Raw genomic sequence first — 72,089 nt, forward strand, 5'->3', positions numbered from 1 at the left:
GCCACAAAAATTAACAACTATAGGTCACCGTACAGCCTTCAACAATGAGCAAAGCCAATGCCACATAGTCAGCTATAAAAGGCTCCGAAATAAGAAATGTAAAACAGTTCAAACGAGAAAACTAACGGCCTAATTTATGTACAAAAAATAAACGAAAAACAAATATGTAACACATCAACAAGCAACAACTACTGAATTTACAGGCTCCTGACTTGGGACAGGCACATACATACAGAATGTGGCGGGGTTAAACATTTTAGCGGGATCCCAACCCTCCACTAAGTTTGTAGGAATAGTTGTCCTGGGGAACATTGGTTTAAAGAACTTGGGGTCCAACGTTTAATACAGGCTTCAATGGGGAGGACGCTGTAAGAATCTCATAAAGAACCAACAGTAGCAATGCAGTTATAATTTGCATCAAGCATCAGTAGGCCATTGTGTACAAATGAAGGTACAGAGATCCATGGGTCTGAGGACTAGGAGTCCAAAGTTTAACCGTCTTTATTTGGAAAAGCTTAAAATTCATCTTCTTCAGAATCTGCAATGGAAATGCAGTCATATTTTACACGAATCTGTACATGCCAAACATAACTAGAGGCTCCAAGAAGCCCGAATCGCTCCCCTGTGCAACTGGGTCTCATTTGACTTGATTATGAAATGAAGTTCTAGTATGTGCAAGTAAATAACTTTAATTAAGCTTGATTGCATTTAGTGTTCATTATTCTCCAAAAAAAGATGAATATGTTTACGCTTCAAACTTTGCCCTCACTGACGACCATTTTGTATTTTCTATCGCCTCAAAAAGTGGCAACGCTAAGGTTGTCGTAATTATGACATAGCGATCAGGAGCCTGTAATTCAGTGGTTGTCGTTTGTTGCTGTGTAACATATTTGTTTTTTGTTTTTTTTTCATTTTTCGTACATTAATAAAGCCGTTAGTTTTTTCGTTTGAATTAAATTGTTTAACATTTGTCATTTCGGGGCCTTTTATAGCTGACTATGTGGGTGCTTTTCTCATTTTTGAAGGCATTATGATGACCTATAGTTGTTAATTTCTGTGTCATATAGTCTCTTGGCAATCATAATACATACTATTTTATATATATATATATATATAGCGATGTCGTTATAACGACATAAGGATGTCGTTATTACGACATAGCGATGTTGTAATTACGACATAGTTATGTCGTTATTACGACATAGTTATGTCGTTATTACGACATAGTTATGTCGTTATTACGACATGCTATGTTGTAATTACGACATATTTTTTTTGTTTTTGAATAACCCTTATCGGCTTCCGTACATTGACGCTTGACGAATAACAAATCAAAACTTCAAGCACACCTTTTTATCTGCATGCTTTATTTTTACCGCCAAAAATCCCTTCTTATACCTGTAACATCTTTGCCGACCTGTATTCTGTATTCAGACGTTGAACTTGAAGCCCGTGGACAGGCTGTTGCATAAGCTACATATTTACAGGTTTGTTTGTTCTATATCTTACTTTTAAGGTTCGATTCTAATATGTATATTTTCGTTAGAGCTTATTTCATAATGCATGTAGAGTAAGACTTTGGTTGGCTTGCTTGCTTTATTTGAATATTGAACAATTGTAATTGGAATGACGTCCTGTTAAATTTAAATGTAATATATACAGGTTTAAGGTTCATCATAACCTTTTCGCAAACATGACCGTATTTACACTACAAATTTCACTTTTGGTAGTACAGACAAACCTTTGCATCTGGAAAAGTTTTGGAGCATGGCTGGGCCTAGATAAATAAAATTTAAATGCATTTTAAGTTTCAAAATATTAAAAACTTTACTAGATTTTGCTATAATTCATTTTTTTTCGTCCGTGCAGAAGGAACCAAAAAAAAATTAAGTTTGGGAAAAGGTTTCAGAAGTTCCCCTCATGTAATAAATATTGTGAATTGTATTAATTTAAATTGACAATAGATGGACAATAGACATCTGAAAACAAGGTGATTTAAAATGTAACTGTGTTTACCGTTTCAAATGAAACTCATGTGTATTTTCATTTTCCTATTTTCTAAATACACATCGATACCTGTATCTTGGCAATGCACAATGTCAAATACATTGGATGTTGGATGTGTACTGATTGATAATTTAGTCTTAGATGCATGATTTGTTTATTAGTTGTTAATGACTTTGAACTAGCTGTCAGTAACAGCGAGTACTCTCAGATCTGTACTTGCTTGTTTTTTTTTTTGTTATTCGGATGTATAAGGTACTCTGCCACTTCCACTCTGTTTTTGTTAGATGTATTTCTATTTGTATCCATCTGATGAGTCGAGCCTTTTTGAACTGAATTATATACTTCGTTCTTATGTTGTACGGTTACACCACTGTCCCAGGTAAGGGGAGGGTTGGGATCCCGCTAACATGTTTAATCCCGCCACCGTTATGTATGTATGTGCCTGTCCCAAATCAGGAGCCTGTAATTCAGTGGTTGTCGTTTGTCAGTGCTGTGTTGCATATTTGTTTTTCGTTAATTTTTTTGTACATTAAGTAGGCCGTTTGTCATTTCGGTAGCTTTTATAGCTTTGAATGCGGTATGGGCTTTGCTCATTGTTGAAGGCCGTACGGTGACTGATAGTTGTTAATTTCTGTGTCATTTGGTCTCTTGTGAAGTTTCCTCATTGGCAATCATACCACATTTTTGTATACATTAAAATCCAGGTAATATCATATTACAGCATAAAATCTGGTCACATCCTGTAAGAAAACCGCAAAGAACACATAATATTCAAACAATCTTGATCAAACAAATAAATACATTTTAAATTACACTGACTATGCTCATGTTGTTGATGCGAATTCCATTTCGCTATAGATTAATTTATAAAAAAAAATACATAGACTGGTCAGTTCGATAAAAATAGTGATATTTGGTTGAATTGATTACAATAGACTTGAAAATAAAGAAAAATGGGAACTGAAATTTAGATACCAAAAATTATAACACTGGATTATCCCATTTTTGCACGAAAACGTAACGTCCAACGTTACATTTTATGTGCGAAAGATCGGAGTTCCGTGTCTTTCATATCGTATTTTTTCTCCGATCATCGTAAAACTTCACAAAAGAATTGCTATTTTTATAGTTATTTGTCATGAGTGTTAAAGCAAAATCAATATCACTGAAACCGTAAACCAGAAAATGCCATGTTTGGAAGCGGTCTGAAAAATGTCCAAGCATATGCAAGGTAAGTATATATATATGGAAGGGAATATCCGCCATAATCATACAACTCTTAAATTTGTAAAATGTAATTTCTTAATTTGTAGTGTAAATTTTTAATTTGTAACATGCAATTTCTTTATTTGTAACATTCAATTTCTTAATTTGTAACATGTGCTTTTTCCATCAGTTACATGAATTTCTACATCCCAAAACGTGACTCAAACAAAGAAATTTCATTTCACAAATTAGAAATGTAGAAATTCATGTAACGAACGAAGAAAATACGTTAACAAATTAAGAAGTTACATTTCACAAATCAAGAAATGTAGAAATTCATGTAACGGATGGAAAAAATACATGTGTCAAATTAAGAAATTGCATGTTGGGGAGCAACCATTTAACTTCAAGGGAGTTTGTAGTTTTTTTTTCTGAGTCAGAAATTTTTTTCGCGCAAAGCTCGAACACATTTTTTAGTTTTTCGACACTATCAATCAATTTTTTTTCAAAATTTAACACTATAAGGTATGATAGGGGGAATCTGCATTCAGAATATTTTTTTTGTCATCTGCTTGAACCGAATATTTTTTTTCATCAAATCGGGAATCAAAATATTTTTTTCAGGAAAAAAATATTACTTCCCCCCCCTTTTTGAAGTTAAATGGTCGCTCCCTTACGAATTAAAGAGATTGCATTTCACAAATTAAGAAATTTTTAGTTATGGCGGATATTACCTTCCATATATATCGGGTTTGTGCATTTATATCGTGAAATAGGAAAAGATGAAAGGAAAAATATTATAATATTCAAAAAGTTGATTTACTTTATTCCTGGTTCATGATATATTTAGTTTCTATCGCAATGACTTCAAAAAATATAGCTATCTTGTCACAACGAAAAACCGCTATATTTTTTTTTTAAAATTAAGGTTTTAACCGCTTGTATATCAAATAAGTACGGTGGCAGAATGCGGCCATGATAGAAAAAAAAATGTGTTGTTCCCTCAAGATACTATGTCGCTCCCTCGAGATGCTATTTTGTTCCCACAAGAAAGTTATCTTGTTCCCTGAAGATGCTATGTCGTTTCCACGAGATAGTTATCTCGTTCCCTCGAGATGCTATGTCGTTTCCACGAGATAGTTAGCTCGTTCCCTCAAGATGCTATGTCGTTCCCTCAAGATATTATTCACAGATTGCATAGTATCTGTAATGTTACCAAGTAAGGCTACGACTATTTCACCATCTTGCCGAAAAAAAAACGTACAAACGACAACAATTCTGTAAAACATGTTACTTATTGCATCCAAAGGTTTTTCACAGAATAAAATTAAGTGTTGAACAACATCAGTGGAATGGCAACCGCATAAAGAGCACTGGCCGTCCTTTATTGCTATTGAGCCCAGTTTTACCATGACCTATAACTTATTCAAATGCGGATAGACAGCGGCAAGACGTAAAAGTCTGTAATAACGACAAAGTTCTGGTCGACATTGAATAGATGATTTCCAAATATTTTTTTCACGGATTTCAAATGGTTGACTCAAAATTTTGACCATAGTTTTTTGTCATGGATATACAGATCATTCATGCAACTCTCGGGTTTCAGTATTGTTGTGATTTTACTTTTTTCTCAAGAAAGGAATGCATTTTTTTATTAAGTCGTATGTTATTGAACGCTTAGTTATCGGACTCGCCAAGCAACAGTTGACCGAGACTTAGATTAAATAATTGTTTATGAGTTGTATTGGAATTAGCTCTTAACAACCGTCTAAAGAACAATAATTTGAATTTATCGACGAGTGACGGTCCTTGTATGAACCAGAGTCCGACAGTATTTGTACAAAAATCAATTGGTGACCGTTTATCTAAACCTATTTTTAATCGTACAAAGTATCACTGTGTTTGCTCTAACATTCCAGTTTCAGAAAATGTTAACTGCCCCCAAAGCTAACACGAACACAATACGTTTCCAAACAATAGTGTTTGTAATTGAGCTGATGCCAATCCGATTAAGGCCTATACTATACAGAGAATTTAGATTCATTTTCAGCTTTTAATTAGTCATTCCTTATAGTTAAATTCTAAATTTCATTTTTAAGGAATAAATCATGAAAAAAAAACTTCTATGACATCACGGCCACATGACGAAATTATGTTTATAAGCTGACAGACGAACAAAATTCAGCCAATCAGAAGACTGTGTTACATCCAAAATTAAATTGTATCTATACAGTGGAGATCACTTCTAACCTCTCATCAAATCTGTCAGAATCTGTCAGGAGAACTGTTCTAGGACAGTATGTAGAACTGTCATCCTGACACCTTTTAGACAGTTCCAACCTAGAACTGATTTGGTCAGTTCTACCTAAAACTGATTTAGACAGTTCTACCTAGAACTGATCCTGACAGTTCTACCCTGGAACAGTTTTAGACAGTTCTACCTAGAACTGACCAAATCTTTGGTCAGTTTTACGACTAGAACAGTTCTACGGCTAGAACAGTTCTACGATTAGAACTAATTTGGTCAGTTCTACGGCTAGAATTGATTTAGTCAGTTCTATCCATAGAACACTTTTTAAGAACTCTTTGTCTTAAATATAAATAAGTCAAAAGAATATAATATATATTAAAAAATTGCAGTGACGTCATTTAGAACTGTTCTACAATGCTGACAGGTTTGGTCAGTTCTACGACTAGAACAGTTTTAGACAGTTCTGCTGACAGTTCTACGGTTAGAACTGATTTAGTCAGTTCTACTGACAGTTCTACGGTTAGAACTGATTTGGTCAGTTCTGCTGACAGTTCTACGACTAGAACTGATTTGAACAGTTCTACCTAGAACAGTTTTAGACAGTTCTACCCTAGAACTGATCCTGACAGTTCTACCTAGAACTGATTTGGTCAGTTCTACCTAGAACTGATTCTGACAGTTCTACTTGGAACAGTTCTAGGGTAGAACTGTTCTAGGTAGAACTGTTCTAGGACAGTTTAGAACAGTTCTATGACAGATTATTCTGACAGTTTTAATGAGAGGTTAGAAGTGATCTCCACTGTATATATAATACTATTATTTACTTTCAGTAAAATCAGTGACTGACGATGCTGATGTTAACTATCGTATGTTTGGTATGCACACTGAATCTTGTGGTCGGATGGACATGGGTCAACAAGTTTGATGAGCCGGTCGATTTTTCGTGTCCAAATGGTCAAGCCCTATCTGTTATCCACAGTGAACATAATAACTATTTTGAAGATCGCAAATGGTCATTAGGATGTAGATCTACTGGTGGACAATACGATCATTGTTACTGGACTCGTAAATATTAAATAACATTTTAAATCAAAACCAGTTAGCAAGCATATATATTTGATATTATTTATTAAAATTTTAAATATAATAAATAAATTAGGTGATCTTAAGTTTGGTTGGTGTCTCATTGATATCAATATTTCATTGCTGTTTGTCATCTTGTAATGACTACACAAAATATATAATGATAACAGCTGCAGCTTCTCTAGTGATTACGAGCGGCTTTTTTGTCATTTGTTCGAAGACTGGTAAACATGCAACTTTTATCGTTGTATCAATTATAGATTATCTTATTTACATACAATGAATTTATTTCTGTAATATTACAGTCAGTTACACAACTTTTAGTCTTCTTGGCTTCATCTTGACTGACAGGTTTTATTGGTGGAGGAAACCGAAGTGCTCAAGAAAACCATCGACATTCGGAAATCCTAGTCAATTAAAGCACACGACACGTACACTATTTACAACCTCGGTGTTTTGAGGCTATTGGTTTTCTATATGAACTGCTTAAACCACTTGACAAACAAAACCCACAGCTCGAAAGAACAACTTTACTATGCCCATTTTAAAGTGAATACTGAAGTAACACCAGGGCGTCTGAATATGTAAACTATGCAATTGTTTACTTTTTGTACATGGTGAATTGGATATAGAGTTGTCTCATTAGCACTCGTATCACATCTCATTGCGTGAACCCCTGAGGGTTCACGCATATAAATTAGTTAGAAATATAGTCTATGGAGGAATATTCGGAAGCTAAATTATTGTTCATTCGGAACACCTATTCATCTTATCTGTATTAGCTTCCTGCAATTAAGAGCACCTCCATACGGGGTATCTAATTAAGATATTTAAAACATGACAATAAAGAATTTTCACAGATCGCTAATTCACTTATCTGATATATGATAATAAACAATCTATAGATCCTTTTCAAACATGTATATTTATTGTAAAGCTACATTTTATGCATTGCAATTGTTTACTGACGAGCAAAGTTGACAGTTGTACCCTTTGATAAACAAGTGAAAGATAAATGGTCAAGATTTAATTATAACGACCTATGCATATGGTATCAAACATCTGTGTCTAGATATTCAGAGAGATATTTTAAAATAGTGCTGTGGCTTCTACATAATGAGTTATAGTGGGCTTTGGGATTTGATTTGTAACAATAAAATCATTATGCATACTTGTCATTTTGACAAATCAGATAAAAAAAATCTGTATCAAATGAAAATAAAACAAATAAAATATTAAGACTATTCGTTAATATACATTTTTTACAACTTTTACTGTTTCCTTTTTACAGTATTCTCTATCAATTAAGTTATCTTGTAAGCTAATTAAATGTTTATTTAATTCATTGATGTCACTTTTATTTCTTATATTATTCACACACTGTAAATTAATACTCTTAAATTTATGTGTGTTTTGGATGTGCACTAGTGATTGGTAAATATTGATACGTTTCTGTGTTTTTAATATACGTGACTTAATATCAAGATTTCCATTATTATGGAATTGATCACCTTTGTACACTTCGGTATCTAAATAGAGGGTGGTAAAAAAGGGGGGGGGGGGGGTCTGAACACGGAAACACGTGAAATAACAAATCGCAAAAACGTTGCACGGAAAAAAACCCTCTGGAAAAACGAAGCCAAGGAATAAAATCGTAAATATTTAGGAAAAAATGCCAAAAGTTATTACTCAGCCGTTCTTGGAGATCATGCAGTCATTATAAATTGACATGGCGAACCATCATGTGGTCACTTTTAGCGTCCTCTAGTTGCATACGATTTATCATGTAATACAATAGGCTATTAATAAATATCTTGGGACCAGTTAATCAGTTTATAATTTAAAACAATATCTGGGCTGACTTTGAATTAGTCCCGGTTTATTTTTTAATCAAATGCGGGACAAGCACGAGAAAATAAGAGTACCGACACGAGACACGGAAAATAATTAAGGGAAAACACGAAGAACGCGCGTCGAACCAAACACGAGAAAACGAGAAATAAAACACGAAATCACGTGAAATAAAAAGGCCGAAAACGTTGCACGAAAATAACCCTTTACCACCCTCTAAATAGGTCATATTAGATGTCGACACCTCATATTAGAACTAAAGTAGATGGTCAATTTCGTTTGCTAGGTTAAAGAAATCTTCAACTTGCTCTAATTTGCCTGTGAAGACCATAAAACCGTCATCCCTATTGACAGTGTAATTTGATGTTTTCTCTCCATTGGAACTTATCTAAGATTTTAATGAATAGGACAGACAGATGTAGATCTGTGCATGTTGGTGAAAATATATCACCCATTGGCGCTCCTATAATGTGTTTGTATAAAAGTCCATTAAACTCAAATTCATTGTTTCTAAGAATTAATTTAACAAATGCAGTTAAATCTATTTTGTTGAGAATCTTTAAAGTATATTCTCCTGTGTGTCAATAAATTCTAATGCATTGATAACAGTACGTTTCTTCTTAATTATCAATGATCATATTTGTGTACCTTTACGTACATCATAGGCAATAAGAATGCATTCTTTTTTTACCTCGTGTGACTCTATTTTATTAATGGAATCTGTTTATCTTGAATGTAAAAGTTATGCCTCTTCAATAATGGTTGTATAATTAGATCAAGTAAGTATCTCTCGCGGGAGAGTTGCATTTATTGATGATTGGTCGATAACGAACATTAATGTGTCCTGCTAGCTGACCAGTTCGCAATGCCTCATTACTTATTTCTAGATTAATTTTATGAATTTTTGGAAGAAGTTACAAGTGTGCCCCATGTTTTGAATCATTATTATTCTTTAAGATATTATACGTCTGGGAATCTATTTTTTTCCTCATTGCTTTGTATTTAACACTTCTCTCAACATGCCAAACTTGTAATGATTTGCAATAAAAAGAAAATATTAACTTTCACACACATGACCATGTAAACACTGATATATAATTTTTTATTCGGTTGAATTAATAATTAGAATAAAAAAGTTCTAAGGTTCACGTATTGTCTTTTTTTTTTTTAAAGCAACTTGTTTATATATGCAACTAAAACACATTCTAGTTTATATTGTTTCGGTTAATAGATGCTAAACAGGGGCGGATCCAGAAATTTTAAAAAGGGTGTTCCCCAACCCAGGATAAAGGGGGTTCCAACTACTAGTATATATCCCCCATTCAAATGCATTGATAGTCCAAAAAGAGGGGGCTCCAACCCCCGGAACACCCCCATCCCCCTTGGATCCGCCACTGCTAAATATGTTATTTGTATTTTGTATATCAGCTTCTTATGTGAATGACTGGGATGACTTCTTCAACTTTCAATGCAGCCATTATGGATTTTTAACTGGTATAAACAGCATCCATGACAACTACTTTGAGGACAGAAGGTTCAGGTTTAAATGTTGTCAAATTTCTGGTAAATAGTTTTATTGATGTTAAGCAATTGCTTCATTTCATCGGTACTGTTATGTTTAAAACGATGTATTTGATATTTAAAGTTATAGTTTGTAAATTCATATATATTTTTTTTAATTTATGATTACAACTTTTCATGTTACATGTACGTAGCGATAAACCTTATGACTTTTTGAGTCTATTTTATTTTGATGCTCTTACATTTTGTACATAGGTTTCATTGTCTTAAAATTTATAGGCTTTGAGATTCCCTCGTGATCAAAATTCATACAGCTAAGAGGGTCTGGATAAGGGATTCTTCATTTATGTACTATTTGATTTTTAAGGTAATTTTTCTCTATACTCTATTTTTTTTGCCCATTCTCTTTTCTTTATATTCTAGGACCCCATTTTGCTCAATTCCTTATATCTTACCCATTTTTATGAAATTTTATTCCATTCTCTATTCTGTAAAACCCATTTTAGACCCTCAGCTAAATAACTGAAAAAAGTGAGTTTTGTAAATATGATTTATTTGATATAAAACAAATTGCCATTTTTGAATCTAATGCATTCTGGGTTATATTTTCAAAAGCGTTCACCCAATAACGTTACGATTGGTTCAAAATATCCTATGGACTTTGCTCATTGTTGAAAGCAGTACGGTGACATATAGTTGTTAATTTCTGTGTCATTTGGTTTCTCGTGAAGAGAGGTCCCATTCTCAATCATACCACATCTTCTTTTTTTTATATAAACAATAGAAATTGGACCAATAACGTAACGTTATTTTCTTTTTGGTAAACGAGCAATGGGATTACCCATAGACTTTTAGATTCTGAAAAGGCCAATAAGATTCAATTCTGAAACCAAATCTAAGTCACGTTGAAGTTTAAATAATTACATTCCTGGCGACGCTTAAAAGAATTTACAAAGCCTTGTCCAATCGCAAATATTTATTCTTGTTTGCGTATATCAAACTTTATTTACAAATAAGGAGCTAATTCTTTATGTATTTCATTTAGGAAAGGATCTTAGTCAATGTCAAACAACCTTCAGGAATAAATTTGACAAACCCAATACAGTGAATGTACCAACTGGTTCCGTTGTAAGAGGTGTTTCCAGTACACATTCCAACTACTACGAGTAAGTTTAGAAATTTCAATGAGTGTATCAAATGATTACGTTATTAAAAGTATTACCTGAACACACAACTTCTATGAGTAAGTTTGAATATTTCAATGAGTTTGTATCAAATTGTTCCTTTACTAGAGATGTCAATACACATAACGGTCACTATGAGTAAGTTTAGATATTCCAACGAGTATGTACCAAATTGTTCCTTTACTAGAGATGATGTCAATGCACATAAAGGTCACTATGAGTAAGTTTAGATATTCCCACGAGTAAGTACCAAATTGTTTCTTTACTAGAGATGATGTCAATGCACGTTAACGGTTACTAAGAGTAAGTTTAGATATTCCCACGAGTAAGTACCAAATTGTTCCTTTACTAGAGATGTCAATATACATAACGGTCACTATGAATAAGTTTAGATATTTTCTCGAGTAAGTACCAAATTGTTCATTTACTAGAGATGTCAATACACATAACGGTCACTATGAGTAAGTTCAGATATTTCCACGAGTAAGTTCCAAATTGTTCCTTTACTAGAGATGATGTCAGTGTACATAACGGTCACTATGAGTAAGTTTACTAGAGACATTGTCAACAATACATAGAACTATTAACATTAATAAGAATCAACATTTCAATTAGTTGTAGGAAAGGGTTTCGTTATAAGAGGTGTCCCAGTACACACAACTGATATGCGCAAGTTTAGATATGTCGAAGAAAAATAACCATAGAATGGTGACAAAGCACAATCATAACCAAAACTTGATATGCTCATGATAGACTTTAAATTATTTGAAATGTTTATTCAACTACTGAAGATTATCAAAATTGTTTTTTTTTTTATATTGATACTTGTTTTGTTTTTTTATATTGATATAATTCTGAAAAAATGTTTTCATTAAACGATCTCATCCGAATCCATATTTACTCTTATTTTCCATACATCTGTTTCTGTTAGAAGTGGTTTCATTAGCAATCATACCATATATATATATAGTTATTATTAGAAGATGTGGTATGACTGCTAATAAGAAAACATTCAGACAGAGACCAAATAACGTAGAATAGCAACTATAGATCATCGTACGGCAAACAACAATGAACAAAACCCATACCGCAAACAACAATGAACAAAACCCATACCGCAAATAACAATGAACAAAACCCATACCGCAAGCAACAATGAACAAAACCCATACTACAAAGCAAGCTATAAAATGCAGAGTCTCTACAAATGTATGAAATAATTCAAACAAGAAAAAAGTAAAAAAGTTTAATTTTATTTCAGAGATCGACAATACAGCTGGAAAATATGCAAGTTGGTTAATCGTGGATAGTTTTCCATAATTTGAGGATTTAGAGAAGTTGAAAACTTTAACACCAATTAAAAAAAGCCAATTTTATGAAAAAAGTACTTCTGTATTCACGACATGCTTAATAAAAGTGTTTGGTTAGTTAAACGTCTTATTTAGAAAACCATAACCCGCCTACTTTTAAGTACGAACTCAGACTTAATTAAGGGCATACGATACAGTAGAGATCCTTCGTTGATTTTTTCTTGAAATTTTGGTAGAAGGTCAATTTCGATGTGTACTTTTGAAATATGCAAAGAAAAATATACCTTCATGACTTACTTTTTGAGATAATTTGGTTTGAAATTTGCATATTTGAAGGAAAAACCCTGAAATTTCATAAATAAGGACTTTTAAGGAAAGTACCAATACTTTTGAACGAGCAGTCATAATTTAACCGGGTTTTTTGTAAAATGTTCCCTTGATCCATGGCATCAGCATGCTGTAACATGATAACGGTTGAAATGAATAATTATATCCTGGATTCTTTTAATACAAGTGAAATAAAGAAGTTGAAAATATTTTTGCGTCTACACAGAAGTGCAGAAAAAATTCTATCGTTGATTTTTTCTTAAAATTTTGGCGGAGCTTTCTTGAAACAGAACTTGATAGATTGCAAAAGAAAAAACTGGGGGTCCATGTGCTTGTTTTTCAATAAAAGCAATAAATCTTAGTTTTTAATGGCAAACGGGACGTTTGCCAATAAGGCGCCAAACTACGTTGAAATAAGTTTTATTCGCAACAACGTCGTGAAATCTTTCTCGCCGTTCACTACTACGTTGTCAGTGGTAGAGCCAAGGTTTTTTTTTTTTTGAAAGCAATGATATTAATCATGAAAATTAATAAAGCTGGTTACTCGTAAAATAGCATAGAATATTTGCCAAACCTTTATGAATTGTTACGAAACTTGGATAGAAAAAGTATTCTAGTAAATTACTTTTAGAAAAGAAATGTTCGGAAACAAAACAGATACATCTAATAAAAAAATTAATCTGCATCTCTGTCCGACATTAGTCATACAATTCATGTAGACAACACAGCTTTAGCATATTTTTAATTATTCAAAAGCCCCGACATGACAAAATGTGCAACAATTATAAAGTAAGGGGGATAATATAAAAATAAGGGCATTTGGTATGATTGCAAAAGAGACAACTATCAACCATAGTTCCAATGACGAAGATACACGCTATTAAAGGTCACCCTACAGCCTTCAACCCCCCCAAAAAAAAGAAAAAGCCACACCGTATAGTCAGCTTTCAAAAGCCCCGACATGAAAATGTGAAATAATTCAAACAAGAAAACTAACGACCTACTCTATAGGCATTACATGAACACAAAATCATACCCACATTAAATCGGGTTAGCTTAGCTTAGTCCATTACCTGATTACAGTTATAGTATAACATTTCATAGGAAGTACAGCAGTCGATATTAGAGCATGAAATTTAATGATTCTGTATCAATAGATAAGTTACCTAAGCTTGTCTTCGGGGTATTTTTTTATTACGGTACATATAATCATTGGATTACTTGTCTGTATTATACCTTCAATCTAGGAGTGAGTGCAACCACATTGTTTGTCAGGTCTAACAAATATTTTGTTTCTTATCTGGGAAATTACATTACAAAAAGACTTCGTATTTGGTCAGTAACTTAACATCAATGAGTTGTAACTCTGGTCTGTCAAATACCTAATTCCTGTGTGCCGGTTTTACTCTCTCAATATGACATATGGGGATATGCTTAGCACATCAACGGGTGCGTTTTTGTTTTTGGTCTATAATACGGGGCTTATAACCGTGTCATTTTAACTGACCGTTTCTTCATACACATATATATTCCACTGGGTTAAATTCTGAAAAATGCCGTTTAACTCTTTAATGTACCTTTCCAAAGTCAGGAACAGTATGATGCGCTGTCATTATTTATTATTTTTTTGTCATTTTGTTGATAGTCTCTGTTTATCCGTACACTTTTAATTGCGATTTTGAGTTTGCCAAATGGTAAAGTTACTATATACATTACTTATTGTTTTTATTTGTGTAGTTGGGTTTCTCTCTCATCGACATCTTATGTTTTACATATCTCGTATTCATTTCCTATATGAAACAACAGACATACAAAAATACGAATGTGGATTTGATTTTTTTTCCCAGTCGAAGTTAATATTGTTGACTTCCTTATTAATGTATAAATATAACAATTCTCGTGATTTGGCCGATTTTCATTGCAGGTACTTTTTTCAAATTTGCGCAATCGGGATTATGACGTCAGTGGATTTTCCGCAAATGTGAATGCATGATCTGAAGCGACGTCGCCAAATATAATCGTTCTTATTAGAAACATCGCGAAATTACAATTCTGATTACCAACGTCGCGAAAACAACATGAAAAGTTTTGAAAACGTTATTATCTGCCCCTGCTACTGTATCGTATGCCCTTAATAATTCAATAATATGTCCCCTCGTGCGAGAGTACAACGCTCTATACACATTATAGAACCATTAAAACAATTTTGATGGATCAAAATGTAGTATGTTGCAAGTTCACATGTTTCCGCTATTTAGCATTCCATCATTGTTCAATAGCAATTTAAATTTACCGTCCGTCATCCCGTTCAACCTTATGTTTCTTGGCGTCCTAATTATACCTAGATTTTTTCTCCATTGAACGTCAAATTAAAATTAGTTTTCCGATGTTCAAATATCTAATAGTTCGTTTCTATATAGAAAAGATGTGGTATGATTGCCAATGAGTCAACTCTCCACAAGAGACCAAATAACACAGAAATTAACAACTATAGGTCACCGTACGGCTTTCAACAATGAGCAAAGCCCATACCACATAAAAAGCTATAAAAGGCCCCGAAATGACAAATGTAAAACAATTCAAACGAGAAAACTAACGGCCTAATTTATGTACAAAAAATTAACGAAAAACAAATCTGTAACACATCAACAAACGACAACCACTGAATTACAGGAACCCGACTTGGGACAGGCACATACATACAGAATGTGGAGGGGTAAAACATGTTAGCGTGATCCCAACCCTGCCTTAACCTGGGACAGTGGTGTTACAGTACAACCTAAGAACGAACTATACAAATCCGGTGAAAAAGACTTAACTCATCAGATGGATACAAATAGAAACACATCTAACAAAAAAAGAGTGGACGTGGCCGGGTACTTGTATATCCCATCAACAAAAAGACACTAAGTACAGATCTGAGAGTACTCGCAGTTACTGACAGCTAGTTCAAAGCCACTAACAACTAATTAAACAAATCATGCATCTAAGACTAAATCGTCAATCAGTACACATCCGACATCCAATGGATTTAGTGTAAAGACGTCATAAACAGTCAGAAAAACATGACCTTGTGCAATGCCAAGATACAGGTATCGACAGATTGTAGATCCATGAATGTGTTTATGTATATAACAATAATATTTAGTTTGCTTTTAATTTACTGCTAACAAATTCAATATTAATACCAATAAAAACAATATTCAATGATCTAATTACAGTGTTGAATTGGTAACTTTTTAGAATAAGTTTATTTAAAGGATCGATAAGTTTACCGGGATTGTTTCTAAATTTCCAGGCACGGTAAACAACATCTCCGTAGGATGTTCCATTAGTTTGTAAGGGTACATAGTTCCTGCGAAAAAAGTTTAGTGTGCTGTTCATTTTTATTGAACTAGTACACATTTTATTTAGGTGTCCAGATGAAGCCCGCCTCTGGGTGCAGGATTTTCTTGCTATGTTGAAGACCCATTGGTAGCCTTCAACTTTTTTCTGCTTTTTGGTCGGCTTGTTGTCACTTTGTCAAATTACCCATTTCCATTCTCAATTTTATTATAGAGTAAATCGGTTAAGTAGGTTTTCTTATTTATTTTTTATTTTTATTTATTTTTAGCTTTTTATCAATCTGACGAGTCAACCCTTTTCAACTGATTTTTACAATAAGTTCTTACATAATAGATAAGAAAGGATAAGGGGTAGACAAAGTCGGTTCATAAACAGCAAAAACACGAAAAGCAAAGGAACAGCGCTTTTATTGATGTATGTTCCACTTTAACACCAAAGTCCCAGATTAGGCGCCCGCAGACATGGTAATGTATGTGCCTGTCCCAAGTCAGGAGCCTGTAATTCAGTTGTTGTAGTTTGTTGCTGTGTAACATACTTGATTTTGTTTATTATTTTGTACATACATTAGGCCGTTAGTTTTCTCGTTTGTAAATTGTTTTACTTTTGTCATTTTGGGGCCTTTAAAAGCCGACTATACGATATGGGTTTTGCTCATTGTTGAAAGCTGTACCGTACAGTGACATACATATGTTAATTTCGGTGCCATTTGGTCTCTTGTGCAGTTGTCTCATTGGCAATCATACCACATCTGTTTTAGCTCACCTGCATGTTCAGAATGAGACAAATTAACAATTGTAAAATACAATAGGTCCTGCAATAGATTGTCGACCGTCATAAAGGGCATGGCATTTGGAATGCTACTGGAAAATGGGTATCATTGCACAAGGTCATGTGTAACAGTTTCTCATACGGTTTATAACTGTCGTCCTCACAATAAATCCGTTGGATGTGGATTGATTAATACTTTAGACTGGGAAAAGATGATTCATTTATTATCACAATTAAGATGTGGTTTGATAGCCAATAGGACAAATCTCCAAAAGAGAACAAAAGACACAGAAATTACAACTATAGGTCGCTTTCAACAATGAATAAAATCCTCACCGCATAGTCTGTCATAAGAGTCTATAAGAATCTACCAACCAGTAAACTTAATAGGTATTGGATCATCAAAATTGACAATACTACACAAACAGGGAAAATTATATGAGTCTAAAAGATTGTGTAACAATACCGATAAATAGATGGAAAACAAAACACTAAAAAGTGTTGAATATCATCGCACAAAGATGGAAAAACTGAACAGATGATATAAATTATACAATAATTGCAAATATTTCGGCTCAACAAATGGCCTTCCTCAGTGTTAAAAGTTTTAACAATACTGATATATAATGTATAAGGTGTAAACATAGATCAGTAATAATACAGGTAAGTTTTGGTCGATTGATTTTAATCCAAAATCCTCAATATCATAATATAAACATTAGACTGTAAATTTAATTATTTCTTTCTATTGATTCCATCTGACCATTCGTGATCATTCGTCAATTTATCCCTTTCTGCACCCATTGTATAAAAAAAATTTAATCAACGTGTGGTTCGTTTGATCTCAGTTCTTCATTGGTTAAAATCCGATTATGACGTCGAATTTTCTTGCTTTCTTCTGAATTTCCTATTGTGACGGCATGAAAAAAGGCGACCATGCCTGATGACGTCACATAGAAAGAGCACATCTTTTTGCAGATCATTCGAAAAGAAGGAATAAATTTGCCTGCGTATTGTTTGAAAATCATTAGAGAAACAGATTCCACCACCAAATCTCGTGTAATACGATATTTATCCACTCTCGACAGTTAAATTTTAAATATTTAAAACGCTCCGCGAGCCTCGCGTTTTAAATTTGAAAATTTAACTGTCTCGAGTGGATAAATATCGTATCACACTCGATGCAGTGGTAGAATCTATATATATATATATACCAAGAAATTTGTTTTGCATGCACACGTATAAAAATTGCGGTTTTTATCCAACGCAATCATAGGTTTGAACGTTGTTTTCAATTTAGACTTGTTTATAATTTTTCGTTTGGGCTTGTATTATATTTGCCTTCGGGTTTATATGATCCGTTCATCCTATTTTGACTCTTTCAAAATTCAAGAGTCTATCCTAAATTGAGGTAAATTATATGGCCTTTCAAATACCGTTTCGATTCCTAACATCACTGAAGAGACATTAATTGTCGAAATCCGGATATGGTGTACAAATGTTTGCACCTCATGTTTGCGGTATACCATCTTTTCCGCAAGTTTATTGTTTTCTGTTTGGTAATAATTTAATAATAAGATCTGTTTTGTTACATCTTGTGATCCGTTTATTTGGCAATCGCCAATGGCAGTCAGCAGGGTTTAAGAACATCAGGTGTTCGACCTGCTAGTCAAATGCGTTTTGTTAAAATATACTTTTTCACTCATTTGGTCTTTTGGAAAATGTTGTTTGTGCTGTATTTAGACCCCTCTACCAAGAAATTTGTTTTGCATGAACACGTATAAAAATTGCGGTTTTTATCCAACGCAATCATAGGTTTGAACGTTGTTTTCAATTTAGACTTGTTTATAATTTTTCGTTTGGGCTTGTATTATATTTGCCTTCGGGTTTATATGATCCGTTCATCCTATTTTGACTCTTTCAAAATTCAAGAGTCTATCCTAAATTGAGGTAAATTATATGGCCTTTCAAATACCGTTTCGATTCCTAACATCACTGAAGAGACATTAATTGTCGAAATCCGGATATGGTGTACAAATTTTTGCACCTCATATTTGCGGTATACCATCTTTTCCGCAAGTTTATTGTTTTCTGTTTGGTAATAATTTAATAATAAGATCTGTTTTGTTACATCTTGTGATCCGTTTATTTGGCAATCGCCAATGGCAGTCAGCAAGGTTTAAGAACATCAGTTGTTCGACCTGCTAGTCAAATGCGTTTTGTTAAAATATACTTTTTCACTCATTTGGTCTTTTGGAAAATGTTGTTTGTGCTGTATTTAGACCCCTCTACCAAGAATTTGTTTTGCATGCACACGTATAAAAATTGCGGTTTTTATCCAACGCAATCATAGGTTTGAACGTTGTTTTCAATTTAGACTTTTATATATATATATATAAACAAGTCTAAATATATATGTTTTCAAAAAATGTATTGTATAAATTAGGCCGTTTGTTAATATCGATTGAATTGATTTACATATTTCATGTTGGGGCTTTTCATAGCCGGCTTTAAGTATCAGTTTTCTCATTGTTGAATGTCGTACAGGGACATAAAATTGCTTTTATATTTGTCATATGATCTCTGGTTGCTTGTTGTCTCATTGGCAATCATACAACATCTCCTTATTTTCATATTCTAAAACAGACGAGGCTGCGCATTCATACATCCCGCACAGCAAAAAAAAAAACGCACTTGGCGAATGTTTTACTGCAGGTCGGAATAAGACCAAACATTACGTATGATTTTGTCAGATTTTATGGACTTCCCCCTTTTGAATTTCCCTTCGAGTTTGATATTTTTGTTAAACTATATTACTGTATTTTTATACATGTGTACCTCAGTCATCCTGAGGGATCATTTTCTTCGGTCGAAAGATTGTCCGAGTAACGTAAAAATATTCACATATATAGATACATAGGTGAATCCCCTGAGTGTTTTTTGAAGATTCAAAACAAACATTTTGAGTATTGCATTGTACATAGTCGATTTCCTGTTAAAACATGAGTGCACACACTGAAGTGTCTCGCCTTTTTAAATTGATTTTAAATTGATAGTTCTTAATATAAAGCTTTACTACAAGTATCACATAAATTTAACATGATCCCATGTACCCCTTTAATCATTCCATACCCTTAGTATAGTTGACTTATTGTTTATAGTTTCTTAAAAATTCGTAAGGGTTCCGCGGAACCCAGTGTCTCGCCTACCTTATGCATCTAATAAATGTTTTAAAAACTTTAACTATCATGACTGCAGACTGTATGTAATGTAAACTGGAAGAAAAACTAAGTCCATTTATAAGATATATATGGAAAAACAGGAAATCATTTGTTCCTTCTAAATTCTAGCTTTTCATCATAATAAGCTTCTGTCCAAGTTTGGTAGAAATCCAGGATAGTTTAAGAGAGTTATTAAAATTCTTAAAACTTTAACCACAGAGTGAATATTTGTGGACGCCGCCGCCGCCGACGCTGACGGAATGTAGGATCGCTATGTCTCAGGCTCTACAAAAACGAGACCAGGAAAACTTAATTTTGACCAATGAACCATGAAAATGAGTTCAAGGTCAGATAAACCATGCCAGAGAGACATGTACACCTAACAATCAATATATGCATTAAATATAGTTGACATATTGCTTATAGTATCTAAGAACAAACTTAACCACGAAAATTCAACATTGACCAATGAACCATGAAAATTAGGTCAAGGTCAGATGTCACATGCAAGACAGACATATCCACCTTACAATCATACCATACACCAAATATAGTTGAGCTATTATAGTTTAAGAAAAACAGACCAAAACATAAAAAACTTAATAATGAGCAATGAACTGTGAAAATGAGGCCAAGGTCAAATAAAACCTGCCAGACTGAAATGTACATCGTATACTAAAATATTTCAATACACCAAATATAGGTGACCTATTGCATATAGAATAAGATAATAAAAAAAAAAGACCAAAACACAAACACGTAACTTTAACCACTGAACCATGAAAATGAGGTCAAGGTCAGATGACACCTGCCAGTTGGACATGTACACTATACAATAATTCCATACACCAAATATAATAGACCTATTGCTTATATTATCTAAGATATGGACTTGACCAAGAATACAACCTTGTTCACTGATCAATATAATTAAGTCGAGTTCAGATGAAAACTACCGGACAGGCACGTTGACTTTGCAAGGTACACACATACTAAATATAGCTATCCTATTACTCATAACAAGAGAGAAATTAACATTATAAAAATTCTAACTTTTTCAAGTAGTCACTGAACCATGAAAATGAGGTCAAGGACAATGGATATATGACAGACGTAAACTTCATGACATAAGGCATCTATATACAAAGTATGAAGCATCTAGGTCTTCGACCTACTAAAATATAAAGCTTTTAAGTAGTTAGCTAACGCCGCCGCCGGATCACTATCCCTATGCCGAGCTGTCTGCGACAGAAGTCGCATGCTCGACAAAAACCATTGTACTGGCACAAATTGTAATTTTATCTATAACTTGTCATGGTGTAAACTGTATAACAAATATCGAATCAATACCTTCAAGCATGACAAAAAAGGAGTGCAAAACAGATTATTTCAGAGAATTTCCGAAGACCAAGGACCATTTCTCTGCTAACTAATCATCAGATTGGAACACAATTTACACTTGATTTGTAACTTGTCACGGTAAAACTGTATACTAAATATCAAATTAATATCTTTAAGCAGGAAGAAAAAAGTTGAAAACTGATTATTTTCGAAATCCAATAACCATAACTCTGCATAAAACCATCATACCGGAACAAAATTCACACTTCATCTGTTAATTGTCATGCCGATAAAACTATCTTATTAAACAGACAGACAGACAGACAGACAGACAGAGTTCGACTTCGTTGATAGGGAACTAATAAAAACGTTAACATCTATCACAAATGCTTATCTCCAGTAAATGTTCATATCTGAGGGTGCAGTTTGTGGTTTACAGAATAAAGAATAATGGACACAGAATATAGAGAATAGAGAAAACATGGACAAAAAAAAAGAATACAGAATAATGAGGTGCTAAAATATAAATGATACAGAATAATGGGCAAACAGAATAAAGAATAGAGAAAAATGGCTTTAAAAATTAAAGAATACAGAAATGAATCCACCATTCAGACCCTCGTTAATGCGTCTCTTTATAAGGTTTTATAGTTATTTCCAGTACATGTATGTGTTCCCATGTGTCTCTTTATAAGGTTTTATAGTTATTTCCAGTATGTGTTCTCATGTGTCTCTTTATAATATTTTATAGTTATTTCCAGTGTGTGTTCTCATGTGTCTCTTTATAAGGTTTTATAGTTATTTCCAATTTGTGTTCTCGTGTGTCTCTTTAAGACACTTCTTCTAAAAACAAGTTTAAAGAACCTTACATCATATGTACATGATCTATGCTGTTTGTCATAAGTATGTGTCCTCTGTAAGCCACAAGAACATTATTTAGCACAAAATTAGCATTATGCGCTCATCGCTGGAACATGTTCTCATGTGTCTATGTAAATAACCATTCTCACTGAACCCTCATTTACAGACATCTCCTTTATGAGTTTTTTATACGTATTCCAATGTGTCTCTTTAACTAGCCCTTTACCACATACATCTCAGTCATGAAGTTAATCACCTGTATGTGTTCTCATATGTGTCTGTAAATGAACAAGCTGACTAAACCCTTTACCACATACATCACAGTCATAAGGTTTATCGCCTGTACAGTTGAAAGTACGTGATGTTAGGCTTACCACACGGTATGCTCATTTAAAACTACATGATTTTCAGTTGAAACTATGTGATGTTAAGCTAAGATAGCACGTTGTAATATCATTAGAATGTCACGATAGGCATACCACACGATATGCTCGTTTAAAACTACACGACGTCCAGTTGAAAGTACGTGATGTTGAGCTATGATAGCAATATCTTATATCATAATAATATCACGATAGGCTTGCCATATAATATGCTCATTTAAAACTACACGACGTACAGTTGAAAGTACGTGTTGTTCAGCTAAGATAGCACGATGTTATATCATTATAATATCACGATTGGCTTATTATACAATTTGCTCATCTAAAATTACACCACGTACAGCTGAAAGTACGTTGTTATATCATTAGAATGTCACGATAGGCTTACCACACGATATGCTCGTTTAAAACTATACGACGTACAGTTGAAAGTACGTGATGTTGAGCTATGATAGCAGGCTTGCCATACAATATGCTCATTCAAAACTACAAAGTACGCGTTGTTGAGCTGAGATAGTACGATGTTATATCATTATGACGTCACGAGAGGCTTATCATACAATGTGTTGACTTGAAACTACACGATGTAAATTTGAAGTAGTTTGGTCTTGACTTGAAACAGTAAAATGTTAAGTTATAAAAACAGAACGTAAAGTCAAAATAAAACAATGATAGGATGACATATACTTGTGCCGACTTGAAGATTTTAGTTGTTGACTTCGAATATAATACAAATATTAGATCGTTTTATGTTAAATTGAAAGACAATAATGATGCGTAAAACATTACAGAATTATGTGAATTGAAACTGCAATTCTATGGAAAAGAATGAGGGACAAATCCCGAGGATTTTTTCTTCTTCATTTGCAAGTTCGGAGGCAAAATGATATACAAAGAAAGTTTTCCATAAATTCATAAAGCAAAAGAATTACCCATCGCTATATATTACACTTGAATATAGTTTTGCCGTATTTTTTACATGTTTTGTTTGGATTTTTTTTTTTATGATTAAAAACCAAACTTTTTTTTATGAACAATATTTAAGAATCTATTTATCTATGTTGTGTGTTAATATATACAACATAATATTGTGCTTATAAGACTTATGACTGTGAGGGTCAAATTTTACTCATATAAAATCACATCTATGTAAGAGTTAGCGGAGAATTTGTATTTACCACTCCCGTTTTCCACGAAATAAAACATAAGAATCTGGAGTCTTAATCTTAAAAAACAAAGATCAACTGATATGACAAATAATACGATTAGCGTAGGACTGACAGGGTCAGAGCTATATCAGAATGTGACCCCCCCCCCCCCCCCCCCCCTCCGGTCTTGTTAGAGGTATCTGAAAATTTGAATGTTCTTTTCCATGAAATAAAACAAAAGAGACAGTTTGTCGAATAGTTCGTTGAAAATTCGGCTAGGCAAATAAAGTATGTCTTGTAACAAAGCAGGGTTTATTCATATTCATATCACACTTACATGTTCTCGTCCTGATATGCATGTAATATTTGCCACTGTACGTAAAATGCACTCCTTTTCCCCGAAATAAAACCAAAAAATCTGGACTTAATCAAAACCGATGCTATTTGGATTTCCGTAGATTGTCAGAGTCGGTTTGTCAACTAGTTTGTTAAAAATTCGGCTAAGCAAGCAAAATATGTCTTGTACAGAGCCAAGATTTATTCATATTCATATTACACTTACATATTCTCGTCCTTATATGTATGTAATATTTGCCACTGTACACTAAATACAAATACATTTTCATCAATTCTTTTTTATAAAAAGGAGCCTATTTTAAGCACGTTCATCGATTTCACACCCTGTAGTTCATGTTTTTTGGGAGTTCCTCGAAAATTATAACACATTCCTTCTTTATTTGCAAAATCGCCAAGTGACGGGTGCCACATATGAAACAGGATCTGCTTACCCTTCTGGAGCACCTGAGATCACCCTTTTTTTGAGGGTTTCGTGTTGCTCAGTTTTTGGTTTCTATATGTTGCGCTTAATATACTGTTGTTTGGCTTTTGATCTTTTTTCTCTCGTTTATTTCGACTAATGAGTTTTTGTCATGACATTGTCAGTTTGGTTAAGATTTTTACTATCCCTTTTGTATCTTTCGCCTTCTTTTATCCATTTTTCTGTATTTTTTTTTTCGATTCTCCCCTCCCCCTGAACAGTATAATAGATAGATAAATGAAAATAGAAAACCTTTTCTACAAAAGGAGATTTACTATCCCTTTTGTATCTTTCGCCTTCTTTTATCCATTTTTCTGTATTTTTTTTTTCGATTCTCCCCTCCCCTGAACAGTATAATAGATAGATAAATGAAAACAGAAACCCTTTTCAACAAAAGGAGATTTACAAGTAACTCGACGTGACCGAAATTGTAAATTTCTTCCTCATTAGTAAAAAAAAGTCAGAATAAATTAATAAAAAAAAATGCAGGACCGAATAGATTGAAAAATAAAAAGGCAGGACAGAGATTACAACTAAAAAAAAAGGCTACACATTCTGAGAGAGGAGTTATTCATATGTAGTACTTTTCATCTTGATGAAGAAAATTATGAGATTTATCTGATTCAAACGACTATTTGTTTTTGAATACAGAACGTTTTTTTGCATATGTTTTTCAACTTTTCCATATAGGGGAGATAACTCGAATAACATTATTTTTTGTCGTTTTTTATTTTTTTTATTTTTTGCCATGGCATTGTCAGTCTGTTTTCGACTTATGAGTTTGAAATCCCTTTGGCATATTTCGTCTCTAATGATGGAATGTGTAGGGACTTTATCTATTTTGTTTTGTAGACAGAAAACGAGTCTCGTGATCCCAATTTTTATTTTTTTTTCTAACATTGAGTTTTCCATGTATAGTTTATACAAAATCTGACAATACTGCATAACCTGTAGCTTGCAAAATGCTCTGTGGCCCAAACTTTTTATTATGTTTTTCAAAAAAGAATAAACTACATTTTGGCAAATAATTAAAAAAAAATCCACCGATTTTAATTAGACCACACTCATGAAAACTATAAGAGAGAGAGAGAGAGAGAGAAACTGTTGACATCAAAAAAACATATCTACAAATTAATCAAAGCAATACCAAAATAATTCATGGACTTTAACAATTTTTACAGATTTTTGATTTTTTTTCTTTTTCTTTGAAAACACATATAGATAGAGAGAAGCTGCAAAGAACCAAGAAAATCACTATGGACAAGAAAATAAGTGACAGAAATCATTAATTGGCGTCTTATTATAAGTTATAGTCCATTAATGATTTTACCAATTTAAAAAAAAATGAAATATTCTCAGAGTGGATATATACATAAACCTGGGCACTATTCTACTTGGTGCTGGAAAAATGGTTGGCACTACTGTAAATGATGTATTTTTTTTTTGAAAGTTGACGATTTAGACTGGAGGCTCTAGGTCAAATTTCATTAGGTTTCATATAGACTTCATGTATGAGCGAAAAGTATACAACAGAATCTACCATACTTTATGTTTGGGTTGGCCCCATGCAGTAGGATTCTTCCAACTATCAATTCTTTTTGTTTTATTTCGTGGAAAAGAAAATTCAAATTTTCAGATACCTCTAACAAGGCCGGGGGTGGGGTCACATACTCATATAGCTCTGACCCTCTCAGTCCTACGCTAATCGTATTATTTGTCATATCAGTTGATCTTTGTTTTTTAAGATTAAGACTCCAGATTCTTATGTTTTTTTTTCGTGGAAAACGGGAGTGGTAAATACAAATTCTTCGCTAACTCTTACATAGATGTGATCTTAAATGAGTCAAATTTGACCATCACAGTCATAAGTCTTATAAGCACAATATTATGTTGTATATATTAACACACAACATAGATAAATATTCTTGAATGTTGTTCATAAAAAAAAGTTTGGTTTTTAATCATAAAAAAAAATCCAAACAAAACATGTAAAATATACGGCAAAACTGTATTCAAGTGTAATATATAGCGATGGGTAATTCTTTTGCTTTATGAATTTATGGAAAACTTTCTTTGTATATCATTTTGCCTCCGAACTTGAAATGAAAAAGAAAAAATCCTCGGGATTTGTCCCTCATTCTTTTCCATAGAATTGCAGTTTCAATTCACATAATTCTGTAATGTTTTACGCATCATTATTGTCTTTCAATTTAACATAAAACGATCTAATATTTGTACTATATTCGAGGTCAACACCAAAAATCTTCAAGTCGGCACAAGTATATGTCATCCTATCATTGTTTTATTTTGACTTTACGTTCTGTTTTTATAACTTAACATTTTACTGTTTCAAGTCAAGACCAAACTACTTCAAATTTACATCGTGTAGTTTCAAGTCAACACATTGTATGATAAGCCTCTCGTGACGTCATAATGATATATAACATCGTGCTATCTTAGCTTAACATCACGTACTTTCAACTGTACGTCGTGTAGTTTTAATAAGCATATGTATGGCAAGCCTATCGTGATATTATTATGATATAAGATATTGCTATCATAGCTCAACATCACGTACTTTCAACTGTACGTCGTGTAGTTTTAAACGAGCATATCGTGTGGTAAGCCTATTGTGACATTCTAATGATATAACAACGTGCTGTCTTAGCTTAACATCACGTACTTTCAACTGTACTTTGTGTAGTTTTAAATGAGCAAATTGTATAATAAGCCTATTGTGACATTATAATGATATAACATCGTGCTATCGTAGCTTAACATTACAAAATTTCAACTGTACGTCCTGTAGTTTCAAGTGAGTATCTTTGCTTAACACGTTGCATCGTGTTGTTTTAAGTCAACAAATTGTATGGTAAACCTTTCGTTTCAATATAGTGGTGTAGCATCGTGTTATCTTAAGTTAACATCATGTACTTTCAACTGTGCATCATGATGTTTTAAATCAACAGATTGCATGATAGACCAATCGTAATATCACAATGATATAACATCGTACTATCTCAGCTCAACATTTATTAATAACAAGTCAGCACCATACATTTTAGCTATTCATTTTATTTGTTGTCATAGCTGTCGATGTGGATGACTGAGCAGTATCAATCTGCAAGCTAACATCATGCAGCGTCAACTTCACATCATGTACTTTAAACCCAACGTTACGTGTGTTTGACATATCATCACAACATCGTGACTTATCATTATACTATCACGACTAAAGCACTTGTCATAGCAAGTCAACATTGCGCAAATTCAACTTAGCATATTGTAATTTAGAGTTAGCATTTTGGTGACTCAATTCAACATCACGCTGTCTTAACATTACATTTTAAGCTTCAGCATAACGTTTTGTAAATCTGTAATATATGACAGCTGATGCTTTCCATATTTTTCGCCAGTATGTGTTCTCAAGTATCTCTTTAAGTCATTACCTTTACTAAATTCCCTAGAACAAACATCACATTTATGCGGTCTTTTGCCAGTATGTGTTCTTAAGTGTCTCTTTAAGTCATTACTTTGACTAAATTCCTTAGCACAAACATCACATTTATGAGGTTTTTCACCAGTATGTATTCTCAATTGTCTCTTCAAGTTATATCTTCGACTAAATTCTCTGGCACAAACATCGCATTTATGAAGTGTTTTACCAATCTGTGTTTTTATGTGTTTCTGTAGAGAACCATTGATTGTGACTAAATCCTCTCCTCTCTCTAACATCTTATTGATAATTAGACATATAAACCTTTTGATACCTTTCTGCAATTTACACATATAACATATATCTATTTTGACCTTCTCTGCATGTAAGGTTAATTCTAATCCCATACTATATACAACATGTACAAGAATTATATATGCTGTACTGCCTCATTGATGTATACCTCACATCTTCTTTATTCATAAGGAAAACAATGTTGGTAAATGTCAATATAATTTACAGGCTCCGTGTTGAAGGCTGACCTTTACCTATAAAATATTAAATTTTCATGCATTGTAACTTGGATGGAGAGTTGTCTCAATGGCAAGCATAATAATAAATAAACTGTTGACACAAAGATATGTCTCGTCTGTCCGCAGAAAAAAAAAATTCAGAAGAGACAATCTGATGTTCAGCAACATTGCTTATTAACATGGAGTTACTGGACCAGGAACTAGGAACAGGACCTCAAAATAGTCAACAAACTGAGATGTACTGATACTGATAGTAATGGACCCTGAACTAGGGACAGGACCTCAAAATAGTCAACAAACTAAGATGTACTGATACTGATAGTAATGGACCATGAACTAGGGACAGGAACTCAAAATAGTCAACAAACTGAGATGTACTAGTACTGATACTGATAGTAATGGGCCATGAATCCGTATTCATTGACCTTCCATTTAACTCATTAGCTATAGATTGGTTATGCATGAACTAGTCGTTTTCAGCCATTAAAAGGAAAAGAATGTCATGCATGCAACATTGAAAGTGTAAGAAAGGTGAACCATTTCATTGACTGACTCGATCCACAGAAAAACATTCTTATACAGGTAAAAACGATAATTATCTTTTGTTTTTAACCTATAACATGAAATCAAACAGACCTCGAAAAATCTAATTGTACGAGGTCGCCGATCTATATATATATATATATATATATGTGAGAGCTGATGTCTCCTCTAATAAAAGCTGTTCAACCTCAGGATGATGTCCGACTTGCCAACATATACTGAATACTCAAACATTTACTTGCCACACCTCCGGGTCTGTGTATGTAAATGCTCTTTTGTTCCGACGTTGGAAAGTTTCGGGCGGAAAGAACTAACTAGCCGAAAAGTTCCGGAGGAACTTATTAACTAGTTACTTTGTTCTTCCTCTGGTTTAAAAGTTCCACCGGAACAAAATGACTAGTTGAAAAGTTCCAACGGAACATATCAACTAGTTAGAAAGTTCCTTTTTGCCAAATTAGTCAAAACCGGAACTAAAAAACTAGCCCAAAAGTTCCAACGGAACTTATCAACCAGGCAGAAAGTTCCATTTGGAGAATTGATGCAAAGTAAAAACGCAACATATTATATTTGAACCTTTCAAAGGGAAACCAAGATACTGATTACAAAAGTCAAAAGGAACTTATCAACTAGCCACAAAGTTCCTCTTTGGCAAATAAGTCAAAACCGGAACTAACAAACTAGCCAAAAAGTTCCAACGGAACTTATCAACCAGTCACAAAGTTCCATTTGGAGAATTGATGCAAAGAACCACATGAGGAGGGGGGTATTCTTCCCTCTCTTGAGGGTACTATGAATACTAAATTTGCATGATAAATTTTTCATATTTATCCCCAAAGAAACCCCTTTCAATGCGTTGGGTATTCTTGTAAATTAATGATTTGCTCTTACATATACAGTAACTGATACTCATTCTTCCCCCTCTTTCTACAAAAAGGACGAAATATGGTATATGTGTATGCCTTTTCACATGTTTCTTTAAATTACTAAGATCACTAAACCCTTTCCCACAAACATCACATTCATGAGGTTTATAACCTGTATGTATTCTCATGTGAATATTTAAACTACTACGTTGACTAAACTGTTGATCACATACACCACAATTATAAGGTTTATCACCTGTATGTGTTCTCATGTGGTTTCGTAAAATACTATGCTGACTAAACTGTTTACCACATACATCACAGTCATAAGGTTTATCACCTGTATGTATTCTCATGTGAATTTGTAAACCACAAAGCTGAATAAACCTTTTACCACATAAATCACACTCATGAGGTTTATAACTGGTATGTATTCTCATGTGAATCTTTAAATTACCAAGCTGACTAAACCGTTTACCACATACATCACAGTCATGAGGTTTAACACCTGTATGTGTTCTCATGTGTCTCTGTAAACTACCATGCTGACTAAACCCTTTACCACATACACCACAGACATGAGGTTTATTTCCAGTATGTTTTCTCATGTGAATTTGTAATCTTCCAAGCTCACTAAACCCTTTATCACATACCGGTAAATCACATTCATGAGGTTCATCTCTATGTGTAGTCATGTGTGCCTTAAAGACATCACTGCGAGAAAATTCAATAGCACAAACATCACAGTTATAAGGTCTTTCACCAGTATGTGTTCTCATGTGTCTCCTTAAGTCACCACTTCGAGAAAATTCACTAGCACAAACATTACATTTATGAGGTCTTTCACCAGTATGTGTCCTCATGTGTCTCTTTATGTGACTTATTTGACTAAATTCTTTAAAACTAACATCACATTTATAAGGTTTTTCACCAGTATGTGTTCTCAAGTGTCTTGTTAAGTCATTACTTTGACTAAATTCTCTAGCACATACATCACATTTATGGTGTGTTTTACAAATCTGTGTGTTGATGTGTCTCTGTAGAGTGCCATTGATTGTGACTAAATCATCTCCTCCCTCTAAGATCTTATTGACATATGTGTTTATGTGTCTCTGTAGAGTACCATTGATTGTGACTAAATCATCTCCTCCCTCTAACATTTTATTGACATGTGTGTTTATGTGTCTCTGTAGAGTACCAGTGAGTGTGACTAAATCCTCTCCTCCCTCTAACATCTTATTGACATGTGCGTTTATGTGTCTCTGTAGAGTACAATTGAGTGTGACTAAATCCTCTCCTCCCTCTAACATCTTATTGACAAGTGTGTTTATGTGTCTCTGTAGAGTACCATTGAGTGTGACTAAATCCTCTCCTCCCTCTAACATCTTATTGACATGTGTGTTTATGTGTCTCTGTAGAGTATCAGTGAGTGTGACTAAATCATCTCCTCCCTCTAACATCTTATTGATAATGTTTATCTCCGGTATGTGAGTTTTTTCACGACTCTGTAAGGAACCAAAACAAATTTAGACATAAACCTTTTCATACCTTTCGGCAAATTACACATAACATATCTATTTTGACTTTCTCTGTATGTTTGGGTAATACTAATTCCAAACTATATATAACATGTACAAGACGTATATATGCTGTTCTGCCTCATTGATGTATACCTCACATCTTCTTTATTCATGAGGAAAAAAATGTTGTTAGATGTCAACATGATTTACAGGCTCCGTGTTGGAGACTGTACTTTGACTTATAAAATTTGTTATGCATTGTAACGTGTAGGTGAGTTGTATCATTGGCACGTACATGTAAGCCACATCTTCTTATTTATAATAAATAAACTGTTGACTCAGAGATATGTCTCACCTGTCTGCAGAAAAAAAACCAGAAGAGATAATCTGATGGACAGCAACATTGCTAATTAATATGAACTAGGGATAGGACCTCAAAATAGTTGTCAAGGTGATATGCTTAAATAGATATGCAACTTTATAGAAAATATCATTGATATATACCACAATTAATTTCTATTAAATAGCTATAAACTTAAGCAGAAAAATTAACATTGAAAACTGCTAATAAATTCAGTTACTTGACAATAACCATGACCTACTCTATGGTCGGGTTGTTGACTCTTTGACACATTCCCCATTTCCATTCTCAATTTTATGCATTCAAACTGTCGAAGGAGTTCATATGTGGAAAAGCTATGTATGCATATTTGGGCGGACGAACAGATGGACAGGAGTGAAACAATACCCCCCCCCCCCCCAACTATCATTGCAGGGGCATAAAAAGTGTTTGTGGCAACTATGGTTAAGGGAGCTACCATTCAATTTGGGGTGGGGGGGGGGGGGGGGGGGGAGGGGCTAGGATGAAATTTGAAAAAAGGCAGGACAGGAATTTTGAGTAAAGAAAAATGTATATTCCTCTCTGGAAAACACCAATAATCCCTACATGTATGTAGCAAGATTAGAGAAGTTCAAGGGAAAAATTCAAATGAAATCGATTGATAAGCAGCCAAGATTAAATGTAAAATAAAATGCTTTGTAGAGCGCAACTGGATAGAACCGCAGAGGTCCAACCCTGAGTGAACAGTTGGAAAATTGAACACAATATTCACGCTTGATACAGGTCTGAATTTGGATTATTATTGTAATTAAATATTTGACACAAAATAGGTTTCTGACACAGAATAACTGTAGTCAAAAAACTTAAAATTGTTTATATGATTTGAATTTATATTCAATTTTTTGCTTTAGTGCAATACACTATGCTGTTGTGAATTAACCCCCCCCCCAAAAAAAAAAAATGAAAAAAATATTTACCCCCACTTTTTTTTTGCTTTTGTGCAATACACTATGCTGTTGTGTATTAACCCACCACAACCACCAAAATAAAAAAAAATTGAACCCCCCCCCTTTTTTTTTTGCAAAAACTTTCTTTTTAATTTCTGAAATCTAAAATGAGAAAAAAATGCCCCCCACACCCCGCCCCCATTTCTTTTTTACCCGTCCCAAACTCCCAAAATTTGTTTTCACCTTCCCAACCCCTTTTTCCCCAAAAAGAATTCTTTCCCTCAAGATATGGTCATAATCTCAATTCAAATTTCTAATGGAGGTCGCAACCATAGTAACCCATTTACATACATCATAAAAGTCTTGAAATAGATAATGTCATACATAGTAATGGCTAAAATGAATATTCCTTAATCATCATTTAATAGAAACTTCTAAAAACAAGAAATGATTGTAACAGAATGCTGTTACTAAGTCTCCCAAACGAAGCTCCCATAATTCGTAATTCCCAGGGTCGTCTGACATTGGGCAAAGTCCACTGAAAATTGGTTTGGTAAAGTTATATGCATGAGTGATGCCTGGGGACTAACCCTGTATATCATTCAAATCATCTTGGCATGACAAACCAGAATATATATATGGTTTAGGGGATGGGATCTCGATCATTTACAAGATACTAGAACATTGGGGGTGGCGGGAACCCCTGGGGACTGACCCTATACATCATTCAAATGTTTGAGACATGACGAACTGGAATATATATTTTTTAGGGGTGGGGATCTCGATCATTTACAAGATATTAGAACATTGGGGGTGGGGGGAACCCTGGGGAGTGACCCTATACATCATTCAAATGTTAGAGACATTACGAACAGGAATATATATGGTTTAGGGGTGGGGATCTCGAACATTTACAAGATATTAGAACATTGGGGGTGGGGGGGAACCTCTGGGGACTGACCCTATACGTCATTCAAATGTTCGAGATATGACGAACAGGAATAGATTTGGTTTAGGGGCGGGGATCTCGACCAATTACAAGATAAAAACTTTCTCAAATGGCAGGGGGTGGGAGATGACCCCTGGGGACTAACCCTGTATATCATTCAAAACATCTTTGCATGACAAACCAGAATATATATGGTTTAGGGGTGGGGATCTTGACCACTTACAAGATATTAGAACTTTCTCAAATGGCAGGGGGTGGGAGATGACCCCTGGGGACTAACCCTGTATATTTTCAAACCATCTTTGCATGACAAAACCAGAATATATATGGTTTAGGAGTGGGGATCTTGACCACTTACAAGATATTAGAACTTTCTTAAATGGCAGGGGTTGGGGGTGACCCCGGGGGACTAACCCTGTATAACATTCAAACCATCTTTGCATGACAAACCAGAATATATATGGTTTAGGGGTGGGGATCTCGACCATTTACAAGATATTAGAACTTTCTTAAATGACAGGGGGTGGGGTGACCCCTGGGGACTAACCCTGTATTTCATTTTATTTGCTTTATAATGACAAACCAGAATATATATGGTTTAGGGATGGGGATCTCAACCATTTACAAGATATAAGAACTTTCTCAAATGGCAGGGGGTCGGGATGACCCCCGGGGACTAACCCTGTATATGATTCAAACCATCTTAGCATGACAAACCAGAATATATATGGTTTAGGGGTGGGGATCTTGACCACTTACAAGATATAAGAACTTTCTTAAATGGCAGGCGGTGGGGTGACCCTTGGAGACTAACCCTGTATTTCATTTGATTTGCTTTATAATGACAAACCAGAATATATATGGTTTAGGGGTGGGGATCTTGACAATTTACAAGATATTAGAACTTTCTCAAATGGCAGGGGGTCGAAATGACCCCTGGGGACTAACCCTGTATATCATTCAAACCATCTTAGCATGACAAACCAGAATATATATGGTTTAGGGGTGGGGATCTTGACCACTTACAAGATATAAGAATTTTCTTAAACGGCAGGGGGTGGGGGTGACCCCTGGAGACTAACCCTGTATTTCATTTGATTTGCTTTATAATGACAAACCAGAATATATATGGTTTAGGGGTTGGGATCTCGACCATTTACAAGATATTAGAACTTTCTCAAATGGCAGGGGGTCGGGATGACCCCTTGGGACTAACCCTGTATATGATTCAAACCATCTTAGCATGACAAACCAGAATATATATGGTTTAGGGGTGGGGATCTTGACCACTTACAAGATATAAAAACTTTCTTAAATGGCAGGGGGTGGGGTGACCCCTGGGGACTAACCCTGTATTCCATTTGATTTGCTTTATAATGACAAACCAGAATATATATGGTTTAGGGGTGGGGATCTCGACCATTTACAAGATCTATTAGAACTTTCACAAATGGCAGGGGGTCAGGATGACCCCTGGGGACTAACCCTGTATATCATTCAAACCATCTTAGCATGACAAACCAGAATATATATGGTTTAGGGGTGGGGATCTTGACCACTTACAAGGTATTAGAACTTTCTTAAACGGCAGGGGGTGGGTGACCCCTGGGGACTAACCCTGTATTTCATTTAATGTGTTTTATCATTTAGAACATTTTCAATTAAAACGATTGTGTCTATCACAAACGGTTTTCAATTCATAATCATTTGAAAATTTTAAAAAATAAAATCCCATATATAGTCAAACCCTCCTTTCTTTTCGCCCCTCAAAGTACCCCTTTATAGACCCTATTGCACAAACAAAACCCTGATTGCACCACTAGACATGTTAGTCTAACATATTGTGAAATCCTAAGTTAATCTGACAAGCGGTTTTGGAGAACGGGTGCGGACAAGTTCAAATTTAAAAGTGGCGGAAGAGGAAGAGGAAGAAGAAGAAGAATAATAATAATATTTAGAACTTCAGCAAAAACAATAAGTCTTCCCAAACTTCGTTTGGGAGACTTAATAAATTGACAGCTACGGTGACCATCTCAAGACAATACAACATTTCTTTATACATAATTTAAAAGCAGTGTAAGGGAGGTAATCAAAACATAACATTGTACTTTAGTATGATGTTGTACTTTAGGGTCTTTGCATCGGAAATAAACACATTTATTCTAAAACCAATTGATATGGCATGATACGGGTTATGTTCTTCGCATATATTCTATGATGGTATAATACTAAACCGCTAACGGGAGGGATTGTACTTGATATTCATATGATGAAGACATAATTTTTCAATCAGTTTAATTGAGGTCTGGAGTTGACATGTCAGTAACTGCTAGTAGTCCGGTGTTAATTAACATTTTCATTTTGTTTAGTTTCTTTTGTTACCTATTCTAACATCGGACTCGTACTTTTTTGAACTGAGTTTTACTGTGCGTATTGTTGTTCGTTTGTTTTTTCTACATATGCTAGAGGTAAAGGGGGAGGGTTGAGATCTCAAAAGACATGTTTAACCCCGCCGCATTGTTGCGCCTGTCCCAAGTCAGGAGCCTCTGGCCTTTATTAGTCTTGTATGATTTTAAATTTTAGTTTCTTGTGTATATTTCGGAGTTTAGTATGACGTCCATTATCACTGAACTAGTATATATTTTTGTTTAGGGGCCAGCTAAAGCACGCCTGCGGGTGCGGGAGTTTCTCGCTGTATTGAAGACCAATTGGTGGCCTTCGGCTATTGTTTGCTCATTGGTCGGGTTGTTGTCTCTTTGACACATTCCCCATTTCCATTCTCATTTTTATTTACCATTTACCACAAGTATCACATAAACTTAAAATTATTAATGTTCTACGATAATGAGGTCATGGTCAGATTAACCAGGCTAGACAGACATGTTCACCATACAATTATTTCATTCCCCAAATATAGCTGACCAATTACATCAAGAATTTGAAAAACTGATCGAAACACAAAATCTTAAAATTGACCAATGAACCATGAAAATGAGGTCAAGGTCATGTGATACTGGCTAGAACTACATGTATACCTTACAATCATTCAATACACCAAAAATAGTTGACCTGTTGCTTATAGTATCTGATAGACTGACAAAATTACGAAAATGTATCATTGACCAATGAACAAGAAAATGCGGTCAAGGTCAGATAATGCCTGCCAGACAGACATGCACACCTTACAGTAATTCAATACACCAATTATAGTTGACCTGTTGCTTATCGTACTTTAAAAAACAGACCAAAACACAAAAAAAAAAACTATACATAGACCAATGAACCATGAAAATAAGGTCAGTATCATTATTCCACGAAAATTATGTCATGGTTAGACAGACATGTACGACTTACAATCATTATATCCATGGAAGATAGTTGAGGAATTACTTTATTAATTTATAGTTTGAGAAACCTTTAACCTACATGTAATCCCCAAAACAGAACATCAATCACTGAACCATGACATGATGCCATAAGGGTTAGATTGAGGAGGGGACCAGACCATACCTCCTAAGGGAACAACCATTTAACTTCAAAGAGGGGGGGGGGTTATGATTTTTTTGTCGAGCCTTCTTTTGTCGAAAAAATTAGACATAGCGATCCTACATTCCGTCGTCGGCGTCCACAAATATTCACTCTGTGGTTAAAGTTTTTGAAATTTTGATGACTTTCTTAAACTATCCTTGATTTCTACCAAACTAGGACAGAAGCTTTTTTTATGATCATTAGAAAGTATCCAGAAATAAATTTTGTAAAAAAAAATCCTGTTAGTCTATATTTTACTTATAATTGGACTTAGTTTTTCTGCCACTCATAGCCCAAAATTAGTTGTACTTTTGCTTATTAATATTCATAATATGTAAATGAGAATTGTACCATGTGATAATAGTTTGAACTGGACTGGCTTGATATCATTAAAATCTTTAAAACACGGATATTATAAGTTGCCCGTCACAGAGTCCTTGCTTATAATCACTCTGATATTTCCGTAAAGTTGTCAGGCGGTCAAAAATCAAAACAGTGAACGCGAATTTAGTGAATTTTTCGTGTTTTCGTGAGTTTATTCTTCTTGAAATAGGGGCATTTTAACTTTACGTGGGAACCTAGAGTTCAACGACTACACATACAAGGTTTGGACTTGCTTATTCTTTGGACATTCAAGTTTCAAGTTTACATTAGTGGCAAGGTTCCGGTGAAAAAAATAGTTGACATGCATTTTGTAGCCGGACACACGGACACAACCGGATAAATTATAAATATTGAATATACTAATCCAGTTTAAAGGCTTAATTTAATACAAATGACGGTGTTCTAATGTAAAATGCCACAAATGTAAATTTTAATTAAATACAATTTTCTGGAACACAAATTATACTGTAAATTCGTATTGGCATGCGTAGGCACCGGACACATCCATCTAGAAAACCAATACCAATATTTAATATTCAAATAGTTCCAGTGTAATGCTGTGTGTTTTTCAAGAAATAGAGTTAATTAATTTTCTATACAGTTTTATACCCTTAAAGGACACTTGCTGTGACAAAACTCCTGCAACTTTTATTGTATTGTACTTTCAATATTCGCATTGCGCAGGCGCATGTAAAATCGATTGTTATATATAGTAATCCAGCGTACATCCAAACGTGTAGAGCCGATTTTAACTTGGGGCCTACTATAAATAATAAAATCGAATGGCAATACAACTATATCAAAGTAGGAAGATATATATTCCTTGATAATTATCAGATGTTAGGATTAGGACATATCTACATAAATAACCTTTTTTTAATGCCATCATAACAGCCATGATACTACTTGACTTTGAGATGAAGAACAGCAATACAAGCGCTGTTCCTTTGCTTTTTGTGTGTGTGTTTTTTTTTTGTGAAGTACATGTATTGATTTTGCGTCATGGATAGATACCCAATATCCTGTGTTTTTCTATTAATACATGTACTTGATAGAGAGAGAGAGAGAGAGAAAAATATGAAAATTGAATTTTATGGGGAAATTACATGACCAAGCTGACCTAGCGAACGACTTTTCCATGATCAATGCGTTGACCAATGGAAAGCGCACAGAACTGTCTAATTCCCCTAAGAATTTGTAACATATCAAGATTTAATCACATTTTGAATAAATATAATTTTCAAGTGTCGATAATTAATTCAATCTAATTAAAATATAGAACTCGGATTTCGTTATACTACAAAATCATGGAAAAAATAGTTTGCTCATTGGAATTTCGCATGGATTTATTAATCATTTTTTTGGTTCATACATCACATCACAAGGCAGTCGGTTTAGATGTCATCCCAAATGAAGTATTGAAGAGTGGTGCTAGTATTTTGGCTCCATTATTTCAAAAACTTTTTAATCAAGTATTTTCTACAGGAATATATAAAAAAAAAATGGTCATCAGCATATATGTTTCCAATTTTTAAAGCATGAGGGTCCATCTAAACCGGAAAACTACAGAGGTATTGCAATTGATATGTGTATAGGAAAACTGTTCAATTCAATACTAACCAAAAGGCTAGATAAGTATTTAAAAACAAATAATATAATAAATCCATGTCAGATTGGTTTTTCAAGTAAAAGTAGGACATCGGATCACATGTTTGTATTAAAAACTATAAATGGATAAGTACACAAGTATGAAAGGTGTGACACTGTATGCTTTCTTTGTTGATTTCAAAAAAAGCGTTAGCCAAAGAAATTCATTCTGGTTTAAAGTATTAGTTATCTATTAAACATAATATAGGTGGTAATTTCCATGCAATCCTGAGAGATATGTACAATAAAAGTGAATTATGTGTTAAAATAGACAATGTGATTATTCCTAATTTTTGTTCCCACATTGGAGTAAAGCAAGGGGATAAATTATTTTGAACCCCAACCTTTTCAAGATTTTTATAAATGATTTACCGGATGCATTTAATGAAACCCATGAAACCCCAGATGCTGTTGATATAAATGGCCGCTGAATTGACTGCCTCATGTATGCAGATGATCTTGTTATTTTTTGTCTAGTTCAAAGGCAGGTTTTCAAAAACGACTTGATGGTTTATCCAAATTTTGTACTGTAAAATGGTGTTTAGAGGTCAATGATCTATCTAAAACCAAAGTTATTATTTTTTACAAAACTGGAAAACTTTTAAAAGAATATTTTTATTTCGAAAAAGATATAATAGAATGTCTTAAGCCACAGTCCCACTAGACAAGATCGCACCACGCTCACCGCGATCTAAAATAATTTCAGATCGTGGCGAGCTCGCAGTATGAGCGGCATGAAAATGAAAATTTCAATCACGTTGCTACTACGTCCTCATTACGCTTCTACAACGATCCCGCTACGATTATACCACGTTCTCATCACGCTTATTCTGCGACCTCACTACGATTATCACGATCTTTCTACGCTCATCACGTCCTCACTACGACAATACCACGATTTATCCGATTGCAACACGATCTTACCACGCTTCTACTGCGATCATACCACGTTCATATCGCGATCTTACTACGCTCCCAGCAATAACGTCAACATCGTGTTCCATATAAATACTGTATCATTCCTTTTATTTCTCGTTGATACGTAGAGTTTCTCGGAAACAACGCAGTCATGCAACCAAAATCTACGTAAGGGTAAGGGTTGAGGTAGAGTCAGAAGGAGATCTGATAGTAACGAACCCTGATCCAGTAGAGATGTCGGACCGACCAATCCAACCTGAATCACAACTTATTGCTGGTCCATCAAGATCAAATGACGATGCTTAAGTGAACGATAGTAGGGATGACAGAGATGTGTCACGAATGGTTATAATAATAATAATAATAATAATAATAAATTCTTTATTTAAAGAGGGTAACTCAATTAGAAAGTAGTCTAATTTTCATTGAGGCCCTCAAACAAAATACATGTATACAGTTAACATTCATACATTCGATTCATACATTAAAATACAATATATATTACTAGTATATACACAATTCAATCATTCAAACATACAAATGGCAATAAATGGCAATAATTGGTAAAGTTTTGACTAAATTTTCTTATTCTTACAATAAAAGAAAGAAAACAAATTATTCGACTTGCATAGAATTTTCAAGAAAATGATTATAACAATGTTTCTTAAATAATTCCACATTTCGACATTTTTTTATTTTGAGTGGTAAATTATTCCATACCTTTGTTGCAGAATAATGAAAAGATTTTTTATAAAAATTTGTGTTTGGTCTTGGAACAAATAGATCATTATTAGAGACAGATCGTAAGTTGTGGTGTTGCACATCATTAATATTTAGCATTGTTAAGTAATCAGGTGTTAGTCCATTTACAATTTTATACATTAGAATTGATTGTTGGTATTTTATTCTTTTTGTAAAAGATAGCCATTTTAAAGATGAAAACATAAAATTAGATGGAACAGAAATATCGCATTCAAGTATAATTCTTGCTACTCTTTTTTGAAGTTTTATGATTCTATCTGAATCTTTTTGTAATAAATTTCCCCAAACTGAACTACAATAGTCTATATATGGTAGAATATATGCATTATAAAATAGTTGTCTTGTGTGTATAGGTAAATATACTTTAATTTTAAACAAAAGTGATATTTTAGATGAGATAATCTTGCATATACGATCAACATGATCCTCCCAGCTTAAATTTTCATCAATGTCAATTCCAAGTAATTTGAAAGAATGGACATTTTCAATACATGTTTCATTGACGGTAATACATAATTCTGACAGTTGTGTAAGTTTTTGTTTTGAACCCAATTTCATACACTTTGTTTTTTTGTGCATTAATGTTCATACTGTTATTGTTACACCAAGATTGTATAGCATTTAAATCATTTTGCAATATGCTGTTTATTTTTTCAATGTTTTTATTATGAAAATGCAATGTTGAATCATCAGCATATAAATCCATGTCGGACTGTTTAACATGAAGTGGTAAATCATTTATATAAATTAAAAATAACAGAAGACCTAAAATAGAACCTTGAGGCACTCCATATTTTACAAACGATTTATCAGATTTAATGTTAGCGTATTGAACTTCTTGTTGTCTCTCAGACAAATATGATTTTATCCAATCTATCGAATGTTCTCCGATATGATAAAATTTTAACTTTTCTAAAAGTATGGCATGGTTAATAAGGTCAAAAGCCTTACTGAAATCTAAAAACACAGTACCAACTATTTCTCCATTGTCTAAATATTTTAACCATTCACAATTAGTTTAGTCAGCGCTGTTTGACATGAATGACCTTGCCTGAAACCTGACTGAGCGATATGTAACAATTTTTTATTATTTAAGAATGCATATAACTGTGTACATACATGTCTCTCATGGTATTTAAAATAGAAATTGGACGATAATTGGAGGGAATATCTGTTGGTCCTCCTTTATGTATAGCAGTTACTCTTGCAAGTTTAAATTTTTGCGGAAAACGATTCGACGTTATACTTTTGTTTATTAGAAAAGTTAGTGATGGCGATATTATCTCTGCACTTAGCTTTAAAAGTTTTGGACCAATTCCATCTAAACCTGCGGATTTATTAATATTAAGGTGTTTTAGTTGTGAACACACCTCTCCAACAGAATTGAGTTTTGATTTAAAAATTTCAGTTTCCTTTAATTTTGTACTAGTAAAAGTTTGTAGCTTAGAAAAATCCATATCTGAAGTATTATTTCCAATATGTTTTTCAGCTACGGAAGAAGAATGAACATTTAGTGTATTAACAATATCTTTGGGGTTATAAACAGTTTGATTTTCATACTGCATTTTAGGTGGAAAAATATTATCCATTTTTGGATTTAACTCTTTAATGTGATTCCTAAGTTCTTTACTATTTTTGGAACTAGATATAGCGTTTTGATAATATTCCTTTTTTGCATTAAATATTAACGACGTTGTTTTATTACGCCACTTTTTAAAGTTTACCCAATCTTTTTTTGAATGATACATATTTCTGTATTGAATGGAATTTTTAATTTCTTCATTGAACCATTCGGCTTGTTTAAATGTTTTTACTCTTTTAGTTTTCATTGGTGCGTGCTTGTTAATAACTTGAATAAAAAGTTCATACCATTTGTCGACAGAAATATCAATATCTTCTTCCATTTCAACAATATGAAAAGGGGTTTGATGTAAGTTTGCACAAAAGGCATCCTCATTAAAGTTTTTGAAACACCTATACTTTATTTCGATATGATTTTCTTTCTTTACCTTTATATTGATTTTTCTATTTAAGCATACAGGGTAGTGGTCACTTAAAGCATATGAAGGAACATGACAATGAGCAATATTTTCAGGATTAGTAGTGTAAATATGATCAATAAGAGTTTCTGATTTGTCACAAATACGTGTTGCAGTGCAAATTTGTTGTTGAAGATTAAAATGGTTTATGAAATTCATCCATTTTTTATTTTCAATTTTTATCAAGTCAATATTAAAGTCCCCCATTAAAATGATCTCTTTGTTTTCTGAAAGAGCTGCGTTAAATTCCTCCTCAAATAGATCTATCCAGGACTGAAGGGAATTTGGTGGTCTATAAACAGTACAAATGAAGAAAGGTTTAGATTTTGGAAATTCTACCTCTAACAATAAAGTTTCTAATGTGTTTATTGATAAATCAGATCTATTTTTAACTGCAATAGAATCTTTGACATAAACCAATAGACCACCACCATCCTTACTATGGCGATCTTTTCTGAATATTTTGTATCCTGGCACTTTACATTGTTCATTGTTAATATCAGGTTTTAAGAATGTTTCAACTCATCCAAATAAATCTAAATATTTGTTGTTTATAGTAATTATATTCTTTAACTCGTCAAATTTAGATAAAATATGTCTAACATTAAGGCATACAGCATTGAAACCTTTACATTTTGGATTAAGACATTTTTTTTTATAATGTTTGTTTCTATCACTTTTAGGTTTTGAGCTAAAGCTATTAGTGCAAATACCGTTTTCTGATGTATGACAATTTTCCCTGGAATTTTTGTTTTTAAAAATCTCAGCTTCAGACATAGAGTTTTGAGTACATATACATTTTGATGTATTGCAATTTGGACATAAATAGAGAAGTATATCAAAATTGTTATGAAGAAGTAATGATTTACTATGATTTGAGAATTTGTCTACAAATTGAAATACATCAGTTTTATCCTAAAATGTGTGACAGTCTTTATAATGATGACCATAAAAGCCACAATTAAAGCAGATACCATTGAATGTATTTACAATGCTTTGCCTTTTACCATGCTGTTCATTATTTTCATTATTGGACTGAGAACTATTTGTGCGGATGAAGATGTTTACAACCCTGTTAATGTTTCTAAGTAGCTGAATTGTACCCTGATTAGTAAGGTGTATGCCATCACGGTGATAGTAAGTAGACACAAGATCGCCGCCTCTGGAAACAAATGCATCCGTTTGTTTGATGATTTTAAAGTTAAGTTCTGTTGAAATCCCATGTAAGATAGTATTATAAACATCTGTATTTACGTTCCGTCTTGGACAAATTTCTGATATGACAATATCAATGTTTGGGTTTATAGATCTGACAGTTTTTATCATAAACTCGTAGTTCTCTTTGAAGGCTTCTGGTTGTGTTCTGGACGAGGCATCATTTCCACCAACAACTAAAATTATACTTGTATAATGTTGAATATTAGACTTTCTAATTTTTTCTGTTAAAATTGGGACTGTTGCTCCTCTATTTGTTCGTATGTCAACATCTTTTCCAATTTTGCTGGCATCAATTCCTTTAATAATTGAACTTCCTATTATTAAAGTTTTATCTTTCCGATCGTATGGGAATGTTCGAAAGGTTTTTCTTTTTGTTTGAGATTGATCTAATGCCTTTGATTTACTGACTGTGTTGCTGTTGTAAATAATATTAACATTACGATATTCTATATTTTCATTTGATTTTTCCATCTCAAGAGTTACGTGTTTGGCGATGCACTGACTACGGCTTGGTATATCTTTTACTCTATCAGAGAGGCTTTGTATTTTATTGTGAACTTGACTAAAATTTTTGTCTTGCTCAATTTTTACAAGCTTGACACTGTTTTCAATTTCACGCAAATGTTCTGTCTGGTGTTCGTCATTTGTACACATTTGTTTAGAAAAAGCAGTTATCCTATCGTTAACTTGGTTGATTTTATTTTGAAAATCTTGTTTATCTTCGATGCGTTGTTCATCTATTGATTTAACGAGTTCAAATAAACTGTCTGTTTTATCTAATAATTGATGTAAAAGTGATTAAAATTTACAGAATTTTCATCTTGTGTGATATTTTCACGTGCTTGTTATTATTCATTAATATTCTGTAATGGAATGAATTTCTTGTATATCTTCTTTGTTTTTCTTGTATATCTTCTTTGTTTTTCATGTTAATTTTATTTTCGGTTGAAATCTCAGAATTATCTTCATGGATATTATTATTTTCAGTATTTGTACATGTATTAGATGTAATAGAAGTAATAGATTTAGCTTGCGAAAGTTCATTTTTTTCACATGATTTTTCATTTGTCGTGGTTGAACTTGAATGATTTTTCTGTTCCGGAAAGTTTACAGAAATCATGTCATAAATGCATTTATTTAGCATATTCAGATCAACTGGTTTTCCATTAATTTGATAGTTTTTCATACAGTTTAGTACTTCTGGAAGATGATCATTGATGAACACAAGTAACTTTTTTCCATTTACTAGTAAGGACGAAGTTGTATGGTACATATGGTCCGAGTACACAGTTATTTCGTAGTGCATTTCTTTTAGACAATAAATGAAAATTAAAAAAATCCCACCTGCGCTTTCTCAATAATATTTTTACAGTGTGTTGTACTACTTTTGGGACAAATTATATCAAAATTATAGAAAACTTCATCGGCTCTAACTCAAAATATGGACAATTTCATGCTAAGGGGGTCTTCAAATCTTTTGACAGCCTCCGAAGTGCTAATTTTTAACCTTTTTCAGCTGGACCAAATCACTACTTTACTTTAAAATTCATGACCCAAATTTTTTTACAGTGTCATTTCACCCCCCTACTTACTATTTGAGTCATAAAACATGGAGAAATAAATTCGGATGGGGTATAAAAAAAATCGACAAGTAACACACTGTCCACACTAGGGACTATATTTGTGGACAACGAAAATCAAAGGACGATAACTGTGTACCCGGACCTAATAGGGTAGAAAAAGTTGACCAATCTTAATGAAACTTGGTATGACCAAAGCTTATTAAATTATAAGACTGCTTACAAAGTTTCATGGCAATAGGATATATATTATAGACAATATGACTAATTCTATATTCAACTTTGAGTGTTAAATTTAGACGTTAAAATTGAAAATTTTCAACTATCAACATTTGGGGCTTAAAAATTAAAATATTGCAAAAAAATACTTTTGAAATGCCTTAATATATAATATATTATGTATTAAAAGCAATAGAGTACTCATTTGATTTATCAGACTTATTATAATTATTAAAAAGTCAAAATTATATGAGCCTGTGGCTAAAAATGGAGGTTTTCCAATGAAGGGGGGCCTTACATGAAGATGTAATATTTTCCTGCAATTTTAAATTTGTAAAGCTTTTTGGTTATAAATAATCCTTACATATGTATTTAATGTACTTTAAATGGAAAGAAAACTTACAAATAACATATCACATTAGTTTAAAAGGGTCTTAGGCCAAGTAAGACTGAAAATAATTTAGGGTCAATTTAGGCCGTATCACATATTTACATTTAAAAATGCATATTGAAGCTATATGAAATAAAATTTTGTATCTTTTCTATCATTTCTATACTCAGGTGACATGATACAATAAATCTGAGCACAAAAAGACTCTTGCATTCAACTTTTTTTGCAGACAGTATGGTCTGATACAAAGATTTTTCACTTTTTAGTGAAAAACATGCATGCAATTTTAGTCTCAACAGGCTTATATTTGAACCACTTGCTATCCTACAGAAGAAAAGAAAGATATTATGTGACATAAAACAGGCACAAAAGACATTGTTTAGTGCTTTTTATACAAATTTAGTAAGGTCTTTATAATGGACTTCAACTTTTATGTTCCAAGCTCCTCACATTTAACTTGATCCAAACAGGGCGTTAGACGAGGACCATATATACAACACATTTTGCACATATTGTCTGAGATAATCTTCTTTTCTGTAGATTCAGAGTTCCCAAATGAGTAATACAACTGGATTGAAGCATAGAAACACAAATATTGACACATAAAAACCTGTCAGATAGAAAGTCAGAATGCCACTTATGCATCAAAATTGAAAAAGCTATGAAATGCTTATTTTGACCATAAAATGCCAAAATTGGTCATTTTTGCAGAAATTCTATCAAATAAAAGTTTAAATCCTTTAGTTTTATGCTATTTGATAAATTGACACCATCAAATCATTCAGGGAAGTTGCCAAAGTACAGATTCTATATTTCCAGATTTCACCTCTTAGGTCCGAGTACACAGTTATTTCGTAGTGCATTTCTTTTAGACAATAAATGAAAATTAAAAAAATCCCACCTGCGCTTTCTCAATAATATTTTTACAGTGTGTTGTACTACTTTTGGGACAAATTATATCAAAATTATAGAAAACTTCATCGGCTCTAACTCAAAATATGGACAATTTCATGCTAAGGGGGTCTTCAAATCTTTTGACAGCCTCCGAAGTGCTAATTTTTAACCTTTTTCAGCTGGACCAAATCACTACTTTACTTTAAAATTCATGACCCAAATTTTTTTACAGTGTCATTTCACCCCCCTACTTACTATTTGAGTCATAAAACATGGAGAAATAAATTCGGATGGGGTATAAAAAAAATCGACAAGTAACACACTGTCCACACTAGGGACTATATTTGTGGACAACGAAAATCAAAGGACGATAACTGTGTACCCGGACCTAATAGGGTAGAAAAAGTTGACCAATCTTAATGAAACTTGGTATGACCAAAGCTTATTAAATTATAAGACTGCTTACAAAGTTTCATGGCAATAGGATATATATTATAGACAATATGACTAATTCTATATTCAACTTTGAGTGTTAAATTTAGACGTTAAAATTGAAAATTTTCAACTATCAACATTTGGGGCTTAAAAATTAAAATATTGCAAAAAAATACTTTTGAAATGCCTTAATATATAATATATTATGTATTAAAAGCAATAGAGTACTCATTTGATTTATCAGACTTATTATAATTATTAAAAAGTCAAAATTATATGAGCCTGTGGCTAAAAATGGAGGTTTTCCAATGAAGGGGGGCCTTACATGAAGATGTAATATTTTCCTGCAATTTTAAATTTGTAAAGCTTTTTGGTTATAAATAATCCTTACATATGTATTTAATGTACTTTAAATGGAAAGAAAACTTACAAATAACATATCACATTAGTTTAAAAGGGTCTTAGGCCAAGTAAGACTGAAAATAATTTAGGGTCAATTTAGGCCGTATCACATATTTACATTTAAAAATGCATATTGAAGCTATATGAAATAAAATTTTGTATCTTTTCTATCATTTCTATACTCAGGTGACATGATACAATAAATCTGAGCACAAAAAGACTCTTGCATTCAACTTTTTTTGCAGACAGTATGGTCTGATACAAAGATTTTTCACTTTTTAGTGAAAAACATGCATGCAATTTTAGTCTCAACAGGCTTATATTTGAACCACTTGCTATCCTACAGAAGAAAAGAAAGATATTATGTGACATAAAACAGGCACAAAAGACATTGTTTAGTGCTTTTTATACAAATTTAGTAAGGTCTTTATAATGGACTTCAACTTTTATGTTCCAAGCTCCTCACATTTAACTTGATCCAAACAGGGCGTTAGACGAGGACCATATATACAACACATTTTGCACATATTGTCTGAGATAATCTTCTTTTCTGTAGATTCAGAGTTCCCAAATGAGTAATACAACTGGATTGAAGCATAGAAACACAAATATTGACACATAAAAACCTGTCAGATAGAAAGTCAGAATGCCACTTATGCATCAAAATTGAAAAAGCTATGAAATGCTTATTTTGACCATAAAATGCCAAAATTGGTCATTTTTGCAGAAATTCTATCAAATAAAAGTTTAAATCCTTTAGTTTTATGCTATTTGATAAATTGACACCATCAAATCATTCAGGGAAGTTGCCAAAGTACAGATTCTATATTTCCAGATTTCACCTCTTAGGTCCGAGTACACAGTTATTTCGTAGTGCATTTCTTTTAGACAATAAATGAAAATTAAAAAAATCCCACCTGCGCTTTCTCAATAATATTTTTACAGTGTGTTGTACTACTTTTGGGACAAATTATATCAAAATTATAGAAAACTTCATCGGCTCTAACTCAAAATATGGACAATTTCATGCTAAGGGGGTCTTCAAATCTTTTGACAGCCTCCGAAGTGCTAATTTTTAACCTTTTTCAGCTGGACCAAATCACTACTTTACTTTAAAATTCATGACCCAAATTTTTTTACAGTGTCATTTCACCCCCCTACTTACTATTTGAGTCATAAAACATGGAGAAATAAATTCGGATGGGGTATAAAAAAAATCGACAAGTAACACACTGTCCACACTAGGGACTATATTTGTGGACAACGAAAATCAAAGGACGATAACTGTGTACCCGGACCTAATAGGGTAGAAAAAGTTGACCAATCTTAATGAAACTTGGTATGACCAAAGCTTATTAAATTATAAGACTGCTTACAAAGTTTCATGGCAATAGGATATATATTATAGACAATATGACTAATTCTATATTCAACTTTGAGTGTTAAATTTAGACGTTAAAATTGAAAATTTTCAACTATCAACATTTGGGGCTTAAAAATTAAAATATTGCAAAAAAATACTTTTGAAATGCCTTAATATATAATATATTATGTATTAAAAGCAATAGAGTACTCATTTGATTTATCAGACTTATTATAATTATTAAAAAGTCAAAATTATATGAGCCTGTGGCTAAAAATGGAGGTTTTCCAATGAAGGGGGGCCTTACATGAAGATGTAATATTTTCCTGCAATTTTAAATTTGTAAAGCTTTTTGGTTATAAATAATCCTTACATATGTATTTAATGTACTTTAAATGGAAAGAAAACTTACAAATAACATATCACATTAGTTTAAAAGGGTCTTAGGCCAAGTAAGACTGAAAATAATTTAGGGTCAATTTAGGCCGTATCACATATTTACATTTAAAAATGCATATTGAAGCTATATGAAATAAAATTTTGTATCTTTTCTATCATTTCTATACTCAGGTGACATGATACAATAAATCTGAGCACAAAAAGACTCTTGCATTCAACTTTTTTTGCAGACAGTATGGTCTGATACAAAGATTTTTCACTTTTTAGTGAAAAACATGCATGCAATTTTAGTCTCAACAGGCTTATATTTGAACCACTTGCTATCCTACAGAAGAAAAGAAAGATATTATGTGACATAAAACAGGCACAAAAGACATTGTTTAGTGCTTTTTATACAAATTTAGTAAGGTCTTTATAATGGACTTCAACTTTTATGTTCCAAGCTCCTCACATTTAACTTGATCCAAACAGGGCGTTAGACGAGGACCATATATACAACACATTTTGCACATATTGTCTGAGATAATCTTCTTTTCTGTAGATTCAGAGTTCCCAAATGAGTAATACAACTGGATTGAAGCATAGAAACACAAATATTGACACATAAAAACCTGTCAGATAGAAAGTCAGAATGCCACTTATGCATCAAAATTGAAAAAGCTATGAAATGCTTATTTTGACCATAAAATGCCAAAATTGGTCATTTTTGCAGAAATTCTATCAAATAAAAGTTTAAATCCTTTAGTTTTATGCTATTTGATAAATTGACACCATCAAATCATTCAGGGAAGTTGCCAAAGTACAGATTCTATATTTCCAGATTTCACCTCTTAGGTCCGAGTACACAGTTATTTCGTAGTGCATTTCTTTTAGACAATAAATGAAAATTAAAAAAATCCCACCTGCGCTTTCTCAATAATATTTTTACAGTGTGTTGTACTACTTTTGGGACAAATTATATCAAAATTATAGAAAACTTCATCGGCTCTAACTCAAAATATGGACAATTTCATGCTAAGGGGGTCTTCAAATCTTTTGACAGCCTCCGAAGTGCTAATTTTTAACCTTTTTCAGCTGGACCAAATCACTACTTTACTTTAAAATTCATGACCCAAATTTTTTTACAGTGTCATTTCACCCCCCTACTTACTATTTGAGTCATAAAACATGGAGAAATAAATTCGGATGGGGTATAAAAAAAATCGACAAGTAACACACTGTCCACACTAGGGACTATATTTGTGGACAACGAAAATCAAAGGACGATAACTGTGTACCCGGACCTAATAGGGTAGAAAAAGTTGACCAATCTTAATGAAACTTGGTATGACCAAAGCTTATTAAATTATAAGACTGCTTACAAAGTTTCATGGCAATAGGATATATATTATAGACAATATGACTAATTCTATATTCAACTTTGAGTGTTAAATTTAGACGTTAAAATTGAAAATTTTCAACTATCAACATTTGGGGCTTAAAAATTAAAATATTGCAAAAAAATACTTTTGAAATGCCTTAATATATAATATATTATGTATTAAAAGCAATAGAGTACTCATTTGATTTATCAGACTTATTATAATTATTAAAAAGTCAAAATTATATGAGCCTGTGGCTAAAAATGGAGGTTTTCCAATGAAGGGGGGCCTTACATGAAGATGTAATATTTTCCTGCAATTTTAAATTTGTAAAGCTTTTTGGTTATAAATAATCCTTACATATGTATTTAATGTACTTTAAATGGAAAGAAAACTTACAAATAACATATCACATTAGTTTAAAAGGGTCTTAGGCCAAGTAAGACTGAAAATAATTTAGGGTCAATTTAGGCCGTATCACATATTTACATTTAAAAATGCATATTGAAGCTATATGAAATAAAATTTTGTATCTTTTCTATCATTTCTATACTCAGGTGACATGATACAATAAATCTGAGCACAAAAAGACTCTTGCATTCAACTTTTTTTGCAGACAGTATGGTCTGATACAAAGATTTTTCACTTTTTAGTGAAAAACATGCATGCAATTTTAGTCTCAACAGGCTTATATTTGAACCACTTGCTATCCTACAGAAGAAAAGAAAGATATTATGTGACATAAAACAGGCACAAAAGACATTGTTTAGTGCTTTTTATACAAATTTAGTAAGGTCTTTATAATGGACTTCAACTTTTATGTTCCAAGCTCCTCACATTTAACTTGATCCAAACAGGGCGTTAGACGAGGACCATATATACAACACATTTTGCACATATTGTCTGAGATAATCTTCTTTTCTGTAGATTCAGAGTTCCCAAATGAGTAATACAACTGGATTGAAGCATAGAAACACAAATATTGACACATAAAAACCTGTCAGATAGAAAGTCAGAATGCCACTTATGCATCAAAATTGAAAAAGCTATGAAATGCTTATTTTGACCATAAAATGCCAAAATTGGTCATTTTTGCAGAAATTCTATCAAATAAAAGTTTAAATCCTTTAGTTTTATGCTATTTGATAAATTGACACCATCAAATCATTCAGGGAAGTTGCCAAAGTACAGATTCTATATTTCCAGATTTCACCTCTTAGGTCCGAGTACACAGTTATTTCGTAGTGCATTTCTTTTAGACAATAAATGAAAATTAAAAAAATCCCACCTGCGCTTTCTCAATAATATTTTTACAGTGTGTTGTACTACTTTTGGGACAAATTATATCAAAATTATAGAAAACTTCATCGGCTCTAACTCAAAATATGGACAATTTCATGCTAAGGGGGTCTTCAAATCTTTTGACAGCCTCCGAAGTGCTAATTTTTAACCTTTTTCAGCTGGACCAAATCACTACTTTACTTTAAAATTCATGACCCAAATTTTTTTACAGTGTCATTTCACCCCCCTACTTACTATTTGAGTCATAAAACATGGAGAAATAAATTCGGATGGGGTATAAAAAAAATCGACAAGTAACACACTGTCCACACTAGGGACTATATTTGTGGACAACGAAAATCAAAGGACGATAACTGTGTACCCGGACCTAATAGGGTAGAAAAAGTTGACCAATCTTAATGAAACTTGGTATGACCAAAGCTTATTAAATTATAAGACTGCTTACAAAGTTTCATGGCAATAGGATATATATTATAGACAATATGACTAATTCTATATTCAACTTTGAGTGTTAAATTTAGACGTTAAAATTGAAAATTTTCAACTATCAACATTTGGGGCTTAAAAATTAAAATATTGCAAAAAAATACTTTTGAAATGCCTTAATATATAATATATTATGTATTAAAAGCAATAGAGTACTCATTTGATTTATCAGACTTATTATAATTATTAAAAAGTCAAAATTATATGAGCCTGTGGCTAAAAATGGAGGTTTTCCAATGAAGGGGGGCCTTACATGAAGATGTAATATTTTCCTGCAATTTTAAATTTGTAAAGCTTTTTGGTTATAAATAATCCTTACATATGTATTTAATGTACTTTAAATGGAAAGAAAACTTACAAATAACATATCACATTAGTTTAAAAGGGTCTTAGGCCAAGTAAGACTGAAAATAATTTAGGGTCAATTTAGGCCGTATCACATATTTACATTTAAAAATGCATATTGAAGCTATATGAAATAAAATTTTGTATCTTTTCTATCATTTCTATACTCAGGTGACATGATACAATAAATCTGAGCACAAAAAGACTCTTGCATTCAACTTTTTTTGCAGACAGTATGGTCTGATACAAAGATTTTTCACTTTTTAGTGAAAAACATGCATGCAATTTTAGTCTCAACAGGCTTATATTTGAACCACTTGCTATCCTACAGAAGAAAAGAAAGATATTATGTGACATAAAACAGGCACAAAAGACATTGTTTAGTGCTTTTTATACAAATTTAGTAAGGTCTTTATAATGGACTTCAACTTTTATGTTCCAAGCTCCTCACATTTAACTTGATCCAAACAGGGCGTTAGACGAGGACCATATATACAACACATTTTGCACATATTGTCTGAGATAATCTTCTTTTCTGTAGATTCAGAGTTCCCAAATGAGTAATACAACTGGATTGAAGCATAGAAACACAAATATTGACACATAAAAACCTGTCAGATAGAAAGTCAGAATGCCACTTATGCATCAAAATTGAAAAAGCTATGAAATGCTTATTTTGACCATAAAATGCCAAAATTGGTCATTTTTGCAGAAATTCTATCAAATAAAAGTTTAAATCCTTTAGTTTTATGCTATTTGATAAATTGACACCATCAAATCATTCAGGGAAGTTGCCAAAGTACAGATTCTATATTTCCAGATTTCACCTCTTAGGTCCGAGTACACAGTTATTTCGTAGTGCATTTCTTTTAGACAATAAATGAAAATTAAAAAAATCCCACCTGCGCTTTCTCAATAATATTTTTACAGTGTGTTGTACTACTTTTGGGACAAATTATATCAAAATTATAGAAAACTTCATCGGCTCTAACTCAAAATATGGACAATTTCATGCTAAGGGGGTCTTCAAATCTTTTGACAGCCTCCGAAGTGCTAATTTTTAACCTTTTTCAGCTGGACCAAATCACTACTTTACTTTAAAATTCATGACCCAAATTTTTTTACAGTGTCATTTCACCCCCCTACTTACTATTTGAGTCATAAAACATGGAGAAATAAATTCGGATGGGGTATAAAAAAAATCGACAAGTAACACACTGTCCACACTAGGGACTATATTTGTGGACAACGAAAATCAAAGGACGATAACTGTGTACCCGGACCTAATAGGGTAGAAAAAGTTGACCAATCTTAATGAAACTTGGTATGACCAAAGCTTATTAAATTATAAGACTGCTTACAAAGTTTCATGGCAATAGGATATATATTATAGACAATATGACTAATTCTATATTCAACTTTGAGTGTTAAATTTAGACGTTAAAATTGAAAATTTTCAACTATCAACATTTGGGGCTTAAAAATTAAAATATTGCAAAAAAATACTTTTGAAATGCCTTAATATATAATATATTATGTATTAAAAGCAATAGAGTACTCATTTGATTTATCAGACTTATTATAATTATTAAAAAGTCAAAATTATATGAGCCTGTGGCTAAAAATGGAGGTTTTCCAATGAAGGGGGGCCTTACATGAAGATGTAATATTTTCCTGCAATTTTAAATTTGTAAAGCTTTTTGGTTATAAATAATCCTTACATATGTATTTAATGTACTTTAAATGGAAAGAAAACTTACAAATAACATATCACATTAGTTTAAAAGGGTCTTAGGCCAAGTAAGACTGAAAATAATTTAGGGTCAATTTAGGCCGTATCACATATTTACATTTAAAAATGCATATTGAAGCTATATGAAATAAAATTTTGTATCTTTTCTATCATTTCTATACTCAGGTGACATGATACAATAAATCTGAGCACAAAAAGACTCTTGCATTCAACTTTTTTTGCAGACAGTATGGTCTGATACAAAGATTTTTCACTTTTTAGTGAAAAACATGCATGCAATTTTAGTCTCAACAGGCTTATATTTGAACCACTTGCTATCCTACAGAAGAAAAGAAAGATATTATGTGACATAAAACAGGCACAAAAGACATTGTTTAGTGCTTTTTATACAAATTTAGTAAGGTCTTTATAATGGACTTCAACTTTTATGTTCCAAGCTCCTCACATTTAACTTGATCCAAACAGGGCGTTAGACGAGGACCATATATACAACACATTTTGCACATATTGTCTGAGATAATCTTCTTTTCTGTAGATTCAGAGTTCCCAAATGAGTAATACAACTGGATTGAAGCATAGAAACACAAATATTGACACATAAAAACCTGTCAGATAGAAAGTCAGAATGCCACTTATGCATCAAAATTGAAAAAGCTATGAAATGCTTATTTTGACCATAAAATGCCAAAATTGGTCATTTTTGCAGAAATTCTATCAAATAAAAGTTTAAATCCTTTAGTTTTATGCTATTTGATAAATTGACACCATCAAATCATTCAGGGAAGTTGCCAAAGTACAGATTCTATATTTCCAGATTTCACCTCTTAGGTCCGAGTACACAGTTATTTCGTAGTGCATTTCTTTTAGACAATAAATGAAAATTAAAAAAATCCCACCTGCGCTTTCTCAATAATATTTTTACAGTGTGTTGTACTACTTTTGGGACAAATTATATCAAAATTATAGAAAACTTCATCGGCTCTAACTCAAAATATGGACAATTTCATGCTAAGGGGGTCTTCAAATCTTTTGACAGCCTCCGAAGTGCTAATTTTTAACCTTTTTCAGCTGGACCAAATCACTACTTTACTTTAAAATTCATGACCCAAATTTTTTTACAGTGTCATTTCACCCCCCTACTTACTATTTGAGTCATAAAACATGGAGAAATAAATTCGGATGGGGTATAAAAAAAATCGACAAGTAACACACTGTCCACACTAGGGACTATATTTGTGGACAACGAAAATCAAAGGACGATAACTGTGTACCCGGACCTAATAGGGTAGAAAAAGTTGACCAATCTTAATGAAACTTGGTATGACCAAAGCTTATTAAATTATAAGACTGCTTACAAAGTTTCATGGCAATAGGATATATATTATAGACAATATGACTAATTCTATATTCAACTTTGAGTGTTAAATTTAGACGTTAAAATTGAAAATTTTCAACTATCAACATTTGGGGCTTAAAAATTAAAATATTGCAAAAAAATACTTTTGAAATGCCTTAATATATAATATATTATGTATTAAAAGCAATAGAGTACTCATTTGATTTATCAGACTTATTATAATTATTAAAAAGTCAAAATTATATGAGCCTGTGGCTAAAAATGGAGGTTTTCCAATGAAGGGGGGCCTTACATGAAGATGTAATATTTTCCTGCAATTTTAAATTTGTAAAGCTTTTTGGTTATAAATAATCCTTACATATGTATTTAATGTACTTTAAATGGAAAGAAAACTTACAAATAACATATCACATTAGTTTAAAAGGGTCTTAGGCCAAGTAAGACTGAAAATAATTTAGGGTCAATTTAGGCCGTATCACATATTTACATTTAAAAATGCATATTGAAGCTATATGAAATAAAATTTTGTATCTTTTCTATCATTTCTATACTCAGGTGACATGATACAATAAATCTGAGCACAAAAAGACTCTTGCATTCAACTTTTTTTGCAGACAGTATGGTCTGATACAAAGATTTTTCACTTTTTAGTGAAAAACATGCATGCAATTTTAGTCTCAACAGGCTTATATTTGAACCACTTGCTATCCTACAGAAGAAAAGAAAGATATTATGTGACATAAAACAGGCACAAAAGACATTGTTTAGTGCTTTTTATACAAATTTAGTAAGGTCTTTATAATGGACTTCAACTTTTATGTTCCAAGCTCCTCACATTTAACTTGATCCAAACAGGGCGTTAGACGAGGACCATATATACAACACATTTTGCACATATTGTCTGAGATAATCTTCTTTTCTGTAGATTCAGAGTTCCCAAATGAGTAATACAACTGGATTGAAGCATAGAAACACAAATATTGACACATAAAAACCTGTCAGATAGAAAGTCAGAATGCCACTTATGCATCAAAATTGAAAAAGCTATGAAATGCTTATTTTGACCATAAAATGCCAAAATTGGTCATTTTTGCAGAAATTCTATCAAATAAAAGTTTAAATCCTTTAGTTTTATGCTATTTGATAAATTGACACCATCAAATCATTCAGGGAAGTTGCCAAAGTACAGATTCTATATTTCCAGATTTCACCTCTTAGGTCCGAGTACACAGTTATTTCGTAGTGCATTTCTTTTAGACAATAAATGAAAATTAAAAAAATCCCACCTGCGCTTTCTCAATAATATTTTTACAGTGTGTTGTACTACTTTTGGGACAAATTATATCAAAATTATAGAAAACTTCATCGGCTCTAACTCAAAATATGGACAATTTCATGCTAAGGGGGTCTTCAAATCTTTTGACAGCCTCCGAAGTGCTAATTTTTAACCTTTTTCAGCTGGACCAAATCACTACTTTACTTTAAAATTCATGACCCAAATTTTTTTACAGTGTCATTTCACCCCCCTACTTACTATTTGAGTCATAAAACATGGAGAAATAAATTCGGATGGGGTATAAAAAAAATCGACAAGTAACACACTGTCCACACTAGGGACTATATTTGTGGACAACGAAAATCAAAGGACGATAACTGTGTACCCGGACCTAATAGGGTAGAAAAAGTTGACCAATCTTAATGAAACTTGGTATGACCAAAGCTTATTAAATTATAAGACTGCTTACAAAGTTTCATGGCAATAGGATATATATTATAGACAATATGACTAATTCTATATTCAACTTTGAGTGTTAAATTTAGACGTTAAAATTGAAAATTTTCAACTATCAACATTTGGGGCTTAAAAATTAAAATATTGCAAAAAAATACTTTTGAAATGCCTTAATATATAATATATTATGTATTAAAAGCAATAGAGTACTCATTTGATTTATCAGACTTATTATAATTATTAAAAAGTCAAAATTATATGAGCCTGTGGCTAAAAATGGAGGTTTTCCAATGAAGGGGGGCCTTACATGAAGATGTAATATTTTCCTGCAATTTTAAATTTGTAAAGCTTTTTGGTTATAAATAATCCTTACATATGTATTTAATGTACTTTAAATGGAAAGAAAACTTACAAATAACATATCACATTAGTTTAAAAGGGTCTTAGGCCAAGTAAGACTGAAAATAATTTAGGGTCAATTTAGGCCGTATCACATATTTACATTTAAAAATGCATATTGAAGCTATATGAAATAAAATTTTGTATCTTTTCTATCATTTCTATACTCAGGTGACATGATACAATAAATCTGAGCACAAAAAGACTCTTGCATTCAACTTTTTTTGCAGACAGTATGGTCTGATACAAAGATTTTTCACTTTTTAGTGAAAAACATGCATGCAATTTTAGTCTCAACAGGCTTATATTTGAACCACTTGCTATCCTACAGAAGAAAAGAAAGATATTATGTGACATAAAACAGGCACAAAAGACATTGTTTAGTGCTTTTTATACAAATTTAGTAAGGTCTTTATAATGGACTTCAACTTTTATGTTCCAAGCTCCTCACATTTAACTTGATCCAAACAGGGCGTTAGACGAGGACCATATATACAACACATTTTGCACATATTGTCTGAGATAATCTTCTTTTCTGTAGATTCAGAGTTCCCAAATGAGTAATACAACTGGATTGAAGCATAGAAACACAAATATTGACACATAAAAACCTGTCAGATAGAAAGTCAGAATGCCACTTATGCATCAAAATTGAAAAAGCTATGAAATGCTTATTTTGACCATAAAATGCCAAAATTGGTCATTTTTGCAGAAATTCTATCAAATAAAAGTTTAAATCCTTTAGTTTTATGCTATTTGATAAATTGACACCATCAAATCATTCAGGGAAGTTGCCAAAGTACAGATTCTATATTTCCAGATTTCACCTCTTAGGTCCGAGTACACAGTTATTTCGTAGTGCATTTCTTTTAGACAATAAATGAAAATTAAAAAAATCCCACCTGCGCTTTCTCAATAATATTTTTACAGTGTGTTGTACTACTTTTGGGACAAATTATATCAAAATTATAGAAAACTTCATCGGCTCTAACTCAAAATATGGACAATTTCATGCTAAGGGGGTCTTCAAATCTTTTGACAGCCTCCGAAGTGCTAATTTTTAACCTTTTTCAGCTGGACCAAATCACTACTTTACTTTAAAATTCATGACCCAAATTTTTTTACAGTGTCATTTCACCCCCCTACTTACTATTTGAGTCATAAAACATGGAGAAATAAATTCGGATGGGGTATAAAAAAAATCGACAAGTAACACACTGTCCACACTAGGGACTATATTTGTGGACAACGAAAATCAAAGGACGATAACTGTGTACCCGGACCTAATAGGGTAGAAAAAGTTGACCAATCTTAATGAAACTTGGTATGACCAAAGCTTATTAAATTATAAGACTGCTTACAAAGTTTCATGGCAATAGGATATATATTATAGACAATATGACTAATTCTATATTCAACTTTGAGTGTTAAATTTAGACGTTAAAATTGAAAATTTTCAACTATCAACATTTGGGGCTTAAAAATTAAAATATTGCAAAAAAATACTTTTGAAATGCCTTAATATATAATATATTATGTATTAAAAGCAATAGAGTACTCATTTGATTTATCAGACTTATTATAATTATTAAAAAGTCAAAATTATATGAGCCTGTGGCTAAAAATGGAGGTTTTCCAATGAAGGGGGGCCTTACATGAAGATGTAATATTTTCCTGCAATTTTAAATTTGTAAAGCTTTTTGGTTATAAATAATCCTTACATATGTATTTAATGTACTTTAAATGGAAAGAAAACTTACAAATAACATATCACATTAGTTTAAAAGGGTCTTAGGCCAAGTAAGACTGAAAATAATTTAGGGTCAATTTAGGCCGTATCACATATTTACATTTAAAAATGCATATTGAAGCTATATGAAATAAAATTTTGTATCTTTTCTATCATTTCTATACTCAGGTGACATGATACAATAAATCTGAGCACAAAAAGACTCTTGCATTCAACTTTTTTTGCAGACAGTATGGTCTGATACAAAGATTTTTCACTTTTTAGTGAAAAACATGCATGCAATTTTAGTCTCAACAGGCTTATATTTGAACCACTTGCTATCCTACAGAAGAAAAGAAAGATATTATGTGACATAAAACAGGCACAAAAGACATTGTTTAGTGCTTTTTATACAAATTTAGTAAGGTCTTTATAATGGACTTCAACTTTTATGTTCCAAGCTCCTCACATTTAACTTGATCCAAACAGGGCGTTAGACGAGGACCATATATACAACACATTTTGCACATATTGTCTGAGATAATCTTCTTTTCTGTAGATTCAGAGTTCCCAAATGAGTAATACAACTGGATTGAAGCATAGAAACACAAATATTGACACATAAAAACCTGTCAGATAGAAAGTCAGAATGCCACTTATGCATCAAAATTGAAAAAGCTATGAAATGCTTATTTTGACCATAAAATGCCAAAATTGGTCATTTTTGCAGAAATTCTATCAAATAAAAGTTTAAATCCTTTAGTTTTATGCTATTTGATAAATTGACACCATCAAATCATTCAGGGAAGTTGCCAAAGTACAGATTCTATATTTCCAGATTTCACCTCTTAGGTCCGAGTACACAGTTATTTCGTAGTGCATTTCTTTTAGACAATAAATGAAAATTAAAAAAATCCCACCTGCGCTTTCTCAATAATATTTTTACAGTGTGTTGTACTACTTTTGGGACAAATTATATCAAAATTATAGAAAACTTCATCGGCTCTAACTCAAAATATGGACAATTTCATGCTAAGGGGGTCTTCAAATCTTTTGACAGCCTCCGAAGTGCTAATTTTTAACCTTTTTCAGCTGGACCAAATCACTACTTTACTTTAAAATTCATGACCCAAATTTTTTTACAGTGTCATTTCACCCCCTTACTTACTATTTGAGTCATAAAACATGGAGAAATAAATTCGGATGGGGTATAAAAAAAATCGACAAGTAACACACTGTCCACACTAGGGACTATATTTGTGGACAACGAAAATCAAAGGACGATAACTGTGTACCCGGACCATATTAATAGAAAAACAACTAAGTTTTATATTTCGGCCTCGTGTATCAAATCCTTCACATTTTATTTTATATTGATCTTCAACATTGACTGTTTCGGATTTGTCAAATACCTTTTTGTATATGATGTTTCCTTCATTTTCCTTCCTTTTGTTATCATAAAAAGTATTTAGTGCCCATCTGAATGTTCATAGCAGCTAGCGCTTAACCAAATTCTAAGTCCACCGCCTGTTAGATTGTATCGAAAATGCTCATTTTGGGTTGCATCAAGTTTTTTTTTTAAGAGATCTTTGTTTATTTAATGAATAATCTTTTGCAATAGTTTCATTTGCAATTAATGTTTGTTCATTTTGAAGAGATATGGACGTCGCCATTTTTAGAAACAATAGTTGCTAACGACGCAACAATTAAAAGTTAAATTGTGACGTTCTGTTTCCTAGATACTGCAGTCCATATAAGCCGTTTGAGATAAAGGACAAGAGGTCCAAATAACATACAGACAAACAAAAGCTGGAGAGCTTTTATAAATTTTATATTACAATGAGCATGATGATCGTAGTATGAATGTAGTCGCGTCGTAAGAACAGCGTGATAAGGACGGCATGGGCGTGCTAAAATCGTACTATGGTCTCGAACAGCGTAGTATAAGCGTGGTTTAAACGTGGTATAGTCGTAGTGGAAGCGTGTTTGGGTCGCAGTAAGAAAGTGATGGTCGCAGTGAAGTCGTAGTAAAGTCGCTGTGAGATCGTAGCGCAGTCTTCCCGACTAGAATCGCGCTTTCGCTTCGCTGTCGCTACGATGGTACAGAGACCTTTGCGATCACCACGACCTAACTGCGCTCTCACTACGCTTCTACTACGACCTACGATCGTCAAAATTTTCATTTTTTTCACAGATCGTAGTGCGATCGTGGCCTAGTGGGACTGCGGTATTAACAATTATAAGTATCTTGGTTTAAAAATTTGTATCTAGTGGACTTTTTAAGCAAGGAAAGGAAGAATTATACAAAAAATCACTAAAAGCTGTATTCAAATAGCGAACTTCATCATCTTTCAATCCAAGTATTTCACTCTATTACATATATATGACCATACAATAAAACCCATTTTAATGTATGGCAGTGAAATTTCAGGAATGCTCAAAACTAGCTCTGCAGCATGCCAGAAAGAAAGTAAATATTTATTACAGCACCTTTTTATGAACGATTTTTTAGATGAATCCAATTTAAAATATATGAAGTATATTTTTGGTAAAACAAAAAGTCTTCTAACTATATAGCTGTGCTAGGAGAGCTTGGTAGATTCCCTTTATATTTTTCAGTTGTATAATCAATTATGAAATATCGGTTTAGAATAAAAAAAATATGAAAGATGGTTTACTATATGATACCTATATGTGTAACAAAATCATGTTCACTAATAATATTTAATGCTTGTATTCATCCATACATTAAATTTATGAAAAGCTGAATATTCATAATTTGGAAGTAAAGCTTTACTTTTTTATCAAGTCAGTTAGGCAAAAACTTTGTTATAGTTTGGTAAAATTTTGAAACACAAAAAGAATAGATACAAAGAGTAGTAAATTAGATACTTATTTCAAATTAAAAACTTGTTTTTCTAAAGAAATGTATCTACATGCGTCTTTAAACAATATTTAAATGAAGTGTCATATGTAAAATCAGAATCAGTGCGCATGATCTCAAAATAGAAAGAGACAGATATAAAACTTTATATATAGAAAGAGACCATTTTAAAGGCTTTGTAAGAAATGTACTCTAAATCTAGTTGAAGATGAACAACATTTCAACACAAGTTGTCCAGCACTGGATGATGTACAAAGATGATCTGTAGGGAGATATTTTTCAAGGAGATATTTTACAGTATTTGTACTAATTTTTCATATCTCTCAAATGAGACAAAATTTGTTTGGTTATTTACTAATGAAAATTTGTCTGTACTTAAATATTTAGGGAACTATAGTATTACATGTCTAGATGTTAGACGAAATGTAAATGAATATATGTAATAACAATGATAATTGTAATGATTTTATAGTTCAGGTCCTGTCTTGTCTGAATTAAATGTATTATAGATATAAGAAGATGTAGTATGAGTGCCAATGAGACAACTCTCCATCAAAGTCAAAATTTATAAAAGTAAACCATTATAGGTCACAGTACGGTCTTCAACACGGAGAATTATACTTATTTAGAATAATATTTCGTTTCAACGTATAAAATAAATGTTTTTCTGTTACAAAACATGATGTATTGTTTTATGTGTACATGTAATGCTTCCCATCAAGGCCCCTTGATTGGAATAATAAATATTCTTATTCTATATATATATAAGTCTAAATTGAAAACAACGTTCAAACCTATGATTGCGTTGGATAAAAACCGCAATTTTTATACGTGTGCATGCAAAACAAATGTCTTGTTAGAGGGGTCTAAATACTGCACAAACAACATTTTCCAAAAGACCAAAAAAGTGAAAAAGTATATTTTAACAAAACGCATTTGACTAACAGGTTGAACAACAAAAAATATAAACAGAAAACAATAAACTTGCGGAAAAGATGATATACCGCAACCAAAAGGTGCAAAGGTTTTTGTACACCATATCCGGATTTCGACAATTTATGTCTCTTCAGTGATGTTAGGAATCGAAACGGTATTTGGAAAGCCATACACTTTACCTCAATTTAGGATAGACTCTTGAATTTTGAGGAGTCAAAATAGGATGAACGGATCATATAAACCCGAAGGCAAATATAATACAAGCCCAAACGAAAAAATATAAACAAGTCTAAATTGAAAACAACGTTCAAACCTATGATTGCGTTGGATAAAAACCGCAATTTTTATTTGAGATATCTTGAAATTCGAATGAATAGCCAAAAGCTTGAATAACACGGTGTTATTACCATAGTATCATCCCTTTTCCCGAATATGGAACAATAAAAGATGCATTATCGATTTGTAAATCATGAGCAACACGATTCTTTCCACATGGTGAACCAAATATACTTATCCTTCCAAAGCAATTAAATCAGACATTGAATGATGGGTTTGTGATGTTGCATATGTGAACGGTGGTTTGTCTTGTATTTTTTCGTGGTGTAATATGGACATGGGTTTGTAAATTTGTCTTTGATCAGACAGCTTTTAATCCTCTTTTAGGTATGTTCCGCCTTTCTTTTATGGTAAAATACATAACTCCGGATTAAGGGTTGCTGTCTACATGAAAGGTTTTGAACTATGAAGGGTTTCCAGTGGCATAATTTAAGATAAAACGTAGGAAAAACTGTCTCCAAATACTAAATTGCCTTAAACCTCAGTGTCCCAATGTGATACCATCGGATAACTCATCACGGAATACATTCTTTCATAAGCCAAACGGTAGGTGTCCCGTGTGGAGTACTTTATGTTTTGCCTTTCGGGGGCACCTTGATTTTACCTCGATTTTTGGTTTGTAAAATGTTGATAAGTCTAGTTGTCTCACCTGCGTCTTCTGTCGCAGAAAATTAGGGTTAGTGATCCGGTGGCGGCGGCGACGTTAGCTCTTGACTTTATATAAAAGCTTAGTATTTCAGAAGGTAAAAGACCTGGGTGCTTCATACTTTGTATATAGAGGCCTTAAGTATCTTACGAACTTTCCGTCAGTCATATGTCCAATGGCCTTGGCCTCTTTTCATGGTTGAATGACTACTTGAAAAAAAAAGTTAAAGATTTTTTGTTATGTTAATGTGCCAGAGTCATATTTGATTGATTGGTAATCAAATATGATTAGTATTAGTTAATATAGTTTTAGTCATATATTTAGTTCTTTGCTTATTATATTTGATACAGCTATGATTTTCACTCTTTAGTATTTAGTATATGGTAAGGAATGTGTTACATGTTTTAGTTTGTGATTGTCTTATCTATTTTTTAACTGTATAGTGTTATAGTGTTTATATGTAATTTGTCAGAACATTAACATTGAGATTGCTAGTGCTTATGCTTATTTATAATACTTTAGAGCACATGATTATGAGACGTTATTTGTGCATTTCATTTTAATATAAGAGAAGTAATAGCATTGGAATATATTTGACTTATTCCCCTTTGTCTATAAGTCTGTTTTATGTTGTTATGTGTTGTCTGTGTAATATGTATTTATTATTGTTATATATGTTATAGGGTTTAATAATATGCAGTCAGTGTTAATAAAATCACTATAAAGAACCCATAGATAGTCCATTTGTAATTATTGAGCCTTTTGGACCTGCTATATTAATTTCTCCCTTATAAGTAAAATGATAACTATATTTGGTATGTGCGTATCCTGCAACGTCCCCATGCCTGTCACACGGTTTTTACAAGTGAGAGGTTTAGCGCTATAAAACCAGGTTCAATCCACACTTTTCTACATTTGAAAATGCCTGTACCAAGTCAGGAATATGACAGTTGTTGTCCATTCGTTTGATGTGTTTTGTCATTTGATTTTGCCATGTGATTAGGGACTTTCCGATTGAATTTCTTCGGAGTTCAGTATTTTTGTGATTTTACTTTTTAATTGACGTTGACCATTTCATTGATCAGTGAAGAAAGTTATGTTTTTGTGGTCAAGTCCATATCGCAGATACTATAAGTAATAGGTCTTCTATGTTTGATATATGGAATGATTGTAAGGTGTACACCTCCCAACTGGCAGTTGTCATCTGACCTTAACCTCATTTTCATGGTTCAGTGGTCAGTGTTTACTTTTCAAGTGTATTTCGCAGATACTATAAGTATTCAGTCAATTTGCGCCAAAATGAAAAAAAATCATTTACGCCAATAATACAGGTACAACATATAAGTACAGGTAAATAGTATAAAAATAGTTTTATTCAAAAGATAATTTTAATAATAACTTTAAAGCATAGTTTTTATTGCATAATAAAGCATATTTCCAGAATAGGTCATCGTAACCACTAATAATGTTAAAGCTCAGTTCTGTTATAAATTAACGACATCATAAAAACCAAAAGAAAGCACTATACACAATAGTTAAACCAAAAGTTTGTTCTAACACAAGACTTGAAAGCAACAGGTCAGATGTACTAATTTACACTGGATAACTGCCTATATATGTGTGGTCCTAGAAAGCTACAGAATCATTTCTACTATATAAAAATAAGGAGATATGTATGATTGGCAATAAGGCACTATCAAGGTCAAATGAAGTGGATTAAAGCCACCATAGACAACCGTATGTTAGCTATTATTCGTGTGTTTCTTTGTCCTATATGTTCTCCCATTTAATTGTATTGTGGTCCTGTCATGTGATGTTGTCGTTTTGGTGTTGTGTTTGATGTTGCCATAAAAGCGGGAGGTTTGGCATGCCACAAAACCAGGTTCAACCCACCATTTTGTTTTTCTTAAAATGTCCTGTACCAAGTCAGGAAAATGGCCATTGTTATATTATAGTTCGTTTCTGTGTGTGTTACATTTTAATGTTGTGTTTTTGTTGTGTCGTTGTTCTCCTCTTATATTTGATGCGTTTCCCTCAGTTTTAGTTTGTAACCCGGATTTGTTTTTATCTCTTTCGATTTATGAGTTTCGAACAGCGGTATACTACTGTTGCCTTTATTTAACGAAAGTAAAGATTTTGACAACATTATTTTGCACAAATATAGAATCTAAGTCAGATATATTATAAGTACACTGATGTTGCACAGTTCGAATGATGCACTGCCAATTTAACAGTTTACGTCAGAAGATCTCAGAACTTCAAATTTTAAAATTCAAATTTTAATGTCAATCATTGGGATGGCCAACTCGGCAACTGATTACCATAATTGCCTTTTGTTTATTTAGTCTTAAGGCATGTAAGGGATTTAAATCGGGATAATATATAAAATGTCCGGCTGGCTAACAATAATTTTGGAAGCCCTGATTATCTCCCCATAATGATAGATTGTTGAGAAAATTAGAGTTATCTAACATTAATCACAGAGAGGGGTAAGCTAACAATTTTTAATTAGTCCCCTACCGACGAAGTCGAAAGGGACTTTAGGTTTGCACTCTGTCCGTCTGTCTGTCCATCCATCCGTCAGTCTGGCAACTCAGCTTTCCACACTTTTTTTCTTCGTTCTTGAAGATATTGATTTGATATTTGGTATATAGTTTTATAATGACAAGTTATAGATCAAGTTCGAATTTTGTTCCGGTCTGATGATTTAGTCCAGAGTTATGGTCCATAAAAAAAATCCATAACTAATGTTAAGAGTACTATGTTAAACCATCTGTACAAAGGGAGATAACTCATTTTTTAAAAGACATTCTTTGGTAAATTGTTTGAGGGATTTTGTGGCAGGTTTATATGTTATTTTGTATAAACTAATTTTCTGATTGCTACATGTATATATATATATATTTTTTTTTTATTAAGTGAAATCCTTTAATTAGATAATAATCTATTTTTATTAAAGTATATATTTCATTTCATTACATTGTGTAGATAAAAGTTGTTGACATTTTATAGATAAGTTACAAATCTATATTAGTTTGTGACAAATGAAAGAAAAAAATATTTGGAACTATTAATTATATTTGATTGTAATTCGAAAATAGATATACATTGTATTACATCATATCTAATGTTAGAGTGTTATAGGTTTTCCACACTTTTTTTCATCATGCTTGAAGATATTGATTGACAATTGGTATATAGTTTTATCATGACAAGTTACAGATCAAGTTCAAATTTTTGTTTCAGTCTGATAATTTTGTGCAGAGTTATGGTCCTTGGACTTGAAAAAATTCTCTCACATATTCAGTTTTTCACACTGTTTTTAGTCATGCTTGAAGATATTGACTTGATATTTTCTATTTGTTTACACCATGACAAGTTATAGAATAAGTTAGCATTTTGATCCAGTATAATGATTTTTTAACCGGTAGGGGACTATGTATTGCCATGCAATACTCTCAGGATGCTTGTTATAGCTTAATTAACGTTAAAACAATTTTCCACTAAAATGAATGTTACTTTATTCAAATATAAGGACTTTGTTAGCAAAACCTACTAATCTTATTAGATATTATGAATTTTTATGACATTAGATAAACAGCTAACTAGTATATTATTCCAAGATACATCAAGATTGAAAAGACTAAACGAGAGTTCACAATGATCTGAATATAAACCAGTTTGAAAACTAACAGCTTAATCATGTGTAACTACTAGTTCAGTTCATAGTAAGATAAGAACATTTCTAAACTTCAAAGAAAAGCATAGAAGAATAAGGCTATCACCACTTGGCATCATTCTAAAATAGACTGTAAAGAAGCTACTGCTTAATTTGATGAAAAGCTACAACTCTATCTAGCTACTGAGAAGAGCTACAATGTTTATATATAAATTAAGCAGCACATAAACAGTAACAAGAAAGGCTGTTAACCTGTGAACTGTAGACAGCAGCAATTTCAATATTTAAACTTATCAGATTGATGAAGAAAACAGAAACTACATGAGACAAAACAGAAACTGCAATTCCATTAGACCAGTACATCCTACCCTTACTATGAAATCACATTCTCTCACAGATTAACTCCCTCTCTAATTTCCACTCACAATCATATACCATCACCCTCTCCATCATTTTATTTTTTATCCCTCCCTTTCTTGCCCTTTCACTTTTTCGTAACACCCTTAACCACCTACCACCTATACCCCTTCTGCTTTATGTTAAGTCCCTATGAGAAGATTGGGTTAGTAGATGAATACGATATTATAAGATGTACCAGAAATGGAAGAATTTACATCTTAGAAATATGAAGGAAATTTAGAACTAATTGATACCAAACATAAACATATGATACTGAGCCACTTTTAGAAATGTAGTCTTATTTTCTACACATAATGGTCACCATAGCATTCGTACAAAAGATTAACAGCCAAAGTTACAGAAAGCCAAATTGTGTAATGTAAATTTAAAAATAGAATGCTATTTTGATTGATAAACATTATGAATGCCAAAAGTGTATATTTAACTCTCAATTTTAAAGTGTTTTGGGTGTGTTGATGAAAAAATGCCAAATGATATAAAAATATGAAACAACATGTAAAAGCAAAAAGCCAAATGAAAAAATGCCAAAGTTAAAAAATGCTAATGGTATTAAAAATACCTGTCTGCTAATGTACTAGCCAGCCGTCCTGTGGGTTAGCTAGACTTTAAGGTGCTAGTATGAGCCAAAATTTGTTCCTGTGAAAAAAGTTCCAGTGGAACTAATATCACAGGAAATATGTTCTGGGAGAACTTTTTTCACAGATGATTTCTATATAATTTGTTCCATCTCTATAAAATATGTTCCACACTTTACCTGGTGAAATAAGTACCGGGGTGGTGAAATTTGTTTTCTACCTAGTAAAATAAGTTCCAGGTTTATGAGATTTGTTCCTTACCTGGTGAAATAAGTTCTAGGTCTGTGAGATTTGTTCCTCACCTGGTGAAATAAGTTCCTTGTCCGTAAAATATGTTCCAATGGTTAAACAAGTTATCTTATATACTGAGCATTTGTCATCAGTGCGTTTAAAGTTATCATTCATATGCATTATAAAAATAAGTATTGTATTAATAATATAAGCAAAAAGTATAAATCATCCAATTCGGATCCTGTGGAGTATAGCAAATGTTTAGCATGTTTAGTTATATACTCTGTAAAAATATCAAAATGACACTTTTGAGCCAGAAAAGAGTAGAATAAGAAAAATCATTCAGAAAAAAAGTATAGTTAAGGATGAACATATGTACTTATTTGAAAAGGACATAATAACTGATCAATTGTATCAAAAGACATGTAGTTTCAAAAGACATTCTCTTTTGAAACTGTGTCATGACCTAAGTACATGTATGACAAGAACAAGGGGCCATGACAGTTAAAAGGAACCAAGGAGGAATACTACATAAAAAATAAATACAAATTATAATACTTTTCAATGGCTTTATTTCGTATCTTCATCCTATGGTTACAGACATCCCTTGATTGCAAATGTATGATTATCCCATGCAAGCACACTCGGTACAGCATTTAGCTTGCATTATAATTTAAGTGTAACAAGAAAATATTTCGCTGTGCAATATGTTGCAAAAGTACTAATTTCTGTGAAAATATGTTTGAGCGGAACTTATTAATTTCTATGAAAAGTGTACATGTTCGTTTAAAACTAATATCACAGAAACTTAAATATTTATCTTATTTATAACTCTAAATACATGTAATATTAATTGGAACAAAATTCATGGAGCTATGCTATTTGTTCCGGAACTTATTTCACATTTGGTCATAAAATTAGTTCTGGAACAAATTTTACAGTGCTGGAACATATTTTCCGTGATATAAATTTCGATGGAACATATTTCCTATGAAATTTGTTCCGGTGGAACAAATGTCACGCCAGAACAAATTTTTTGTTACACTAGTTCACCAAGACAAACGCCCACAGTGGGTCACCTATCTTTTCCTTTTGGAGTACCAGTTTTTTAGTCTCCGATTTGACTTGGGGGGGCTTAAAATTAACTGAGATGAAATTGAAAAATATATAAAAAAAACAGTCATATGTACAATTTAAAAATTTTGTCTTAAAAAAGGAAAAATATCCCCTTTGACCCTCATTCCCAAATGGATAATAAATTGCTTCGTTGAGCGCAGCTGGATACGACCGTAGAGGTTCAACACTGAACAGTTGGGGCAAAAATGAACACAATATTCGCGCTTGATACAGGTCTGAATTTGGATTGTAATTAAATATTTGTCAAATTGACACATACCAGGTTTCTGACACAGAATAACTGTAGTCAAAGAACTTAGAATTGGTTATGTTATTTGAATTTATATTCTGTTTTGCTTTTGTGCAATACACTATGCTGTTGTGAATTGAATATTTGAAGACATTTTCTTTTTAATTTCTGAAATCTGAAATGAGACATCTTACTACACACAATACTGTGCTATTGCTTAATACTGTGCAATTTAAGATTTCTTGCTATTGCGCAATACTGTGCAATAAGATATTTCTTGCTATTGTGCAATATTGTGCAATTGAAGATTTCTTGCTATTGTGCAATACTGTGCAATTGATGATTTCTTGCTATTGTGCAATACTTTGCAATTGGTTATTTCTTGCTATTGATCAATACTGTGCAATTGTAGATTTCTTGCTATTGAGCAATACTGTGCTATAGCGCAATTCTATGCAATTGGAAGATTTCTTGCTATTGCACAATACTTCATATGATAACTTGTGTGTTTTTCTGTCATATCAATATTTTTTGCTTTTACATATATCTAATATAATTGATTGAAAAATGGAAAATTAAAAAAAAAATACATAAAATTTATGACCCCCCCCCCCCTCC

The 72,089-nt window shown here is 32.7% G+C and overlaps 2 protein-coding genes across 2 annotated transcripts; one reads left to right on the forward strand and one right to left on the reverse strand.

Moving 5' to 3' along the window:
- The first annotated feature begins 1,376 nt into the window (after positions 1-1,376).
- On the forward strand, positions 1,377-12,530 carry LOC127721390 (millepora cytotoxin-1-like). The gene is made up of 5 exons (XM_052228126.1): positions 1,377-1,487; positions 6,295-6,529; positions 9,827-9,961; positions 10,965-11,085; positions 12,365-12,530. The coding sequence occupies exons 2-5, from the start codon at positions 6,313-6,315 to the stop codon at positions 12,411-12,413; spliced, it is 522 nt and encodes a 173-aa protein (XP_052084086.1). The 5' UTR covers positions 1,377-1,487; positions 6,295-6,312; the 3' UTR covers positions 12,414-12,530.
- A 9,714-nt stretch (positions 12,531-22,244) lies between these two features.
- LOC127722288 (zinc finger protein 724-like) lies at positions 22,245-31,459 on the reverse strand. The gene is made up of 3 exons (XM_052229178.1): positions 30,653-31,459; positions 28,074-28,359; positions 22,245-22,258 (listed from the first exon to the last, which is right to left on the reverse strand). The coding sequence occupies exons 1-3, from the start codon at positions 31,457-31,459 to the stop codon at positions 22,245-22,247; spliced, it is 1,107 nt and encodes a 368-aa protein (XP_052085138.1).
- Between the last annotated feature and the right edge of the window lie 40,630 nt (positions 31,460-72,089).

Source organism: Mytilus californianus, unplaced genomic scaffold, assembly GCF_021869535.1.
Source record: "Mytilus californianus isolate M0D057914Y unplaced genomic scaffold, xbMytCali1.0.p SCAF_12, whole genome shotgun sequence".
NCBI classification, from domain to species: domain Eukaryota; kingdom Metazoa; phylum Mollusca; class Bivalvia; order Mytilida; family Mytilidae; genus Mytilus; species Mytilus californianus.

Excerpts from the sequence above, each read along its gene's own strand:
- LOC127721390 (XM_052228126.1), top strand. The coding sequence starts at position 6,313 with ATGCTGATGTTAACTATCGTATGTTTGGTATGCACACTGAATCTTGTG. Across the intron at positions 6,530-9,826 it reads CGATCATTGTTACTGGACTC|CTTCTTATGTGAATGACTGG; the intron begins GTAAATATTAAA and ends TTTGTATATCAG. Across the intron at positions 11,086-12,364 it reads ACACATTCCAACTACTACGA|AGATCGACAATACAGCTGGA; the intron begins GTAAGTTTAGAA and ends ATTTTATTTCAG.
- LOC127722288 (XM_052229178.1), bottom strand. The coding sequence starts at position 31,459 with ATGTTAGAGGGAGGAGATGATTTAGTCACACTCACTGATACTCTACAG. Across the intron at positions 28,360-30,652 it reads CTCATGAATGTGATTTACCG|ATGTTAGAGAGAGGAGAGGA; the intron begins GTATGTGATAAA and ends ATTATCAATAAG.